The sequence below is a fragment of the Thamnophis sirtalis genome, unplaced genomic scaffold (assembly GCF_051295495.1).
Source record: "Thamnophis sirtalis isolate CommonGarterSnake01/CBP01778 unplaced genomic scaffold, rThaSir2_p1.2 scaffold_8, whole genome shotgun sequence".
In the NCBI taxonomy this organism is placed as follows: Eukaryota; Metazoa; Chordata; class Lepidosauria; order Squamata; family Natricidae; genus Thamnophis; species Thamnophis sirtalis.
In genome coordinates this window covers 11,569,486-11,637,516 of record NW_028261388.1, presented here as the reverse complement: position 1 = coordinate 11,637,516, position 68,031 = coordinate 11,569,486, and the positions used below count along the sequence as shown (strand labels likewise).

The 68,031-nt window shown below is 43.9% G+C and overlaps 1 protein-coding gene across 1 annotated transcript; it reads left to right on the top strand.

Annotated features, from left to right (window-relative positions):
- Positions 1-9,165: 9,165 nt before the first annotated feature.
- Positions 9,166-54,360, top strand: SLC36A4 (solute carrier family 36 member 4). The gene is made up of 11 exons (XM_087721087.1): positions 9,166-9,261; positions 24,304-24,421; positions 25,214-25,304; positions 25,821-25,909; positions 27,756-27,851; positions 29,427-29,511; positions 35,682-35,909; positions 39,301-39,399; positions 42,850-43,019; positions 45,038-45,207; positions 53,292-54,360. Exons 1-11 carry the CDS (start codon positions 9,234-9,236, stop codon positions 53,597-53,599), a joined length of 1,482 nt encoding a protein of 493 aa, XP_087577213.1. The 5' UTR covers positions 9,166-9,233; the 3' UTR covers positions 53,600-54,360.
- Positions 54,361-68,031: the final 13,671 nt, after the last annotated feature.

Genomic DNA, 68,031 nt, shown 5'->3' with positions numbered 1-68,031 from the left:
CTTCTTGGCAAGATTTTGGATGTGGTTTTTTCCATGGTTGAGAGAGAATAACTGGCCCAAGGCCACCCAGCTAGCTTTCACTAATAGGTAGGCAGGCAGGTAGGTAGACAGACAGATACACAGACAGAGATAGACAGACAGATAGATAGGATAGATAGATAGAGATAGATAAGAGATAGAGATAGCGATAGATGATAGGTAGGTAAGTAGATAGATAGATAGATAGATAGATAGATAGATAGATAGATAGATAGATAGATAGATAAAGAGATAGGATAGACAGACAGACAGATAGATAGGATAGATAGATGGATGGATGGATGGATGGATGGATAGATAGATAGATAGATAGATAGATAGATAGAGATGGAGATAGAGAGATAGGATAGATAGATGATAGATAGATAGAAGACAGACAGATAGATGATAGATAAGAGATGATAGAGATAGATAGATAGATAGATAGATAGATAGATAGATAGATAGATAGATAGATAGATAGATAGAGATGGAGATAGAGAAATAGGATAGATAGATGATAGATAGAAGACAGATAGATAGATAATAGATAGATGATAGATAGATAGATAGATAGATAGATAGATAGATAGATAGAGATAGATAATAGATATAGATAGATGATAGATAGAGAGAGATAGATAGATAATAGATAGATGATAGATAGATAGATAGATAGATAGATAGATAGATAGATAGATAGAGATAGATAATAGATATAGATAGATGATAGATAGAGAGAGATAGAGAGATAGGATAGACAGACAGATCGATAGAAGACAGATCGATAATAGATAGATAGATGATAGATGGATGGATGGACGGACGGACAGACAGACAGACAGATAGATAGAGATGGAGATAGAGATACAGAGATAGGATAAACAGATAGATAGATAGAAGACAGATAATAGATGGATAGATGATAGATGGATGGATAAATGGATGGATGGATGGATGGATAGGTAGGTAGGTAGGTAGGTAGGTAGGTAGGTAGGTAGGTAGATAGATAGATAGATAGATAGATAGATAGATAGATAGATAGATAGATAGATAGATAGATAGATGGAGATAGAGATACAGAGATAGGATAGACAGACAGATAGAAGACAGATAGATAGATAATAGATAGATAGATGATAGATAGATGATAGATAGATAGATAGATAGATAGATAGATAGATAGATAGAGATAGATAATAGATATAGATAGATGATAGATAGAGAGAGATAGAGAGATAGGATAGACAGACAGATCGATAGAAGACAGATCGATAATAGATAGATAGATGATAGATGGATGGATGGACGGACGGACAGACAGACAGATAGATAGAGATGGAGATAGAGATACAGAGATAGGATAAACAGATAGATAGATAGAAGACAGATAATAGATGGATAGATGATAGATGGATGGATAAATGGATGGATGGATGGATGGATAGGTAGGTAGGTAGGTAGGTAGGTAGGTAGGTAGGTAGGTAGGTAGGTAGATAGATAGATAGATAGATAGATAGATAGATAGATAGATGGAGATAGAGATACAGAGATAGGATAGACAGACAGATAGAAGACAGATAGATAGATAGATAATAGATAGATAGATGATAGATGGATGGATAAATGGATGGATGGATGGATGGATGGATGGATAGATAGATAGATAGATAGATAGATAGATAGATAATAGATAGAGAGGTGATAGATAGATAGATAGATAGATAGATAGATAGATAGATAGATAGATAGATAGATAGATAGATGGATGATAGATAGATAGATAGATGATTGATAGATATAGATAGATAGATAGATAGATAGATAGATAGATAGATAGATAGATAGATAGATGGATGGATGGATGGATGGATGGAGGGAGGGAGGGAGGGAGGGAGGGAGGTTTAGTGCTGGCTAATCTCAGAAGCTGAATCAGAGCTCTCCACTAGTACTTCAACATCCCACAGTTATAGACTAGCTTTATAATTAAAGAAAAGAAAAGCCCAAATGTCAGCAGTAGCAAATTCCTTCCATATTATTGTCACAATAAACAAGTTGAACCTCACGCAGGACTGTGCACAGGAACCTGCTTAACTTGTAGAGGTGTTTACCTTTCCTACATTTTCCAACCAACTTACTTGTTCTTTCTGAGTGATTCATTTGTTAGCCTGCAGCAAACTGTTGCTACCAAGAATAGTTTATACGCATGCCGTTATTAGACTGTGACCGCGACTTCCATTGCCAACGCAAATATTAGTGGCAAGGACATTTGCCTTATTACCAGCAGGGAAATAATATTAGGTTCACCTTATCCAAACAGCAGCACTCTCCTTTCTGTTGTCATCCAGCGCTTATAGCAGTAGAAAAAAGGAACTAAAGCAGAGGAAGAGAAGAACTTGGCAAGGAGTCTCGGCGAGTCATGAACCAATTAAGTGAACTAATTGTCTCCTGCAAACTCCACTCCCCTTTCGCTCCTCTTTTATTTCTTCTGGGAGGGGCCATTCACTGTCCACCTGTGGCCTCACTCCCAAGTCGACCCCTCTTCTTCAGCTGTTCCCTTCGTCTGGCAACTCTGCGCATGCGCACACTGGGAACAGGCTCCAGCTGTTCTTCTGCCCCACTGAGGTCAGACTCCGAAGGCAGCTGATAACTGGCATATGGTTCTGGCCCCCTCTCTGCCTCCGACACAGAGCCCTCATCAGAGCCTTCTCCAGACTCCAGGACTGGCCCATGTTCCTCCCCAACCCTCCTCACTGTCCGAATCCGTTGCCAGCTCCGTTGGCTGCTGGCGGGCCACAACATCATATAATCGTCTTTTGTGACCTTCCGCGACCTTCTGATCGGCAATGTCCATGGGGAAGCAACCATGTCACCGACGTTGACAACTGGAGTGATTCACTTAACAACGGTGGCAAGACACCATTGGGATACCACCAATGGGATGGGATAAGATACCACCAATACGCGGACGATACGCAGTTGTATCTGTCCGCCCCATGCCAACTCAATGAAGCGGTGGATGTGATGAACAGGGGTCTCGAAGCCGTTAGGGACTGGATGAGGGCTAACAAGCTTGTACTCAACCCGGAAAAGACCGAGTGGCTGTTGTGTTTTCCTCCCAATAATTTGGCCAGTGTTCCATCACTCAGGCTGGGGGGCCAAATATTATACCCCTCAGACAGGGTTCGCAACTTGGGAGTCCTTCTGGATCCACAGCTAACCTTTGATCACCATCTGTCGGCTGTGACCAGGGGGGCATTTGCCCAGGTTCGCCTGGTGCGCCAGTTGCGACCCTACCTGAACCGGGAGGCTCTCACAACAGTCACTCGTGCCCTTGTGACCTCTAGGCTGGAATACTGCAACGTGCTCTACATGGGGCTGCCCTTGAAGAGCATCCGGCGACTCCAGCTAGTCCAGAATGCGGCCGCGCGAGTGATTGTGGGTGCACCTCGGTTCGCCCACATAACACCTATCCTCCGCGAGCTGCGCTGGCTACCTGTTGATCTCCGGGTGCGCTTCAAGGTGCTACTTACCACCTATAAAGCCCTTCATGGTAGTGGATCTGGGTACTTGAGAGACCGCCTCCTGCCAATTACCTCCTCGCGACCTATCAGATCCCACCAATTGGGCCTCCTCCGAGTTCCATCTGCCAATCAGTGTCGACTGCCAACTACGCGGAGGAGAGCCTTTTCAGTAGTAGCTCCGACCCTTTGGAACGATCTCCCCGTGGAGATTCGTACCCTCACCACCCTCCAGACCTTCCACACAGCCCTCAAGATCTGGCTATCCCGCCAGGCCTGAGGTTAAAGATTATAATCCGTCCCGCCCGAATGATGAATGTTGCTTTATTCTTTTAATTATGTATTGTGCTATATGTCATTGTATGTATCCCCTCCTACATAAGTTGTAAGCCGCCCTGAGTCCCCTCAGGGAAAAGGGCGGCCTATAAATAAACTTATACAATACAAGACAAGACAAGACAGGTCGTGAAATGGGGCAAAACTCCCTTAACAGATGCCTCCCTTTGCAACAGAAATTTTGGGCTCAATGGTGGCCGTAAGTTAAGGACTACCCGTACTGGCCCCTCCCCATTATGAGCTGAAAGAGCAGCATGATTTTTTTCCCCTGGCGCCGATAACGTGATTCTTATCGCCGATTTCAAGAACGGTTAAGGAAACTTAAAAGCAAGCCGTAGCATTATTATTACCTGCTAGAGAGGTTGATGCGCACAGAATTGCAAATGCTGATATTTGAGAAGCCTGGTTTGTTTGCCTTGAGAACACAAGGACCTTTGTGTGCTTATAGACTATGTCAGGGTTTAATGGAGAGGAAGAACAAATAATGATATTTCCTCTGGCTTTGAAGATTAGCTCCTGCTTTGGGAAAAGTCACTTATTTAATGTTAAACTCACTTATCTTTCTTTAATTCCCTGTCTTCTTCTCACCTTGTCTTCATCCACTTTTGTTCGGTTTATTTTTAGATCTACCTGAACTAAATTGAAAAAGGGATACAGGAAACCCTTAATGTCTAAAGTTTTGCGGCCGGTCTATTTCTTTTGTTGTTGTTTTCTTTGTTTCCCTTATTCCAAACCCAGATAGCTCTATAGTCCTCAACTAAAAACAGTTCATTTAGGGACCATTCATTTTTTATTTTTTATTTTATCAATTTCATATATACATTCACAATTATATGATCTCATAACTGTTATTAATAATATGTATTTATAACAATTTTTCCCTACAGTTGACAATATACTTGAAGATTGCTTTCTTACCATCCCATAGATCCATCTTATCTTACAACGGTCCTTCTTCTTCTTCCCTCCCTCCCTCTTTCCTTCCCTCATTTCTTCTCTCCTACTCTCCTTCCTTCCCTCCTTCCTTCCCTCCCTCCTTCCCCCTTCTCTCCTTCCCTCCTTCCTTCCTTCCTTCCCTCCTTTCTTCTCTCCTTCTCTCCTTCCTTTCCCCCTTCCTTTCCTCCTTCCTTCCGCCCTTCCTTCTCTCCTACATTCCCTCCTTCCTTCTCTCCTTTCTTCTCTCCTTCTCTCCTTCCTTCCCTCCTTCCTTCCCTCCTTTCTTCTCTCCTTCTCTCCTTCCTTCCCTCCTTCCTTCCCTCCTTCCTTCCCTCCTTGCTTCCCTCCCTCCTTCCCTCCCTCCTTCCTACCCCCATTTCTTCTCTTTCTTCTCTCCTTCCTTCCTTCCTCCTCTCCTTTCCCTTCTCTCCTTCCCATTCCTCCCCTTTACCCTTCCCCTCTTCTTCCCATTCCTCCCCTCTTTCCTACTCTTACATTCCCTCCCATTCTTCCTCTGCCTTTCTCATTTAGGGACCATTCAAACCAGCGGTGGGATTCAAATTTTTTACTACCAGTTCTGTTGGTGTGGTGTGGCTTGGTGGGCGTGGCAGGGGAAGGATACTGCAAAATCCCCATTTCCTCCCGATCAGCTGGGACTCGGGAGGCAGAGAATAGATGGGGGGGCGAGGCCAGCCAGAGGTGGTATTTACCAGTTCTCTGAACTACTCAAAATTTCCGCTACCGGTTCTCCAGAACTGGTCAGAAACTGCTGAAGGCCGCCTCTGGTTCAAACTTACAACAGCACTGAAAAAAGTGACTTGTGACCATTTTTCACTCTTATGAACACTGTAGCGGCCTGATTGTCCTTTTGATTTACACACACTTGCCCATCACTCACGCGGCCCAGTTTCAAAGAGGTGGGTGCGCCCCTGTATTGGGGGGCGCAGCCCAGGATTGGAGATCCCTGACTTAACTTTATTTTCTTAACAAGGTTGTAAAATCAGGGCTCATTCAACAACCGCCTTGCTTAGCAACACAAATTCTGATCCCAATTGTGGGCGTAAGTTGAGGACTACCTGTAATGAGTTCTTCATTCAATTAATGATTTTTGGAGTGTGGCTTCAGGCAGACAGACATTTGCACACACACACACAGCAGTGTGACAGATGCACATATTCAGGGGGCTCATTTATGAATTCCGGTGGTGCAGTGGTTAGAATGCAGTATTGCAGGCTAATTCTGCTGACTGCCGGCTGCCAGCAGTTCGATCCTGACCAACTCAAAGTTGACTCAGCCTTCCATCCTTCCAAGGTCGGTAAAATGAGGACCCAGATTGTTGGGAGCAATAAGCTGACACTGTAAATCGCTTCGAGAGAGATGTAAAGCGGTATATAAGTCTAAAGTGCTATTGGTATTGTTTCAGCTGGGTTTGAAGCCAACATGGTTCAGGTGAGGAAATTGGGCATTGCACAGGAATTTTTCCAGCATTCAAAACATGAGATGAAGTGTGATTATCATTTTAATTGCACACTACCACGAACCTCTTGAAGATAATGGCATTTTTCCACCCACCTTTTACTCTCAAAACACTCTATGTGGGAGGGCAGCCATGGAAACAGCCCACAGCTATCCAGGTTGAAGTTCTTGGCTGACTATATTTAAGCACTGCATTGAGCCACTGGCTAACTAACCCAGCTATGCTTTACTCTAGCAGTCTGCACACACCTAGGCCACAAAGTTAAGTTGTAGTTCAATGTATCATGGAAATGTAGACAATACAGGCAGACCTCAACTTACAACCGTTCTTTTAGTGACCATTTGACGTTATGACGGCCCTGATAAAAGTGACTTATGATTGTTTTTCACACAACCATTGCAGCATCTCGCAGGATCAAGTGATCAAAATTCAGACACTTGGAAACTGTCTCATATTTATGACAATTGCGATCACCTGATGCACGATAGCAGTGTTCCAATATCTCAAGGGTGCCACGAAGGAGAGCGGGTCAATCTTTTCTCCAAAACACCTGAGGGCAGGAGAAGAAGCAATGGGTGGAAACTAATCAAGGAGAGAAGCAACCTAGAACTGAAGAGAAATTTCCTGACAGTGAGAACAATTAACCAGTGGAACTGCTTGCCTCCAGAAGTTGTGAATGCTCCAACACTAGAAGTTTTAAAAGGAGATGTTGGAGAACCATTTGTCTGAAGTGGTGTAGGGTTTCCTGCCTAAGCAGGGGGTCGGGCTAGAAGACCTCCAAGGTCCCTTCCATCTCTGTTATTCTATGTTCTGTGTTTTAACCTTTTGTGAACTTCTGACACAGTGGGGAATTCACAACCGTGTTCCTAACTTAACAATTGCAATGAGTCATTTAACCACCGTGGCAAGAAAGATTGCAAAATAGGGCAAAACTCACTTAACAACTTAGCAGTGGAAAATTTTGGCTCAGTTGTGGTCGTTAAGTCGAGGAGCTGGATAAACCACAATTCACCTCTGCCCACCATTAAGTAAGAGCCTTCTACAAATATAGGTCTGAGCAAAGTTTTGAAATTTAGCTTCTATTATTCTATCTGTACACTTAACTACTCTAATGGCTTTTGATAATATTCTTGTTTGACTGGTAACACAGCATTGTGTACACATTTAACAGTAATGATTTCATGAACTTAATCCTTTCTAGGAACATAGAACATAAAATAACAGGACTGTAAGGGGCCTTGGAAGTTTTCCAGTCCAGCTTCCTTTCCTTAGCAGGAGATTTAAACCTTACTGGACAAATGGCTGTTTCAGTGTTATTGGCCCCAGATTACAGGAGTGAATAATAAGTGTGCGGGACATTATGGGAGTTCAGATTAACAGAGTTGGAAGGGACCTTGGAGGTCATCTAGTCCAACAGCCCCCACCCAAGCAGAGACCCTACACCATTTCTGACAGACGGCAGTCCAGTCTCTTCTTGAAGCCTCCAGTGATGAAGCTCCCACAATTTCTGAAGGCAACTTCTGTTCCATTATCTGATTGTTCTCACTGTCAGAAAATTTCTCCTTATTTCCAGGTTGAATTTCTCCTTGCTCCATTTCCATCCTTTATTCATTGTCTGGCCTTCAGGTGCTTTGGAAAATAGTTTGACCCCCTCCTCTCTGTGGCAGCCCCTCAAATACTGGAAGACTGCTCTCATGTCTCCCCTGGTCCTTCTCTTCACTAGACTAGCCATGCCCTGTTCCTGTTACCATTCTTCGTACATTTTAGTCTCCAGTCCCCTAATCATCTTGGTTGCTCTTCTTTCAGCATCTCGCTCTTTCTTCTTCTTCACCCAACATCTTGAAGCATGTGATTGTCTTTTTTCCCTAGGACCTCAAACCATGTGGTCCTGTCCACCATTAAACCATCTCTCCAAGCAGCCTCCATGTTTCCAGTGTCTTTTCCCCCACTTGGAACTGAACCCAGAAGGACATTTCTTCCAATAGTAGTACGCTAAGGAATTTCAGGGTTAAATGCTAAATAAAGGAATATTCCAGTGATCAGACTTCTCCCTGACACTGGTTTTCTACACATGAATGTTAATAGTATGGGTTTTACCTTGGCACAATCAATGTTTTAATTATCTGTTGTTTGGACGGAGAGTGTATAAATAATGGCCAGTATTGTAAGTTATTCAACATAGTTTGTAAGTTGACAAGAATTGAGCTGGACCATGGGGTTTTTCTGCTTCTTGTATTGTGAAGAAAGGACAGTCGATAATGTGCTTCTCTGCTAACTTAGTTTGTAGGCGGGAAAGGGAAATCACATTTTGACATCTGAAAGGAATTTAAAGGAGACATTAGGATGTGAGTTAAAATTATATGGGAGAAGAGTTTTACATCTTTCCTCAAAGAGAAAACTCAAGACATTCTGTACATTTATGAACTGTAGTTTAATAATGAATGGAATTGCACAGAATAGAAAACATAAAAAACTAAGATGGCTAGGTTTGCATATCCTACTACACCCAAGCCAAATTGCAATATAATTAGCGTGAATCTCTCCCCTAAAAAATGTAATGTTTTGTCTGTATGAAGAACACAATTTATCTTTATGAATAAAAATTTCCCTATCTCTCTGCTGCCCTCAGGCGGTGGACTCGATTTAGCATCTTCCCCCCCAAAGAAGACACTCCCCAACTTGGGACTCCCAGATCTGCTGGAAGTCCCATGATCCTCCCCTTGTTGAAAGGCCCTAGATGGGATGACAGCCCTCTCCTCTGCCCTTCTAGCACTTAGCGTATCTATGATATCGAAGGCGAGTACTACAGTATCGTATACTGTACAGTAGTGTATAGCTAGCAGCAAGCGCCGGGCATCCTTGAGCCGCGCAGGCGCAGTTGTTCCTCTGGCGTTCGGGCTCCACATTGGCGGAAGGGAGAGAAAGGGGACCATAGAGACGGCGCGATGGGGACGCTGGTCAGAGAAGAATTAGGTACCGTACTTGGCAAACGGGTTATCGCGAGTGGGGAAGGGTGGAGGAGGCTGAGGCTGGACGTGGAGGTGGGGAGCGGGCGGTGGGTCCTAAAAGAAAAACGAGGAGGGCTTTATTATCATTTTTATTTCTTTTTTTACTCCCTTATCAGGGTTTTGGGGGCTTCCCAGGGAGCTTATTGCAGTCCGGGGGGATTAATTGGGTTTGCAAAGATGGTTTGCAAAAAGAACCATCTTTGCAAGGCGCGCTCGGTGCAAAACGGGCACCGCTTTTAGACGAGGCGCAGGTCACCGTGCAATGGAGAAGAGTAACCAGGATGATTAGGAGACTTGGAGGCTAAAACATAACGATGAACGATTGGGCATGGCTAGTCTAAAACCCATACTATTAACATTCTTATGTGTAGAAGTCTAGAGGGTCAGGATAAGTCTGATCACTTGAGTATTACTTTATTTAGCTTTAACCCTGAAATTCCTTAGCATACCAAAGTAAAAAAAAACCCACCAAGTTGTAGATTAGCAAAACACCAGTTATCTCCTCAGATATGAATACACCAGATTTCTCTAGCCAATGACCTCCAGATTCCAACTCTAGAATAAATGAGACTCTAGAAAAAGTGCCGTGAAGAGCAACCAAGACGATTAGGGGACTAGAGGCTAAAACATACGGTGACCGGTTGCAGGAACTTGGCATGGCTAGTCTAAAACGCATACTATAAACATACTTACGTGTCGAAGACTAGAATGTCAGCGAAAAGTTTGATCACTGGAGTATTACTTTATTTAGCATTTAGCATTTGTTGTAGATTAGCAAAACACCAGTTCTCAGATATGAATACACCAGACTTCTTTAGCCAATGACCTCCATATTCCAACTCTGGAATGAATGAGACTCTAGAAAAAGTGCAGAGAAGAGCAACCAGGATGATTAGGGGACTGGAGGCTAAAACATGAACGGTTAGAGTAACTAGGCATGGCTAGTCTAGTGAAGAGAAGGACCAAGGGAGACGGGATAGCAGTGTTCCGTGGCACGACATAACCGCGGTAGACTAAAGCGCGCCGACAACACCGCGGTGCTAAAACCGCGATGTCAAAAGCGCGCCCACAACAGGGCGCCCACAACAGCACGCCGTCAGAAGCGCGATTTAACTTAAGGTAAGGTTTAGGGTTAGGTTTTGGGTTAGGTTTAGGGTTAGGTTTAGGGTAGGTTTAGGGTAGGTTTAGCGTTAGGTTTAGGGTTAGGTTTAGGGTTATTTTTAGGGTTATGTTACAGCGCGCTGTTGTCGGCGCGCTGTTGTCGGCGCGCTGTTGTCGCGCGGTTTTGACGGTGCGGTTTTGTCACCGCGCTTTAGTCACACGTGCTTTAGTCTACCGCGGTTTTGTGGTGGAACCGCAGTGTTCCAATATCTCAGGGGCTGCCACAGAGAGGAAGGGGTCAAGCTATTTTCTAAGACACCTGAAGGCCAGCCAAGGAATAATGGATGGAAACCAAACAAGGAGAGATTCAACCTGGAAATAAGGAGAAATTTTCTGACTGTGAGAGCCATCAACCAATCGAACAGAAGTTACCTTCAGAACTTATGGGAGCTTCATCACTGGAAGCTTTCAAGAAGAGACTGGACTGCCATCTGTCAGAAATGGTGTAGGGTCTCCTGCTTGGGCTGGATGACCTTCCAACTCTGTTAATCTGTTAAACTCCATCAATTCTTCCTATCCTTTACAATCTCGGGGGAGATTGAAGGCAATGACTTAAACATTCCTCCCTTCCTTAGTTTCTTCTTCTTTTAGCGGATCCTAAATGAAGGATATTTACGTGGGCAAAACATAACTTTCCCCCAAAAGAGGAAGAATGTCCCAATAAAGGTTTTTGTGCGACGGGGCACAGGCAAAAGATTGTGTGAGCAGTGTTGTTAGAAACAGTTTGCGCTATTCTTCTGTTCTCTCCCTCAACGGTGTTTTTTGTCTCAGTTATTTATTTATTTATTTAAATGGTTCATGAAGGTGGAAAATCACAGGCATTAATGGAAATGCCCAGGGGTTTGGAAAATGTTGTAAAAGAGGCAGCTGAAAGTAAATCCTTTCCTTGGTGGCCCACCCACAAAGTCTAACTGTGTAGTGTTTTTTTTTTTTGATAGTGCTAAATCCCTTTGCTTTAGTAATGTCTGTGAGGGTATGTACTTTAAAAGGCGAAGGCTCAGTTGAGTTGACTACAGGAACTGGTAGGGGGGGTGGGGTTTGGCATCAAAACAGAAACTATTTGTGGTACTAGGTGGTACCTTGCTCAATAGTAGTAACTGTGAGAGGGATCTTGGAGCCCTAGTGGACAACCATCTATGTAAATAGGAGCCAGCTATGGGCAGCAGCTGCCAAAAAAGCCAATACAGTTCTAGGCTGTATAAACAGAGGGATAGAATCAAGATCACATGAAATGTTAATACCACTTTATAATGCCTTGGTAAGGCCACACTTGGAATACGGCATTCAGTTTTGGTCACCACAATGTAGAAAAGATGTGGTGACTCTAGAAAGAGTGCAGAGAAGATCAACAAAGAGGATTATGGGACTGGAGGCTAAAATATATGAAAAACGGTTGCAGGAACTGGCTATGTCTAATTTAATGAAAAGAAGGACTAGGGGAGACATGATAGCAGTGTTCCAATATCTCAGGGATTGCCACAAAGAAGAGGGAATCAAGCTATTCTCCAAAGCCCCTGAGTGTAGAAAGAGAAGCAATGGGTGGAAACTAATCAAGGAGAGAAGCAACTTAGAACTAAGAAGAAATTTCCTGACAGCAAGAACAATTAATCAGTGGAACAGCTTGCCTCCAGAAGTTGTGAATGCCCCAACACTGGAAGTCTTTAAGAAGATGTTGGATAGCCATTTGTCTGAAATGGTATAGGGTTTCCTGCCTAGGCAGAGGGTTGGACTAGAAGATCTCCAAGGTCCCTTCCAACTCTGCTATTGTATTGTATTGTATTGTATTGTATTGTATTGTTTGTCATTGCTTCCTACTATTCACCATGTATCTCTTTTCTTTTCCCTTTTCAAAGTACATGCAGGTGGTCCTTGACTTAATGACCACAGTTGAGCCCAAAATTTCTGTTGCTAAGTGGGAGATTTGTTAAATGAGTTTTGCTGCATTTTACGACTTTTCTTGCCACCGTTGTTAAGCGAATCATTGTCGTTGATTGATAAGCCTGGTTTGTTCAGTGAATCTGGCTTCCCCATTGACTTTGCTTGGCAAAAGGTCACAAAAAGGGATTGCATGACCCTGGGACACTGCAACCGTCATAAGTATGAATCAGTTGCCAAGCGTCGTGACTTTTGATCATGTGACCATGCTGCACCTGTCATAAATGTGAAAAACGGCCATACGTCATTTTTTTCAGTGCTTTGGTAACTTTCGGTCACTAAATGAACCGTTGTAAGTCGAGGACTACCTCTATTGTGTTTAGCTCTTTAAATGAGATGGAGAAGCTAGAATGATAGAATCCAGAAGCCAATTTTCTTAATTGTTCAATGTAGACATTTTTCATTTGCAAAAGAGAACGCCTTGCGGGCAAAAAAACGATTATCTCAAAAACTGGTAACTGAATTCTGGGAATTGAAGTCCACATGTCTTTTTTTAAAAAATATTTTTATTTTTTATTAACAAACATGTAAAATACACACACACAAAACCTAGACGTACACCACATTTACACAATACAATACAAAGAGGAGCTTCCTGTTCTTTCTAACAGCAATTATCAATCGATACCGCTCACCTTATATTATTTCCCCTTCTATTGTATTACATTTGGATTTCACCATTCTTAACCCTCTTATTTTACTCATAACTATTATTTTTTGAGCGTTGTTATATTCCTTCATTGATTCTTGTTTCTTTCCTCCATCCACCTATACCATTTATCCCATATCTGGTAGGATTCTGATTCTTCTTTTCCCTGGATTTCTTTAGTTAGTTTGTCCATTTCAGCACAATCCATAACCTTTGTTATTATTTCATCTTCGCTTGGAATTAATTTGTTTTTTCCATTTCTGGGCAAAGGCAATCCTTGCTGCCGTAATTATATGTAGTATTAAATACTAGATTTCTTTTTTGTATTTCGCAGACATTATTCCTAATAAGAAAACTTCAGGTTTCCATTCTATTTTAACCCCTGTGAAGTCCACATGTCTTAAAGTTGCCAAGGTCAAGAAATCTTACTCTAGATCATTTAGGTGAAATAGCTGAGGATGGAATCAGGATAAATCAACTCAGTGTTTCCCTCCAGATCAATGCATAACCATTTTATCAGCTCCTTCTGGCTGCAGTTCAGCAAGTTCAAATCCAGCAGGTTTTAGCATCCTCAAACCCATATTTATCTGTCTTCTCCACTGCGGTATCATAGAAGGCCTTGTTAAATACGTTAATGAGATCAAAGTACCCTTACAGCCACAGAATTCCCTTGGTCTACTAACTTAGGCATTCTGTCATGGAAAGATAAGAAGTTAGTCTCACACAATTTATTTTTGGCAGACTGGTTCTACTTCCTTCTTTTGGCTTGCTTCTGAACAATTACATGGCTGAATATTTAATTACTAACAAATTAAGCATTAGTTATTCACTTGAAAAGCACAGTAATAACAAACACCACTGTAATTTAAAGAAGAAAAAAATCCATAGCTGGAAAATTCCTGTTGCTTTTTCGACTAATATGAATATGCAGTTAGTAAAATCAATTTATTTATATGCCTCCAAGTCAGCATCAACCCTTAGAAACTACACAGGTAAATCTCCAGGTTGAAGTTAGTAAAGTAGCAAATGTTAATTCTTCCCAAAGAAGCCAAGGTCATAAGCTAGTTTTAAACTAAGGCTTATTAGCTTATAGATCCTGATTTATAGTCACAAATTCAGATGCTTTGTGAAACCTTCTGTTCTTAGTTTGCTACCTGCTGATTGATGTGGCCAGCAGAATAGGAATAAATTGGATATGCATGCCGATTGCTTCTTCGCAAACATTAACCAACAGCGTTTCACTTCATTTATAATTTATAATGCCTTGGTAAGGCCACACCTGGAATACTGCATTCAGTTTTGGTTGGCATGATGTAAAAAAGAGGTGGAGACTCTAGAAAGAGTACAGAGAAGAGCAACAAAGATAATTGGGGGACTGGAGGCTAAAACATATAAAGAACAGTTGCAGGGACTGGGTATGTCTAGTTTAATGAAAAGAAGGACTAGGGGAGACATGGTAGCAGTGTTCCAATATCTCAGGGGTTTCCACAAAGAAGAGGGAATCAAGCTATTCTCCAAGGCACCCGAGGGTAGAACAAGAAGCAATGGGTGGAAACTAATCAAGGAGAGAAGCAACTTAGAACCAAGGAATAATTTCCTGAGAACTAGGACAATTAATCAGAGGAACAATTTGCCTCCAGAAGTTGTGAATGCTCCAACACTGGAAGTTTTAAAGAAGATGTTGGATAACCATTTGTCTGAAGTGGTGTGGGGTTTCCTGCCTAAGCAGGGGGTTGGACTAGAAGACCTCCAAGGTCCCTTCCAACTCTGTGATTCTATTCTATTATTTTGTTCTCTCTCATCTAGTTCATCATATAGTTTAGGCAACATTCGACAATCCTGATTGCTTCTTTGGAGTTCAGTGCTTAAAAAAAAACCCCAGAAGAGCAGAAGATACTCAGCATAATGATAGTGAAGTACGGCTACTTTTGCCCCTTGGTGGTGCAGTGGTTAGAGTGAAGTACCGTAGCCTCCTTCTACTGCCTGTCGGCTGCCTGCAATTTGGCAGTTCGAATCTCACCAAGCTCAAGGTTGACTCAGCCTTCCATCTGTCCGAGGTGGGTAAAATGAGAACCCAGATTGTTGGGGGCAATAGGCTGACTCGGTAAACCGCTTAGAGAGGGCTGTAAAGCCCTGTAAAGCAGTATATAAGTTTAAATAGCAATAGCAATAGCAGTTAGACTTATATACCGCTTCATAGGGCTTTTAGCCCTCTCTAAGCGGTTTACAGAGTCAGCATATTGCCTCCACAGTCTGGGTCCTCATTTTACCCACCTCGGAAGGATGGAAAGCTGAGTCAACCCTGAGCCGGTGAGATTTGAACCGCCGAACTGCAGCTAGCAGTCAGCTGAAGTGGCTGCAGTACTGCACTCTAACCACTGCGCCACCTCGGCTCTTAAATGCTATTGCTGTTAAGTGAATCACAGGGTAGTTAAGCAAATCCAGCTTTCCCCCATTTGATGTTGCTTGTCAAGCTAGCTGGGAAGATTACAAAGAGTGTGGCACGACAAAACTGCGCTCGTCAAAATAGCGGTGATAAAACCATGTCGCTAAAACTGCAACATCACCGTGCGTCATCACCGCCGCGACAACAGCGCGGCGACAGAAGGGCGCTTTAAAACAGTGCGGCAGCAGAAAGCTGATTTAAATTAAGGTAAGGGTTAGGATTAGGTTTAGGGGTTTGCTTTAGGGTTAGGTTTAGGGTTAGTTTAGGGTTAGAGTTAGGTTTAGGGTTAGGGTTAGGGTTAGGTTTAGGGTGCTGAGTGCTTCGGAAGGCGCGGATTTGCCCTCCGCGATTATGTCATTGCGGTAGGGTCGCGTTTTTCCTTAGTGCTTCGAACGGCGCGGATTTGCCCTCCGCACTTATGTCGGCACGGATAAGGGCTTCGCGGTTTTGTGGTGGAACCTACAAGGAGTGATTGCATAACTCCAGGTCACTGCAACTATTGTTAAATACATGCCAGTTGCCAACCGTCCAACTTTTTATTTTATTTTATTTTATTTTATTTATTTATTTATTTATTTATTTATTTATTTATTTATTTATTATTTTATCATATGACTGAGGATTCTGCAACAGTCGTAAGTGCAAGGACCAGTTATAAATCTGGTTGTAAAGCTTTATAAACCAGTTACAAAGCTTTTTCAATGCATTTGTAATTTCGAACAGCCACCAAATGAATATTTATCCATACAGGTCAACAATCTTAAGTGTGCAGTACCACCAGGAGTAATAGCAGACTTCTGGTGGAGAGCAGAACTAGAAATCGTCTATTCGATCAAATAATTATCATTGACGATTTCTGCAATTATCATGCGTTCCTTTCAGAATCTGTCTTTAGAAGAGCTCGATTTCTGTTAAGTATGCAATGTTAAACGTGGAGGTTGTGATGACTTAGGATCAGTAACTTACCACTGGTTTAGGAACTGCATTTACTTGTTGAACCAGTTGGGGAATTTGTATAAATGACGCTTACGGTCAAATATGTGTAATCTTCCGTCTTTCCAAACTTTTCCACTGCTATCTCTGTGGTCGTCCTTCTCTACTGGAAATTTCATCTGTTTCAGCTTTTCGTGCCTTTGTGTGATTGCTGCCAATCTACATTCCTAATGATATTTCCTCAACAGTATTATTTCCTCATAATGCCGACATCAAGCTCAGTAGCAACTTTTGTTGATTCCTTTTCCCCTAAGCACAGCTTTTCCCCTTCTCATACGAGTGAACCAACATGAGTGATGCATACATCTCCTTTTATGAAAGAAACAAACAATGGCAGATCGGTCTTTTTAGAGGTGGTCCAAGGATTGAGGTTTTTCGGAACAAAATAATCCAGAATGGGAAGTTGTTGTGGAATTCTACTCAAGATGAGTAGAAGCATGTTTTTCATATTGGGAACAGCAAATTAATGAAGTGTGTTTGCTCACAACTTACCATGCTGATGATCTATTGCAGTGATGGTGAACATTTTTCTGCTCAGGTGTCAAAAGTGCACGCATGAGCGCATGCCCACACCCATAATGCAATGCCCTCCCCTTGCACATGCATGCACAACCCCCCCAAGCCACCCCCCACGCATGCGCGCAGGCCTCACTGAAGCCTCTAGATGTCTGGTAGGCCCGTCGGGCTGGGAGGCCGAGAAATCAGCTGGCCAATGTACGCATGTGCGCTGGCGCTTACATAAGGCAACGTCCCGTGTGCCCTCAGATATGGCTCTTTGTGCCACCTGTGGCACGCATGTCATAGGTTCGCTATCATGGACCTATTGTGTTAAAACCATAGTTTACTTTATAGCAGTGGTCCCCAACCTTTCCAGGTTGACGGACCGATGTGGGGGGAGAGGGGATGGTTCTGTGCTGGAGCTTTGTCTGTGAGCACCCACTGCTCGCTCAAGTGAAGCTGCAGGTACACATTCTGTCAGAGTACGAATGTTCATAGATTGGAATAGACATGGTAACAGGTCCAACCAATGGGGACTGTTTGGAAACAGAAACATAGAATTTGTTTGTAGAGGGCCATAAGGGATAGTTTGGAGTCTGGGCGTGGGTTAGATTTGCTGAACTGTATCTAAGAATTGGCTTGGCCTCTGTAACTTTGCAGCTTCTGTACAATATATGCCCTCTGTATCTTTACTCTGTAATGACTTGCTTTTATGAATATTGCTTCTATGCTCCTGATTTTTGTATGCTGACTTCTGCTGCATGGTATTGTATATAAAGAAGTTTCTTACGTAATTGAATCCTGCAGAAGATCATTTACTTGTGTGCGGAGGGCAAATACGCGCCTACCCTAAACCTAACCCTAAACCTAACCCTAAACCTAGGGGCTTGCAAACGGGGCGGTGACGCGCGACGGAGCAGGCCGCCCTCTTCCACTAGTAACACTTAGGAAACTACACCACAAATGTTGGATAGACTCACAGCATCCTCCGCCGCCGCCGGCACCTCCCCTGGAGGAAGAGGCAGGGCGGGCGGCGTCGGCAGAGCTCGCGCCCCGCCTGCTGCTGCCGGTCTCACTCGGGACCCCCGCAGGCTTCCTGCTGCCCCCTGCGGCTGAGCTGGACCCTTCCCGCGGGCTGCTGCTGCTGGGCGTAGAGAGGCAAAGAACGGCGCTTTAAAATCGGCTGTAAAGCGCCCTTCTGTCGCCGCGCTGTTGTCGTGGCGGTGATGACGCGCGGTGATGACGTTGCGGCTTTAGCGACGCGGTTTAATCACCGCTATTTTGACCACCGCGGTTTTGTCGTGCCACGGTGTGCTGGCCGAATGTGGTATACAAACGCTTGACACATTCTCACCCACCATTTTCACAGCCAGGTTCTGAATGGGTTGCAGCTGTGTAATGTGCTACAGCTGAAGTATTGGGACCCTGATTTATAGAGTCCTTTGTGCTTTGCACACAGTTTAAATAGGAGGCTGGGTTGGGACAGCATTAAATTGTAACCATGCATACAGTAATCAATGATTTCACGCTGTGCTAAGCAAACATTTTAAAAAGCATGAATCACCAGAGATGAACTGATTGGATGGATTTTATAGCAATTCTTGAAGCATGGTGACATTTGGCTATCGTGGCTGAATTATTCTCTTACTTCCAAACGCAAATAAAATCAAGACACTTCAAGCCAAACTTGAAAGGTGCGGTACAAATCTAGGAAGGAGTCATCATTTTACAACTCCTACCTGGAAAATAATGTGTTCACCTTTCACTTACAATAATAATGATAAGATGTATGTATACCACAGCTATTATGATTTATACCACAGCTAAAGTGTTCATCAGAAAGCAGGCAGCTCCTCATCTATTTTTATATGCTCTTTCATAAAGCAGTGAGGAAAACCGAAACAGTGAACCAGTTTAAATTAATTGGAATCCTTTTATTAGATATTGCTTTGATAATTTAAGATTGTTGTTAGTTGCGAAGTCCTGTCTGACCCATCGAGACCCCATGGACAGCCTTCCTGCCCTCTACCATCCTCTGGAGTACATTTAATCTCATGCCTGCTGCTTTGGTGACTCCATCCAGCCACCTCATTCTCTGTCGTCCCCTTCTTCTTTTGCCTTCAATCATTCCTAGCATTAGGCTCTTCTCCAGTGAGTCCTTCCTTCTCCTTAGTGGCCAAAGAATTTGAGTTTCCTCTTCAGGATCTGGTCATCTAAAGAGCAGTTGGTTGATCTCCTGTAAGACTGACCGATTTGATCTCTTTGCACTCCAAGGGACTCGCAGGAATTTTCTCCAGCACCATTGTTCAAAGTTCAAATTTAAGATAGGGATCACTTGGAAGGCAGGCACAGTCGTGGCACGACAAAACCGCGGTCCACTAAAGCGCGCCCGATTAAAGCGCGTCGCTGATGTCATCAGCAGCACGACAACAGCGACCGCAGAGAAAAAAGGGCGCTTTAAAAAGCGCTTTGAAAGCAAGCCGATTCACGTTAAGGTAAGGGTTAGGGTTAGGGTTAGGTTAAGGGTTAGGTTAAGGGTTAGGGTTAGGTTTAGGTTTAGGTTTAGGGTTAGGTTTAGGGTTAGGTTAAGGGTTAGGTTTAGGGTTAGGTTTCGGGGGGTTAGGTTTAGGTTTAGGGGTTAATTTTAGCTGTTTTCGTCGTGCTGTGATGACATCAGGTACGCGGTTTCGTCGAGCGCGCTTTAGTCGAACGCGGTTTTGTGGTGGAACCCCATGTGATCTCCATTTTAATGCAGTGCCTGAAACCAGCCTCTGCGGCTGCAAATAGTTAAAATGTGTTCAATTGGTGGGCCTGAATCAATTATCCACATACAATGTGTAGCAGAGGCTGGTTTCAGGCACTGCATTAAAATGGAGATCACATGGTTATGGCTGCTAACTTGAGGTGTGTGGGTTTTTTTTTACACCCTCGTGGTGATCTGTGGTCCAGCTACACAGCTGGAAGGATGAGAAGTTTTTTTCGTTTTGTTTTTAATGACTCAGCTTTGGAGATTGCCAGTTTTCAAGCTCTGCATTCCCTGTACGGTTTTATTTCTATTGCCCTGTCTTTAAAACTTACAATTAAATTATTACTCAGGAGTAATAAGTGGCTTTCTGTCCTGACACCCAGGCGATGAATTTTTCTTTTCATGTCCCTTCTTTAGGTTTTAAGTTGGAGGGCGCTGTCTTATTATGTTGCCACAAGAACAGGAAGAAATTGGTCAAATTTAAGTTTTCATAGACCACGCATGCGTACACACACACACACACACACACACACCTCCACAAGGCTTTCGTAATTTTTAAAAAGCAGTCCAGGTAACTTTCCAGAGAACATGAGTTAAGTGAAGGATGCTTTTGAGTTCCTGAATTTCAGCATTTTGTAATTGTATTGACCAGAGAAATCAATGTGCTCCCAAAGTGTTAAGCCATAGTTTGTTTAAATGTGATTTATTAAACCACAATTGGCTGCCTTTGTAGAATATACTGAGCCACAAATCATAGTTTATATTCTAGGTCCCACACAATTGTCAAAGCCAGTGTTTTGAGATGGGTAGACTTCAGTTGATAGTAGAATACCAGGGAATTCTAGGGGTTGAAGTCCATGTGTCTGAAAAATGCTGAGGTTGAGGAACACTGGTTTAAGCCCCATCCCAAAGGTGCTTTTCCCAAAAGGCAACGGGAGTTTCTTAGGGTTTTTCCCCCCCTTTGAATATGTTTCGCTTCTCATCCAGGAAGCTTCTTCAGAACTCAAGAACTGAAGAAGCTTTTTGGATGAGAAGTGAAACATTTTCAAAAGAAAAAAAAAGCCAAGAAATCCCAGTTGCATTTTGGAAAAAGCATCTTTGGAACGACCATGACCTTGATCAGGAGTCCCCAAACCCGGGATGTGGCCCTTTCAGAACCGGGCCGCAGAAGCGGTAGCGAGCGCATGCACAGCTCCACTTATACACACAGTAGGTGGGCAAGCATGCCTGCCACTTGTGCAAATGGAGTTGTGTGCACACTTGTGCTCCCCTGCCACTCACATGAAACCATCCGCTCTCTCCCCCACCGCCGGTCCGCAGAGCTGAAAAATTTGGAGACCATTGACCTGGATGATTGAGAATCTCCATAGACCCTGGTTTAAGCCAGACATACAGAAATGCTACAATATGGCTTTAGCTTGTTGAATGAATCCAGGGATGGGATGAGTCTCCCTTCTATATACTCCACCACTAGTGTTCTGTCCCAAGCCTCTAATATATACTGAAGCAGACTTGGCTGTCTGCCACAACTAAGGAGGGAGATAAACAACCCCTTGGCTAGGAGCCCAGAAAAATATCTCTATGAAAACAAGGCTTGAACTCATGAAATTCTCCCAATCTTTCTCTACGCCTGGATTAGTAAACTGTTGTTTCCTGCAAAATTCCCCTCCCATCGTCCCACCTATAAGCTTTCCGGGAGGGGCCAATCAGTAGCCACCTGTTCCTATTTCCTTCTGTGAGGCTTTTTCCAAAGCTGCTCCCTTCTCCTCTCAGCACTACGCATATGTGCGTCAGGGACAGCCTCCCTCTTATCTTCCTCACTGCTCCCTGACTCAAATGCCACCTGGTGGCCAACAGGCCTCTCTAGTCCCTGCTCTGACTCCGAACACCCCGCAGAGTCTTCCTCAGCCTCCAGGGCAGTCCCAAAGTGTTCATCATTGTCAGATTCCACCAACAGCTCAGCCGGCCGCTGTTGGGCCACAACAACTCGAGTATATCCGTTTTTTGTATTTTATAGGATTGGTCTTCTGGAGCAGAGCAGCTCAGTTGCCAGCCAATAAAACCTTTCAGGAGTAGAGAGGAAAGGAAAATGGTATCCAAAAAAAGAAACTAGCCAAAAATGAAGAGAGAAACAATGGGAGGTGGAAAAGGGAAACTTGGGGAAAGCCATTCAAATAATCTTATCGAAAAGTGATAGAAACGATTCAGAAGAAAAGATACAAGACCTATAAAAAGAAGAAAAAGAGAAAAGAAAATCTAGGAATTGGAGATTAGTAGAATGAAATGAAATTAATAGAATGAAATGAAATATTTTAAACCTAATATTATGTATCTAATTCGGATGTGTGTGAGTTATATTAATACTTTTAAGTGCGTAAAGTAATTATGTTCAATGCTTACTATATAAAAAAACCGGAATTTGAAGACACACGTTACTTGTAGAAAATAGATGGAAAGGGAATGATGAATTTGGTTTACCTTTAAAGGGAAGAAAAAATAATATCGTTTATGTACATGATAAAAATTAAAAGTTGGAAAATATGGGAAGAAAAGTAATACGGCAAAAATTGGAAATGGAAATATAACGTAAAATGTATTATATATATGTGAAAATGTTAAAGGGGAAATCCGGACAACACTTTGTTCGTAAAATAATTTTTTAATTCTGTAACAAATTAATAAAAAAAAACCTTTGTTTTTTTTTAAAAAAACCTCTCCTTTGAGGATTGTGTCCAGTAACCTGAAGATTCCACCAAGGTCCACCCCCTTGTCCGCCATGTTCCATCAAGCCCCGCCCCCTGTCTAGAGTAGGTGAGGACTTTTTGCATTCAGAGCTGGTAACCGTAGAAACACCACTCTGTGACCAGGTCCTATTGTATGTAGGTCTTTGGGTTCTCCTTATGGTCAGGAGCTGAACATCACTTAACATGTGATGTTTACAGGTGCTGATGAGAAATACTCAAACCGTTCCGGTACAGTGCTCCGGAGGGCCCATCCGCAGGATTGTTCATTGTGATTATTGATTTTTTCCCCCTCCCTATTACTGATTTTGTTAGTTTTAATTGCGGCTGCTTCAATTTATATGCTTTGCTCCGTGTTGCTCTTCTTATAAATGGCAGAGAATCAGTCTTGATTACAGTGGGTGTGTAAAATAAATAATACAGATAGTCCTTGACTTACAACCCTAACTTGGGCTACTTGTTATGGCCCTAAGTTGTGAAGCGGGTCACAAGTGAATGACTCAATTTTACTACCTTTGTTGCAGTGGTTGTTAAGAGTGGCATGGTGGCCTAGCGGTGAAGCTAATTGCCTCTCGTTTGGAAGATTGAGAGTTCAATCCTAGGTAGTGGCAGATGTTTCTCTCTTCCCGGGCGCAAAGAAAAAAAATATCTGCTGCGAACTCCACATGGTGTCAGGAAGGGCATTCGGCCAGTAAATTCTCAGCTTCATCCAGTCGCCCCGATTCTACCCCAGATTACTTAAGGGATAAAAGTCGTAAAAGGGGTGTTGCGGTGGTTGTTAAGCGAACACCACTGTTGTTCAATGAACCCGTTGTTCACTTCGGGAAGTTTTTTCTGAAAACCGGAAGTAAACGTTAGTTTGCAAGCTAAAATGTTGTAAATCGTGATCATGTGACCACAGCAAGTGGCAAACGTCTGTAAAGCTGGACTGATTGTCCAATCCCTGATATTTGGTCATGTGACCGGGGGCAGGGGGGGGGCTGGCCATGAGCACTTCAGAACCAGGTTGTAAATTAGCTCCGGGAAGGTCTGTCATAACTTTGAACAGTTGTTAAGCAACCAGTTGTAAGTCAAGGACTACCTGTACCAGCTGGATGCAGAATTTGGCAAGGAGTCTTGGAGAGTCACGAACCAATTATCGAACTAATTGTCTCCTGCAAACTCCACTCCCTTTTCGCTCCTCTTTTATTTCCTCTGGGAGGGGCCATTTATCGTCCCCCTGTGGCCTTACTCCCAAGTCGTCCCCTGTTCTTTAGCTATTCCCTTTGTCTGGCAAATCTGCGCATGGGCACACTGGGAACAGGCTCCAGCTGTTCGTCTGCCTCACTGATGTCTGATTCTGAAAGCAGCTGATAGTTGTCAGATGGCCCTGGCCCCCTCTGCCCCTGACACAGAGCCTTCGTCAAAGCCTTCCCCAGACTTCTTCTTCCCATGTTCTTCCCCAACCTCCTCACTGTCCGAACCTGCTGCTAGCTCCGTTGGTGGTCCAGACCAGTTACTATACCTTAAACTACCTTTTAACATTTAGGGTATCTCAAATCACTTGGATTTCAGTTGTAAATCCTGCAAATGATAGACGTTTCCCACTTCATCTGTTATTCTATGAACCAAAATCAGCTGCTTCGTTGACTTTAGGGGAACATTAAAAAAGGAAAATCCGCAGCAGTCCTACAAAAGGAATTAAACTTGATTGAGAAACAGCACTTCAAAGCAGAATTAACCGGGGAAGTGGTTTTTATAATGATAACTCGTATTAATGTTCTAATAGGAAAACTGATGGGGATCTGAAGATATTCTTAGGTACTATATTCAGTAATATAGAACGTTTTGTTTTAAAGTAGACCTGGAAGTAATGAAGCCTTTAATAGAAGACCAGAGTTCAGACGAAGAATATGACAATGAAACAGATTTACTGCCGGCAGAGAAGAAATATCAGCTTGATCAGGAAGGCATTACGTATGTACTCCATTCCTATGTATTTACAATAACCTCCTGGCCCTTTCAAGAATTCTGAGAGACTAGATCGGTGATAGCGAAGCTATGGTTGGCACAGGTAGCATAAGGAGCCTTCTCTGTGGGCATGCCAGCCATCGCCCCAGCTCAGCTCCACTGCTCATGCGCACATGCTGGCCAGCTGATTTTCGGGACCCTGCTGCGCATGCGTGGGGGAGGGCGCATGTGGAGACACGCACATGTGCACAGGGTGGGGGAGCGGCTTCAGGGAGGCCTGGTAGTCCCAAAATGGGCAATGTGGGGGGTGGCCTCTCCGTGGCCCGTTTTTGGTCCCAGGAGGCTTCAGGAAGGCCTGCTAGGCCCAAAACGGGCAATGGGTGTAAGTGGCACCACCGCGCCCCTGCCCCCCCCCCCGTGGCCCATTTTTGGTCCCAGGAGGCTTCAGGAAGGCCTGCTAGGCCCAAAACGGGCAATGGGTGTAAGTGGCACCACCGCCCCCCCCCCCCCGTGGCCCATGTTTGGTCCCAGGAGGCTTCAGGAAGGCCTGCTAGGCCCAAAACAAGCCGCAGGGGGGGGGTTGTGCACATTTGTGGGGGGAGGGGGGAGCATGGATGGTTGCACGCACATGCACAGGGGAGGGTGCAAAGTATGTGTCATGCACACATTGCATTATAGGTGCAGGCACACCAGTGGTGGGTTCCGGATCCCGTTCCAACTGGTATGGTTGGAACGTGCCCTCCGGCGTCCACATGGCATCCACCCCGTGATATTTTGGGTTTTTCTTTTCATTTTCAGATTTGTTCAAACGCTCACTCACATCCTTAAAGGAAACATTGGGACAGGACTTCTGAGCCTCCCTCTTGCAATGAAAAATGCAGGCATTCTGGTAAGTTTTAGTCACACCCCACCATTAGCTGTTGAGGCCTGCCACAAAATGGCCGGGTTCGCATAACACATAAGGCAATGGTGGGAGATTCAGCTTATTAAGAGCCGTGGTGGCGCAGTGGTTAGAATGCAGTACTGCAGGCTACTTCCACTGCCTGTCGGCTGCCTGCAATTTGCCAGTTCGATTCTCCCCTGCACAAGGTCGACTCAGCCTTCCATCCTTCTGATATGGGTAAAATGAGGACCCAGATAGTTGGGGGGCAATATACTGACTCTGTAACTCCGGAGTCTGGGGGAGGCCGTTTTTGCCCTCCCGGAGGCTTGAGGAAAGCCTCCGGAGCCTGGGGAGGATGAAAACGGCCACCCCTGCCATGAGGAGGCCGAATAGGCCACAGGCCCCATGGCCACATCCACCCATCAACCAGGCAGAGAGCCGGTTGCTAAAAAATTTCAATCCCATCCCTGCACATTGCTCTTTGTAAATTGGTTGCTAATCTTTGTTCCTTCTCCCATGCAGGTTGGACCAATCAGTCTTCTTTTCATTGGAATTATATCAGTTCACTGCATGCACATTTTGGTACGATGCAGCCAGTATCTATCTGTCAGGTTAGTATGTAGCTCTCTTATTTTGTCGATGTCACTTCTGCCCTGGAAATCCACCCGCCAAATATTATCAGCCTATATTTCTATGTAGGACATTAGTTTTTTAGGGATAGGCTCTTTCTTAGCAGCTGCTATAAAAAAAAGCTATTAGCAGGTTAGATTTGTGGGCTTGTTTTGTTTTATAGTGTATTGTTTTGCTCTGTACCATGTGGATTAATGGAATCAGGGTGCCCACCATATTTCTGTGCTGGTTATAGGAGAGGAAACATTTTTTCCCCTCTGGGATTTGCTCATATAGAAACCAAACAGGCTGGCAGAAGGAATTCAGAAGTCTGTCTCCTTCCTTCCAGTCTGTTCACTTGCATGGAATTCCATGTGTTTGATTACCTTGGTAAATTTGAAGTATTATTCCCTTTATGCTTTTCTGGACTTTTTTTCCCCTGTCAAACTATGTCTACTCTTGGGAGGATGCTTGCATTTTCTTGGCTTAATTTTATTCAGCTTTCATGACTCTCTTTTCTCTTAATGGATTGGAAGAGGTCATCTGTCAGCCTGGGGTGAGGTATCATCAATAGGCTAATGATATTTGTTTATACAACTCTATCTAGATAGAAAGAAACAGGCTTAGAGCAATTTCTACCAGGTAATTCTGGATTCAGAAGCTAGTTGAGCCCAGAGATAGAGATAGATAGATAGATAGATAGATAGATAGATAGATAGATAGATAGATAGATAGATGATAGACAGACAGACACAGAGAGATAGAGAGATACTTATATAAATACAGATAGATAGATAGATAGATAATATATAGATAGTTTTTTCTCTCTCTCTCTAAAAATCTACATGAATCTACCTACCTACTTACCTACCTACCCACCCACCCACCCACCCACCCACCCATCCATCCATCCATCCATCCATCCATCCATCCATCCATCTACCCAACCACCTATCCATCCATCCATCCATCTATCCATGTCCGTCCATCCATATCCATCCATCCATCCATCCATCCATCCATCCATCCATCCATCCATCCATCCATCCATCCATGTCCCTCCCTCCCTCCCTCCCTCCCTCCCTATCTATCTATCTATCTATCTATCTATCTATCTATCTATCTATCTATCTATCTATCTATCTATCTATCTATATAGAATAATAATCTATGCCACCCAGGATAATAATTGCTCCCACTTTGAGGGAGGTGAATAATTCAAAAGTGTATTTAGATGATAGAGATTATGTAAACTGTCTGTCTCTCGTCTGTCCTATTGTTGAATTGTCCATCTCCCTCAAAGAGGGAGCAATTATCCTTCTGGATGGCATAGTTCTTCTCCAGGCAGAGCTGACTTGCAACCTGGAGGTCCTTCTGCACTTAAGGCTCCTGCAAAACAATAGATGGAAAGCCATACCCAAGAGATCTTTTGTGTAATTTCATCTTGTGTGCCAATACCAGACAACCTTGGATCAAGAGACTTTGCTCATACCTTGCAACGTTACATCTGGAATACTGAAACTTGGTAAACAAGGGGCAGCCCTTGAAGACTATCTGCAACCTATTTCTGCACTGTCTGCTCTGCCTTGAATAAGGTCTAGGAGGGGTCTTGCTGGGGAATGCTCTGTTCAGAGACTTTCCCAGCGATGCCCCTAACTCCCCTTCTTGGTACCACTGACTCCTGAGTAGCCAGACTTCTCTCTCTCATTGCATTTTTGTTTTAATTTTTTAAGATCAATCCTGTGAGCAGCTCGGAGTCTCTGAAAAATTGCAGCAGGGAACAAACAGCTTGACCTTCTTCTTTTTTCAATTGGAAGAGAAATAATTAACTTTTCTTGTTCTTGATAGATTGAAAATACCTTTCTTAGGGTATAGCGACACCCTTAGCCATGCCATGGAAACGTGTCCCTTTCACTTATTGCAGAAACGATCATCTTGGGGAAGGTAAGAACCGTTTTTGCACGGACTCACTTATTTTTAATGTGGAGAATTATGCAGCCTTCAGGTTCCGCAATAACAGAGATTAGAATGGGTGGGGGTCTGCCCAGTAAGCCCCCCCCCAAGTCACTCTCTGAAAAGGAAAATCCCTGCTACGTTGCCATGATCAGAATGATCTATTATGCCTAGAGATGGTATTCAGCCGGTTCGGATTGGTTCAGGCGAACCAGTAGCAGAGATTGTGGGGGCCCGCCCTAGCTCTATGCCGCCCTATTTATCCACGTTTTTGAGGCCGGGCACCTGTGTGGAAGGCACACATGCAAGCAAAGTGCAGGCACGGAAGGCTGGGCGCATATGTGGAAGGTGCACACTTGTGGTGAAACCAGTGGTAAAAATAAGTGAAACCCACTGCTGATGATGCCCACTTAGGAGGGCTGCACTTCTTACACAACTGGACAATGTCATGTTGGGAAGTTAGACCATATATATTCTCCTTTCTCTACCCCTGTTCTGTAGCTTTTCTCTGTTACCAAACAACCTCTCTGCAACCCTTGAGGCTAGGGATAGAAACACAAAATGCCACCTGAAAACAATTGCTATGTTCTGGGTGTGTTGTGACCGAATAAACTTGATTTATCGAGCCAGGTATGGCCTTTGGCTGTATATAAACCCAATCAGTAAGTTATGAATTCAAACTGATTAAGAAACCAGCAGAAGTGATGTGACTTTTAGAAGCATTGCCAGTTAGATATACCATCTTTTTTGGAGTATAAGGCACTCCGAAGTATAAGATGCATCTAGCTTTTGGGGAGGAAAACAACTGATCTATTGGAGATATAAACCAGTAGATGCCATTAAAACAAATCAGTAAGCACTGTTTCAAAGGATTATCTTATCAATGTACCCCTTTCTTCTGATGCATTTGATGTATTTTCATGTTCGTTGCTTTACTGTATTGCTGTTCTGACCTAGGCTTCCCAAGAGCATGAAGCAAATTCCTGGTCCCAACAAAAACCCCTTTTATTAATTTACTGTGAATTCTGCTCGTTCACATCCAGCAAAGTCTTTCAAGGGAGGATTTACAGTCACAGACCTTATCTGGCTTGGAGAGCTGCCAGGCCGATATCTGCAAAACTTGGCAAGGAGTCTCGGAGAGTCACAAACCAATTAAACGAACTAATTGTCTCCTGAAAACTCCACTCCCCTTTTATTTCCTCTGGGTGGGGTCATTCATCGTCCACCTGTGGCCTTACTCCCAAGTCGACCCCTGTTCTTTAGCTGTTCCCTTTGGCAACTCTGTGCATGTGCGCATTGGGAACAGGCTCCAGCTGTTCATCTGCCTCACTGATGTCAGACTATGAAGACAGCTGATAACTGGCATACGGCCCTGGCCTCCTCTCTGCCTCCAACACAGAGCCCTCATCAGAGCCTTCTCCAGACTCCAGGACTGGCTCATGTTCCTCCCCAACCCTCCTCACTGTCTGAATCTGCTGCCACCTCCGCTAGCCATTGGCAGGCTACAACAATTGCCAAGGCCACAACTAACTTAAAAACTTTTTTCCCTCTCATTATGTTTCCTAGATGTGTTGTTGACTTCTTCCTTGTGGTTACCCAGTTGGGCTTTTGTAGCGTTTATTTTGTATTCTTAGCTGAAAATATGAAACAAGTAAGTACAACAAATATTGTTTGGAGGTGGGTTATGCCCTTGCCCCCTTTGCATCTCATCCGTGGTCTTTCTTCATACTGCTTCGTTCTCCTCTAAATGTCCTTGACTGCTCTTCAAAAGCTTCTAGCTTTCCTAGAAAGGAGTGGCCCAAATTTCTGAAAGATGCATCATGGTTCTAATTGGTTCCCTTAGTTACAATAGAATAGAATAGAATAGAATAGAATAGAATAGAATAGAATAGAATAGAATAGAATAGAATAGAATAGAATAACAGAGTTGGAAGGGACTTTGGAGGTCTTCTAGTCCAGTGTTTTTCAACCTTGGCAACTTGAAGATGTCTGGACTTCAACTCCCAGAATTCCCCAGCCAGCATTCGCTGGCTGGGGAATTCTGGGAGTTGAAGTCCAGACATCTTCAAGTTGCCAAGGTTGAAAAACACTGTTCTAGTCCAACCCCCTTCTTAGGCAGGATACCCTGTACCATTTCAGACAAATGGTTATCCAATCTTTTCTTAAAACTTCCAGTGTTGGAGCCATTCACAATTTCTGGAGGCAAGTTGTTCCACTGGTTAATTGTTCTAACCTACAAGGTCCCTTCCAATTCTGTTAATCTCTATCTATGTTCGATGCCTTGAGTTATTTCTAAACAATAATAAAGGTGAGATACGAATAAAGAAGCATAAACAAAAACAAAAAAAACACGAATATAAGCCAGCCAGTCATTGATACACATGTGGCCTCTAAATCGTATACATAAATACCCAAATGGAATTTTGCAAAAACAAAAATCGCCAAGTGTTAGTGTGATCCTTTGCTAAAAATTTAAATTGGTTTGGGGACCATACTCATTTTCAACAGTAGGGGGAGCCCAATGGATTCTATTCTTTCAGGTACTGGCTGTAATTCTATTTTCTTGTAAAAGCTGCATCTTCATCCTGAAAAAATAATAATCACATGTATGTAAGAAGGCTAGCCACTTGTCTGGAACAGAATAGGGTTTCCTGCCTAGGCTGGGGGTTGGACTAGAAGACCTCCAAGGTCCCTTCCAGCTCTGCTATTGTATTGTAAGGTTAGTCGGGATAACCAATTATTGGTCATGATCCATCTCTTTTATATTAACGTTCGTAGCTCTTACTCAGAACCAAGAAAGCTTGTGTCCTTTGCAGCGATCCTTTTGTGCTGTTTAATACTCCTTCGTGATTTTCTCATGTTGCCTTAACATATCTTGCTACAGCAGTTTCCAGATATATGTTTTCCCGGTGGGTGACAAGCTGAGAAAAGCAGGTTTATTTTTATTTTTCACACATAACACACAAATAAAACAGTAAGATCAGCATAGATCAGCATAGGCCATGTGGCCTGATTCGCACATTACACTATGCGAGTGCTGGTGAGCCTTTTCGGCACCAAGTGCTGAAACGGGAGCACATTTTTTTTGGCACAGAGAGTATGCATACGGCAGTGGTGGGTTGCAGGCGGTACGTCCTGGTATGGGCGTACCGGAGCCTGCCCGGAGCACTGGATACCATTCCGTTCCGGGGCTCCGGAGGGCCTACCCGCCTGCCTGAGCTCCTTACCAGTCTTTTAAGTCTGCGGTGCTTACACACATGGCGCATACAGCGCCTGCACGATGCTCCGCTGAACAGCTGGAGCATCATGGAGGCGTGCGGAGGCGCTAAGACGCATGCGCCGCTGCACGCGTCCATGTGGATGCCACTGGGTTGGAACGGGATCCGGAACCCACCACTGGCATACAGGGGAGCACTGGAAATTGGAAGAGCAGCTCCTTGGTGCGCATGTGTGGGAGTGCCGGAAACCAGAAGAGCAACTCCCCGGTGCGCATGCACGTGCCGAGAAGCTGAGCTTCCAGTTTCCAGCATGCGTGCTGGTCACCTGGTCTTCCGGTTTCTGGCTTGCACGCATGCGCAAAGACCAGCTGGTGAGCGCACATGTGCTTGCTGTAACCTGGAAGAGCAACAGACAATGGCTGTCGTGCCTGGAAAGATGGCTCTGTGTGACACTTCCGGCACATGTGCCATAGGTTCTCCATTCACAGCACTATGCTATATTCTTGTTTTAATTGTATTGGAAGATTCATTCAACCTTGTCTTGATTTTCTTTCATGGTGGCCTCTAGTCTCTATGGTCTCTATCTCTCACTGAGAGATGGTCAGTGTTGCTATTAATGCCTCCAGGATGATTCTTTCACTCTTCTTATCTTGAGTCCTACTTTATCGCGCTAATTAAAATAAAGTGACAAAGCAGCATAAAGCCCGGATATCGAACTCGATTTCATTGAGGACCGCATCAGGGTTGTGTTCGACCTCAGAGGTGGGCGTGGCCAGGGTGGGCGTGGCCAGTCCCTTGTGTCGGGGATGCCTGTGGTGGCCCGAGTGCTCTACCGGCAAAAACGGAGCTTGCAGGAGGCTGTCACAGCTGAAAACGGGGCCTGGGCGGGCCGTTCAGCCCACCTGAGCTCTGTTTTCACGGGCAGAGGTGCCACAGGTTGGTCCTTCACTGTTTCCAGGACGGCCCCACGGGCCAGATCTAAGCACCCCATGGGCTGGATGCGGCCTCTGGGCCTTTAGTTTGACACCACTGGTATAAAGCATCTGTCAGCACCTCTTCATTGAGTAATTAGGAAAGAAGACCACGAGACTCCATAGGTAGAAATCAAGTGTACTTTTACTAATTATAAATGATTAGAAGCGTAGCAAAGCGAAGACTGATTATTTAGGCGCGAAAGCGATTGATATATAGAATAACCCATTCCCCACCCCTTGGCATCCCAGTTACAGTCCAATCATAATTCTCCTAAGTGTCAGGTGTGAGATAACTTCGAAAGGCATCACCAAGATGGAATGTCGGTGCCATTAGCCTTGGCGGGAACCTCCTCCGCATGCGTAGTCCGACAGGCAGCAGAAACTCCAGAATCTTCCTCCAGCACAATTAGTAACCCCTCCCAAATACCATGCCCTCCCTCCCCGTTTCATGGCAGCCGAAGCAGCAGCAAAGCAGAGGCTGACAGCATCTGTGTTATGTAGGAAGACAAACGGCAATGGCACTGATCCTTGGTAGCGATAAGACCTCCTATCTCAGAGATCTATGCATGCTGCAGGATAAAGCAATTAAAACATTTAAAGATGACGATTTGCATCCCTTCAAGTAACGAATGCAATTTTGAAACGCTGCCCTCTGTTAATTAAAACGACGACACGGCAGTAAAGGATAAAATCTCCTTTGTGGATTTTGAAGAAGTGGGATAAAGAGAGAATCGATGCCTTTGAATTCTGATGTTGGAGAAAAATCCTGAGAGAACTGTAGATAAATCAGGGAAATGATCCAGTGGATCGTCAAACAAATTGACTCAGAAGTTTTCACTTGAGGCACAAGTGACTAGGCTCAAATTATCTTACGTCGGACGCATTAGACCTGCAAGGGTTCATTTAGTGACCGTTCAGAGTTACAACGGCCCTAAAAATGTGACTTATGACGGTGACATTCTTCACACGTGATCATTTCAGCATCCCGAGGGTCAGGTGATTTACATTCAGATGCGATCCCCTTTTGCGATCTTCTGGCAAGAAAAGTCAATGGGGAAACCAGATTCAGTTAACAATCTAATTTAACAACTGCAGTGATTCACTTAACAAATGGGGCAAGAAACGTGGGACAAAACTCGCTTAACAAATTTCTCACTTAGCAATGTAAATTCTGGGCTCAATTGTGGTCACAAGTCGAGGACTGTCTGTATGAGAAAGCCCTGGACAAGGCTGTGATCCTAGGGAAGGTAGAAGGTGTTCTGACCCAGGTTTCCTTAGAAAGCATGAAGCAGAGTCTGGGTCCCGGCAAAACCTCTTTTATTTACACGACTGTGAATTCCTTTCATTTGCAGTCAGCAAGGCTTGGCAAAGAGTCTTTCAGAGGAATATTGATCAACACGAACCTTATCTCGCTTGGCGGGCTGCCAGATAACTAGTTTCCAAATGCAGGGCAAGGCAACACTTGGCCCAGAGTCTCTTAAAGTCACAAACAGAACCTCCCACTCTTGAAACAAACAAAGGAACTTATTGTTTCCTGCAAAAACCCACTCCCTGTTCGCTCCTCTTTTGCTTCCTACGGGAGGGGCCAATCACCTCCAAGGTGTAGCTTTACTCCCAAGTTGACCCTGCGTTCTTAGTTGTTCTTGTCTTCTGGCAACTCTGCACATGCGCACACTGGGAACAGGTTCCAGCTGTTCCTCTGCCTCACTGCTGTCTATCTCCCTCTCTGCCTCCGACACAGAGCCCTCGTCTGAGCTTTCCTCAGCCCCCAGGACTGGCCCATGTTCCCTCCCAACCTGCTTACTGTCCGACTCCGCTGCCAGCTCTGCTGGCTGCCGGCGGGCCACAACAGCAATAATAGCAGTAGACTTATATACCGCTTCATAGGGCTTTCAGCCCTCTCTAAGCGGTTTACAGAGTCAGCATATTGCCCCCAACAATCTGGGTCCTCATTTTACCCACCTCGGAAGGATGGAAGGCTGAGTCAACCCTGAGCCGGTGAGATTTGAACCGCTGAACTGCTGATCTAGCAGTAGCCTGCAGTGCTGCATTTAACCACTGCGCCACCTCGACAGAAGAAAAGAGAAGAAAAATAGTAGCAAGGGGGTTTGTCAGTGGCGTGGATGGGTGCAACTTTGAAAGACCTGAAGGATTAGGTTGGAACGTGGTTACTAAGAGCTAACACCAGCTTGATTTTAATCTCCAAAGAGATTTTTAATCTCTTTGGAGTCAAACTTGACTCATGTTCCCTTCAAGAGGCTGTCCGTGTACTTTTCTTGGTAACAATACAGAGGAGCCTTTCAATTGCCTTTTTGAGGGATTTTTCTTCCCACTCAGTTTCCCACTTTGTTCTGACGTAGGCTTCCTCTGAGAAGCCTCCCAAGCTCCGTTTTTGCTGGCAGAGGGTTGCAGGAGGCCATTGCAGCCGAAAACGGAGCTCGGGAGCCCGTTTTTGCTGGCAGAGCACTCGTTCTGCCACAGGCGCCTTCAACGTGTTAGGTTGAGCTGGCCATGCCCCCCCCGGCCATTCCCCCCTCCTGCCCCCCCAGGACAAACACAACCCTGATGTGGCTCTCAATACCCTTGCTGTAGGTCCTTTATTTATTTATTTTTTTAAAATTGTCTCTTTGTTTTGGTCATTTAACTTTTACCATACAAATGGTGCTACTAACTGATCCAGTGCATTTATCTTTGTTAATACATGCTTCTGATAAAGGTGGCAATATAAATTTTCAAAACAATAAAATAGAATGGAAAAATAAAAATAATAAAATGGAATGGAATGGAAAAATAAAAAAATTAAAAAAAATAAAGTAAAATAATAAAATAAAATAATAAAATAAAATAATAAAATAAAGTAAAATAAAATAATAAAATAAAAAATAATAAAAATAAAATAAAATAAAATAATAAAAAACATAAAAAATAATAAAATAATAAAATAAAATAATAATAATAATATAAAATAATAAAATAAATAAAATACAATTATGAAATGAAAAAATAAATTTAAAAAATAAAATAAATTGAAATGAAATGAAATAAATAAAATAAATAAATAATAAAATAAAATAAATGAAATAAATGAAATAAATAAAATAAATAAAATAAATAAAATAAATAAAATAAATAAAATAAATAAAATAAATAAAATAAATAAAATAAATAAAATAAATAAATAAATAAATAAATAAATAAATGAAATAAATGAAATAAATAAATAAATAAATAAAATAATAAATTAAATAAATAAATAAAATAAAATAAATAAAATAAATAAAATAAATAAAATAAATAAAATAAATAAAATAAATAAAATAAATAAAATAAATAAATAAATAAATAAATAAATAAATAATAAATAAAATAAATAAAATAAATAAAATAATAAATAAATAAAATAAATAAATAAAATAAATAAAATAAATAAAATAAATAAAATAAATAAAATAAATAAAATAAATAAAATAAATAAAATAAATAAAATAAATAAAATAAATAAAATAAATAAAATAAATAAATAAAATAAATAAAATAAATAAATAAATAAATAAATAAATAAATAAATTAAATAAAATACAATTATAAAATCTCTCTCTCTCTCTCTCTCTTTGCTTCATTTACGGCAGGTTTTTGAAGGATACGCTCAAATGAAATCGTATGCTACGAATACCACGGGAACCGCTAGCCCCTCGGACAGAAGGACCATCGATCTGAGAATATACATGTTATTTTTTCTTCCGTTTATAATGCTCTTGGTTTTCATTCGGGATCTCAGGCAACTGTCTGTGTTCTCATTCCTGGCAAATGTAGCCATGGCTGTCAGCTTGATCATTATTTATCATTATGTTATAAAGGTGAGTAGCAATAGCAATAGCACAGACTTACCGTATTTTTCAGAGTATAAGACTCACTGGAGTATAAGACACAGCAAGGTTTTGAAGAGGAAATTTTTTTTAAAAAAGTTTCTGCACTCTGCAAACCTCCCAAAAAAGCCCCGTTTTTCATGAAAACGGGCCCATTTTTTTTTCAAAAAAGGGCATGCATAGCCCTTAGGAGGCTTGTAGAGTGCTCCTGAGGGCGGGGGCAACGAGTAAAAAATGGCCCCTGGGGGCAAAAAACGGGCTGTTTTTCGCTCATTTCTGCCCTCCCCAGCCCCCAGGAGCTCTCTGAAAGCCTTCTAAAAGCTATTCACGGCCATTTTGGCGAAGGGGGCAGAGTTTTGGGAAGCAAATAATGCTGTATTCAGTGTATAAGATGCACCTAGATTTTCAGCCTCTTTTTTTGAAGGGAAAAAGGTGCGTCTTATACTCTGAAAAATACGGTATGTACCGCTTGATAGTGTCAGGTCTGGAAGCCATCTTTTACATTGGGCTTTCAGGCCCGCCACATTTTCTACTGTGGGAAAATGGAGGGGGGATTATATGAAGTATCGGAGATATATAGTCTGAATAACATTCCTTTCTTAGAGAGTCAAGGACACTTTGCCCTGCACCTGGAGTGGTATGACTGGGAGGCATCTCCCGTTGGGACGGTGCCTGATTGGGCCATGTGATGGACATATGAGTGGTGGGCAGGGGCTTGGACTTTCATGGGTGGGGAAAACCTGGAAGCTTTCAGTTTCGGGTTTTCCCAGATGTGCCAATATGACTTCTTTAAAAGAATGGAACTTTGCGGGACCTCAAGCCTTGAAGTCTTCTTTAGTTTGGGGGGGGGGTGTTACTTGGAACCCTGACACTCAGTGCTTTACAACCCTCTAAGCAGTTTACAGGCTATTGCCCCCAACAATCTAGGTCCTCATTTTACCATCCTTGGACGGATGGAAGGCTGAGTCAACCTTGAGCCAGTCAGGATCGAACTCCAGACTGAGTAGGAAGTATTGACGATATGGAGACAAAAGATGTGGAGACTCTAGAAAGAGTGCAGAGAAGAGCAACAAAGATGATTAGGGGACTGGAGACTAAAACATGTGAAGAACGGTTGCAGGAACTGGGTATGTCTAGTTTAATAGAAAGAAGGACCAGGGGAGACATGATAGCAGTGTTCCAATATCTCAGGGGTTGCCACAAAGACGGGGGAGTCAAACTATTCTCCAAGGCACCTGAGGGTAGAACAAGAAGCAATGAGTGGAAACTAATCAAGGAGAGAAGCAACTTAGAACCAAGGAATAATTTCCTGGGAACTAGGACAATTAATCAGAGGAACAATTTGCCTCCAGAAGTTGTGAATGCCCCAACACTGGAAGTCTTTAAGGAGAAGTTGGACAGCCATTTGTCTGAAACGATATAGGGTTTCCTGCCTAGGCAGGGGGTTGGACTAGAAGACCTCCAAGGTCTCTTCCAACTCTGCTATTGTATTGTGTTGTATTGTATTTCTCCCCTGTTTCGAGTGAGTGTCACATTTGGTTGTGTCCTATCCCGTACACCCTGATCCTTTTTCATGTAAATTCGGACCTGTGTTTCTGTACTTTCATACAAGCGCCAAGGGTGGCTGAAATGATCTCATTGGAGAAGAAAACAAGGATAAACAACTTCCCTACAGGTAGTCCTCGACGTCTGCCACAATTGAGGCCAAAGTTTATGTTCCGAAGGGAAACGTCTGTTAAGTGAATTACGCTTGTTCAGCGAACCACTGCAGTTGTTAAACTAGTAACCCCGTTGTTAAGTGAATCTGGCTTTCCAATTGACTCTGGTTGTCAGAAGGTCGCAAAAGGGGGTCACATGACCCTGGGACACTGCAACGGTCACAGATGTGAGCCTGTGTTCTGACCTAGGCTTCCCCAGCATCACGAAGCCGAGTCCTCGTCCCGATAAACCCCTTTTATTTAATTTGCAGTGAATTCCTCTCCAGCAAAGTCTTGCCTCTCCCACAGTCTTTCAAGATAGTTCACAATTACCGACCTTTATCAGGCTTGTAGAGGGACCAGGCCAATATCTTTCAGACGCCCCAATACTTGGCAAGAATGCAGGAATGAACAAATTATCTCCTGCAAACTCCACTCCCCTTTCGCTCCTCTTTTATTTCCTCTGGGAGGGGCCATTCACTGTCCACTGGCCTTACTCCCGAGTTCCTTAGCTGTTCCCTTCATCTGGCAACTCTGCGCATGCGCACACAGGGAACAGGCTCCAGCTGTTTGTCTGCCTCACTGATGTCTGCCTCACAAGGCAGCTGATAGCTGTCATACAACCCTGGCCCCCTCTCTGCCTCTGACTCAGAGCCTTCGTCAGAGCCTTCCCCAGACTCCAGGACTGGCCCATCTTCCTCCTCAACCTCCTCACTGTCCGAATCTACTGTCAACTCCGCTGGCCGCTGGTGGGCCACAACAAGAATTTGAATTTTGATTGTATGACTATGGGGATGTTGCAATGGTCGTGTGAAAAGCAGTCCTAAATAAGTCATGATTTGATCAGTGCTGTTGTTCACTAAAGGAACTGTTGTAAGTCGAGGACTACCTGTATGGAAATTTTAAAGGAAACTGATTTGAGCCTTTCTGATTTAGTGGCCGCAACAGCAGAATCCCCCCACCCCTTTCAAAGCAAACAACTTGACTCTGATCTTGAAATCATGAGGAATTGAGCTAGGCTTGAGGCCTTAAGATCGCATCTCATCCTACCCACTGATGATTGCGTAGAATACCACTTTGCTTTTGACAATTGTAAAAAACGAGATATGCTACTAATATCAATCAGAATAGAGCCGAAAGGGACCTTGGAGGTCTTCCAGTCCAACCCTCTGCTCAAACAAGAGATTCTATATCACTTCCACCTCCACTGATGAAGCACCCACAACTTCGGGAGGCAAACCATTCCCCTGGTTAATTGCCCTCACTGTCAGGAAGTTTATAATCATCTCCTTTTAATGATCCCATAATCCCTTGCGGGGTGGAATCTAGTCAACTGAATGGAGCTGAGTATTTACTGGCCGGATGTCCTTCCTGTCACCAATACAGAGTTATATTCAGCAAATACATTCTCAACGTGGCCAGAGAGAGAAATATCTGCCACTACCTAGGATTGAACTCATAGCCTCCTGATTGTGAGGCGAGGGCTCCACCTCTAGGCCACCGCACCACTCATCAGGGAGTTTATAATGAATGAAGAATAGCCTTCATTGGATAAGATTTTGGCCATGTTGGTAGGTATTAGGTGGCCGACCTTTGCTTCTTTGGGGGGAAAAAATGGCTGCTCTTGAAACTGCTGTAAAATTTGGTTAAGCTACCAATCTCCACTCTTTGATTTCTCTCCCCAGGGTTTATCTGAACCTCGAAAACTGATCCTGGTGGCTGGTTGGAGCAGGTATCCCCTTTTCTTTGGCACAGCTATTTTTGCATTTGAAGGAATAGGAGTGGTGAGTATTTACGCTGGGGTTAACAACCTGCCAAAGTCCTCAGATTCAAACATGTTTTTCTTTTCCATTTATTGCTCTGCAATGCATTCTATAAACACCTGATTCCTACTGTTAGGGCTATCCTGATGAAAGTGAGTGGGAAGTCACCAAGTTCCGAAAAGGGAGTGTTTGCTCGTCTGGTCCACAACCCGGAAGAGGAGCTTCCCAGGGCCCATGCGCGTGCCCAAAAATGAACTTCCGGTTTCCAGCGTGTGCATGTGCACCAGCCAGCTAGTCTTCCAGTTACTGGCATGCATGCACCTGTGACGATCAACTGGCCGGCATGCATGCTCACGCAGGAAAATGGAAAACCAGTTTTTCCAATTTCCGGGGCTGCCACACGCACGAAGGCCAGCTGACCGTCCCAGACGCATGTGTGCCAGAAACCCGGAAGAAGAATGGATGACGCCAGTGGTGGGATTCAGCCAGTTCGCACCTATTCGGGAGAACCGGTTGGTAACTTTCTAAATTGTTCAGAGAACTGATTATTGGAAGAAATCTCCTTTTGTTTTTTCCCACTTTACAGGGCTAATCCTGTAAGGAAAGCAGGAAGGAAACATTCTGGTGTTGTTTCTAGCCTGATCTTTATTGACCTGCTTACAGAAACTGCCTCTCCGGTTAACCCTGATTACATTGTAGCAGCTAATGCGAAGTGCCCATCGACCTGAGTGACCTTGAGTTGGCCATGCCCACCCAGTCACATGACCACTGAGCCCCGCCTACCCAGATAGTCATTAGGGCAGAGAACCGGTTGTTAAATTATTTGAATCCCACCACTGGATGACGCCATGCATGCCAGGCAACATGGGTCCGCGGAACCACTTCGGGCATGTGTGCCATAAGTTTGCCATCCCGGCTCTATGTCATGCATGAAGGGTGGAAAAAAGTTGAATTGGGTGTGTTGTGCACAAAGGTTGTTGTGTGTGTGTGAGAGAGAAAGAGCAGAAGGGACATTAATATCACTCATTGCACTCTCAAGGACGTTCATGAGAAATGATGAAAAGAAAAGTTTGAGATGGTAGCCGCAGCAATAAGATTAAAGCTCTACTTCTTTTTGATATGTATTGTGAGAATGAGTGAGTAGAGCTTGTTGAAATCTCTGCAAATTATATGGCCAAAATAGCAATAGCAGTTAGACTTATATACCGCTTTACAGTGCTTTACAGCCCTCTCTAAGCGGTTTACAGAGTCAGCATATTGCCCCCAACAACAATCCGGGTCCTCATTTTACCCACCTCGGAAGGATGGAAGGCTGAGTCAACCCTGAGCTGGTGAGATTTGAACAGCCGAACTGCAGTCAGCTGAAGTAGCCTGCAGTGCTGCATTTAACCACTGCGCCACCTCGGCTCAAGAGTCAGTTTGCTTGTAGATTCCCTCTTCTAAAGACTAGCAGAATCATCATGAACTGTCTTAAGCTTAAGTAGATGATGAGCCAATCATTGCTAAAATTGCGGCTATTTATATGTAGAACTTTCATGGTTAGCTTGATTGCATTTTTTTTTTTTTAATTTCATTACTGTAAATTGCCAGAGTTGTTTGAGCTACGCAACCGTAAATATTTGCGGAAGCAAATTGATGAAATAAAGAGAAGTTGTGTTTTTGTGTATAAATCATAGACAACACGTTTTTTTCCTCTCTGTAGCTCAGGACATATAGCCCAGCTTCATGCAGGAGTGACTGCAAATTTTGCTTCAGTAACTTATGGAAGGGAAAGTCAGATGGGTAATCTTTGATTTGGTTTACCTGTGGAGATTCTTAGTCATCCAGGTCTTAGTTGTTCCAAAGGTGCTTTTTTTTTTCAAGAGGCAACTGGACTTTCTAGTTTTTCTTTGAAGACGTTTCGCTTCTCATCCAAGAAGTTTCTTCAACTCTGGCTGGATGGTGGGGGAAGGGAAGGATTTATACTCCTTGCAGACAGCTGGTCGTTTGCATTTTTTAGGGAGTTTTTGAGGCCACCTGGAGGTTTATCTGTGTCCTCAGGGTCACCTCCCTGCAATCCTCTGCCAGTGAAAATGGGCTTCCAAGCTCCATTTTTGGCTGCGATGGCTCCCTGCAAACCTCTGTAAGTGAAAACGGAACTCATGGAGATCCATTTTCGCTGCATAGGCACTGCGGGCCGCTCCTTTGCTATTTCCAGGGTGGCCCAACGGGCCAGATATAAGCATCCCATGGGCCAGATCTGGTCCTGGGCCTTGAGTTTGACACCCCTGCTGTAGTCAGTTGGCTCAGGATACTTTGGAAGTAAAGATAAAAGGCAAAGGTTTCTCTGTTCAGTCATGTCTGAAGTCCTTGGTATGGTGCTCATCTCTATTTCTTGGCTAAGGGAGCCAGCATTGTCTGAAGACGCTTCTTCCATGGTCATGTGGCCAGCATGGCTATATGACAAAGGCACATGGAACGCTGTTACCTTCCCACCAAAGTGGTACCTATTAATCTACTGGCATTTGCATGCGTTTGAACTTGTAGGTGGGCAGAAGCTGAGGCAAGGATCAGGAGGTCACCCCTTTGCACAGTGCTTGGGTCTCAAACCCAGGCTGTCAGCTTTCCAACTGACAAGTTCAGCGTCTTTAACCACTGAGCTATTATGCCCCTCTATTTTGGAAGTTGCTTACATACTGTATTTTTCGGAGTATAAAACGCACCACGATTTTGAAGAGGTAAGTTTTTGCACTCTGCAGACCTCCCAAACCCTGTGCACATCTCATTTTTTGTGAAAAACGGGGCATGTGGCCTGCAAAGTGCTACTGGGCTCCACAAAAAACAAGCAAATAATGGCTCTTTTCGCAAAAACGGACCCGTTTCCCCCCCCCCCAAAAGGACATGCATAGGAGCCTTGTAGAATGCTCCTGGGAGCTGGGGGGGGGGGCAAAAATGAGCAAAAAACTGCCTGTTTTCCACTTGTTTTTGTCCTTCCCAGCCCCCAGCAGCACTTTGCAGGCCTCCCAACCCCTCTGCACATCCATTTTTGTGAAGGAGGCGGTGTTTCGGGAGGCCAGAAATGCTGTATTCAGTGTATAAGACGCACACAGATTTTCACCCTCTCTTTTGGGGGGAAAAGGTGCGTCTTATACTCCAAAAAATACGATAATTCTCATACACTCAGGTTGTACTATGGTTGTAATTTTTACAAAGTGTGGAGCTGCTGAGTGGGGAAAAATGTTGATTTCAATCATCCAGGAAACTTTCAGGAAGAAACTATTCAGGCATGAATTCTTCTTCCAGTATTTTCAATAGCAAGGCAGGCGGCATATAAATTTAATCAATCCCTAAATTAAAATGTTTTAGGAATGGGAAGAATGAATGTTGAATTTGATTGTTATGTTTTGTTTTGTTAAAAGCTTAATAAAAATTACGTATTAAAAAAAAAATCTCTTATCCTCGCCTCACATATCTATGTCCTCTCTTTTTCAGGTGCTCCCCATCCAGAATAGGATGAAAGAAGTTGACCGCTTCCCAATGGTGCTCAACGTTGGCATGGGAATTGTGATGACCTTGTATGTTTCATTAGCCACCCTGGGATACGTACGCTTTGGGGACGAAATCAAAGCCAGCATTACTCTCAACCTGCCACAAGATCGATGGTCAGTCAAAACATGTTAAGATGCTTTAATTACAAAGTATTTTCCATAATCGGTATGAGTATTCCCAGTAGCAACTATCCCAGCCCACTAGAGCTGTGAGGCAGGATATGTTACCGGTCCTCTCCATGAAGGAAGCCCATGTGGTGGGACCAAAAAGAAAGACCTTCTCTCCCCATGGAACATACACTATATTGCCAAAAGTATTCGCTCACCTGCCTTTACTCGCGTATGAACTTATTGTAAGTGACATCCCATTCCTAATCCATAGGGTTCAATATGACGTCGGTTCACCCTTTGCAGCTATAACAGCTTCAACACTGCTGGGAAGGCTGTCCACAAGGTTCAGGAGTGTGTTGATGGGGATTTTTGACCATTCTTCCAGAAGCGCATTTGTGAGGTCACACACTGATGTTGGGCAAGTTTACGTGGCCTCCCACTTTGTGGCCGAGTTGCTGTCGTTCCCAAACACTTTCACATTCTTATAATACAGCTGACAGTTGACTGTGGAATATTTAGGAGCGAGAGAATTTCACGATTGGATTTGTTGCACAGGTGGCATCCTATCACAGTTCCACGCTGGGATTCACTGAGCTCCTGAGAGCGACCCATCCTTTCACAAATGTTTGTAAAAACAGTCTGCACGCCTAGGTACTTGATTTTATACACCTGTGGCCATGGAAGTGATTGGAACACCTGATTCTGATTATTTGGATGGGTAAGCAAATACTTTTGGCAATATAGTGTAATTCCTGTGGAGATAGGTATTCTGACCTAGGCTTCCCCAAAAAGCAGATTCCTGGTCCCGACAAAACCCCTTTTTATTAAACGAATGTGAATTCCTCTCATTCCCATTCAGCAAAGGCCCCGTAAACAGTCTTTCAAAGGTGAAGTTATGACCATAGACCTTATCTAGCTTGGAAAGCTGCTATGTAAATATTTTCCAAATGCAGTACTACTGTGGCAAGGAAAGACTTGGCACAGAGTCTCTGAGATTCATGGACAGATCTTCACACTCCTGAAATGAACGAACGAACAAATTGTTTCCTGCAAAAGCCCACTTCCCTTTTGCCCCTCTTTTATTTCCTATGGGAGGGGCCATTCACCATCGTCCTGTGGCTTTACTCCCAAGTTGACCCTGATTTCATAGCTGTTCTTTCCTTCTGGCAGCTCTGCGTATGCGCACACTGGGAACAGGCTCCAGCTGTTCCTCTGCCTCACTGCTGTCTAGCTCCGAAGGCAGCTGAGAACTGCCAGACTGCCTTGGCTCCACCTCTGTCTCTGATGCTGAGCCTTCCTCAGCCTCCATGTCCCTCCCCAACCTCCTCACTGTCCGAATCTGCTGCCAGATCCGCTTTGTGCTGACGAGCCACAACAGCTTGGCGAATGACTCACATTTATAACGGTCACAGTGTCTCAGGGGTCATGTGATTCCTTGTGCGACCTTCGGACCAGCAAAGTCAGTGGGGAAGCCAGATTCCCTTAATAAGGGTGTCACTAACTTAACCAGTGCAGGGATTCACATAACAACGGTGGCAAGAAAGGTCCCAAGATGGGGCAAAACCCACTTAACAAATTTCTCACTTTCCCAACATAAAGTTTGGTCTCAACTGTGGTCCTAAGTCGAGGACGACCTGTACATCCCTACGGTGAACCGAAGGAGCAAAAATTATTTGACAGTTCGCCAATTATTTGACAGTTCGCCAAGTAACAATTTGCAACGGTTCCTTTTCTTGGTAGCCGACTGTCTTTGTAATAAGAGCCAAGGTGGCGCAGTGGTTAAATGCAGCACTGCAGGCTACTGCTAGATCAGCAGGTCAGCGGTTCAAATCTCACCGGCTCAGGGTTGACTCAGCCTTCCATCCTTCCGAGGTGGGTAAAATGAGGACCCAGATTGTTGGGGGCAATATGCTGACTCTCTGTAAACCGCTTAGAGAGGCCTGAAAGGCCTATGAAGCGGTATATAAGTCTACTGCTATTGCTATTGCTATTGCTAATTCATAGGTTTTGTTCACGTACAGGCTGTACCAAATGGTCAAGATCCTTTATTCCTTTGGGATTTTTGTGACCTATTCGATTCAGTTCTACGTTCCAGCGGAGATCATCGTTCCTATTGTAGCAACCAGAGTGCAGCAGAAGCTGAAGCTAATCTCTGAGTTGGTTGTGCGAATGCTTCTGGTCTGCTCAACCTGTAAGTACAGTGGGTTAATATGAGGGGTCGTCGTCCCCCCCCGGGTTGTGTTGAGCAAAAAGGGGGAAAAAATCTATTGATTTTAGAGCTCAAGTCTTCTCCCTTTCTCCGTATGTGTGAATACACCTAACGAATCAGCCATGTGAACTTGGGCTTCTTGAGGAAGATTCAATAAAGTTGGTCCCAAAGCTGCTTTTTTTCAAACTTTCAGACTTTCTGGTTTTTTCTTTGAAGACGTTTCGCTTCTCATCCAAGAAGCTTCTTCTGCTCTGACTGGATGGTGGGGAACGGAAGGATTTATACTCCTTGCAGACGGCGGGTCATTTGCATTCTTTTAGGGGGTTGTTGAGGGCACCTGGAGGTTTATCTGTGTCCCCAGGGTCACAGTTCTGTTCTATTTTTATTCTATTCTGTTCTTGTTCTTGTTCCTGTTCCTGTTCCTGTTCTATTTTCTGTTCTATTTCCTATTCTCTATTCTATTCTATTCTCTCTTTTTTCTCTTTTCTATTCTCTATTCTATTCTGTATTCTGTATTCTGTATTCTGTATTCTGTATTCTGTATTCTGTATTCTGTATTCTGTATTCTGTATTCTGTATTCTATTCTATTCTATTCTATTCTATTCTTGTTTCTGTTTCTGTTCCTGTTCTATTTCCTGTTCTATTTCCTATTCTCTTTTCTATTCTATTCTCTCTTTTTTCTCTTTTCTATTCTTTATTCTATTCTGTATTCTGTATTCTATTTTCTATTCTGTTCTGTTCTTGTTTCTGTTTCTGTTCCTGTTCTATTTCCTATTCTACTTCCTATTCTCTTTTCTATTCTATTCTCTCTTTTTTTCTCTTTTCTATTCTTTCCTATTCTATTCTATTCTTGTTCTTCTTCTTGTTCCTGTTCCTGTTCTATTTCCTATTCTGTTTTCTATTTTCTATTCTCTTTTCTATTCTATTCTCTCTTTTTTATCTTTTCTATTCTATTCTACTCTACTCTACCCCACCCCACCCCACCCTACCCCACCCTATTCCTACTCCATTAAGTGTGTTTATAACTTCTGAAACTACCCAATTTTTTCCAGATTTGGACAGTGTAGGAATTCTATCAATAAGCAACATCAATATGCAAGTCTATGCACATGTATCTTTCCCTTGCTTTCATTTTCACATTCTGAAGCATACGCAGTTATTTTGTTAAAAAAACAGGACAACCATGTAAATGGGTGGTTAAAGGGATGCTTGTTTAAAAATTGATGTTTTGCAGATCAAAATTGGGGGTGGAGGAAAGCAAAGGTTTCACAACTAGCTCTCATTCTAAAACCAAAACCTGAATATGTCATGTTAAAAGAAGTTTGCGAGATTTCTTTTTAAAGGTGAAACCAGACTAAACAAATTTTATTGCATAAGAATCATCTAAGGAAAGAGGAAACTGCTGTAAAATAGTTGCATCTTCTCGTAACTGTGTGACTTGTGCAGAATTACCAAGGTTGTGAAAGTCATTCAATATTGCTTTTCTCTTGGCAGAATTTTTAATGCTAAATTTATTTTTGGCATTCTTTCATTTCCAATTAGAAAATTGCCAGTCGATGCTGCTAAGGGAAAATGATATTCAAATCCTATTTAATAGGATTATGCAATATCTACAGTATGTATGTATGTATGTATGTATGTATGTATGTATGTATGTATGTATGTATGTATGGCACATACTAAAAGGACAAAGGAGCCTTTTCCAGAGAACGGATATCAATTCGATTTTCTAAAAAATTGGAATAGAAGAAGAGATTGAAAAAAGTCATTTCTGGAATTCTTGGAAAACCACCATAGGTGTAAGTCACTCAACTGCTCTCCAAGTGGTAGTTCTGTAATAAAGGCCATTCTTGGTTTGGAACATTCCAAAGCCATGAAATTAAATACTTTCTTTAGCACCTTTCTAAAAATTGAACTTTGTGCGTAGTGAAAATCCTAAGGAGAATCCTATAGAGAAGTTCGCACTCAAATGAAGCCATCCAACTTTGATTTGCATGTATTTTTATTTATTTATTTATTTATTCGTTTGTTTGATTATTTATTTATTTTGTCAGGCATGAATAAGATAACAGATATAAGTATAAACAGGATTATGTATAGAGGAAATGGATACGAATAAGTGGGGACAGTAGGACAGGGATGATAGGCACGTCGGTGCGTTTATGCACGCCCCTAACAGACCTCTTAGGAATGGGGTGTGGTCAACAGTAGACAGTTTAAGGTTAAGGTTTTTGGGGTTTGGGGAAGAAACCACAGCGTCAGGGAGTGCATCCCAGGCATTAACCATTCTGTTGCTGAAGTCGTATTTTCTGCAATCGAATTTGGAGTGGTATACCATGGGTTTCTATCGATTGTGCGCTCGTGTATTGTTGCGGTTGAAGCTGAAGCAGTCATTGACAGGTAGGATATTGTAGCAGATAACTTTGTGTACTATGCTCAAGTCAGATCGAAGGCGATGTAGTTCTAAGTTGTCTAAGCCCAAAATTTTAAGCCCGGTGGTATAAGGTAGTTTGTTGTAAGCAGAGGAATGGAGGATTCTTCTCATGAAATACCTCTAGACTCGCTCGATTGTATTAATGTCTGATATGCAGTGCGGGTTCCAGACAGATGAGCTGTATTCGAGAATAGGTCTGGCAAAGGTTTTGTGTGCCCTAGTTTGCAGTACAATATTACCGGAAAAGAAGCTTCGAAGATTAGGTCAACAACTCTTAATGCCTTTTTGGCAATGCTGTTACAGTGAGCTCTGGCACTGTAATGAGTACTGCCAGGTCCTTGACAAGAGTGAGGGTCATCCAAGAGGTGGATTGTAATCCAAATGTGGTGATGTAAATAAAGAGTGTGCATTTGGAATGTGCAGTGAGAATTTCATATAGTTCTCACGCTGGCAAGGATGCCTGCTTTTGCACAAAAGAACATTCTTTGTGAGATCATAGTCAACTCACACGGCAGATAATCTTGAATGACCTGGATTTTTGACCTGTCCAGATTACAATTACATTTGGAAGGTTTAGGAACTAAATCACATTCGTTACTCATACCTCTTTTGTGCTCTCAAAGCCTTTCCCCTATTCTAATGGCTTATTTTGCTGCATAGTTCTATTTCGTAGTTCTGTTCCGGGTTACTTAAAGATAGAAGTCAGAAATTCTGGATGAGTTATTCATTCTGACGCAGATGAAAAGAGGTAACTCCGAATGTAGATTGTTTTTATAGTTGATCAAGGTGAAATAATATATAAGAAATATACTAGTTTTGCATTCAACCTATAAACATGTACATTAAATCCACAAATCATTATTGCCCTGTAATAATGTGACTTTCCAGTTTATAATACCCCCTTTTTTTTTAGATTTGACATAAACTGTACTAACTTTTTCATCCCTTGGTAAAAGGTTTCTGACTTATAAATAGATTGGCTAGAATTTACCCCACGTTCTATTATAAGTTTCTGAAATGGATCCTAACTAACTTATGTCCCTATAGGAGGTAAAGCAAAGGTGCCAAACTCAAGGCCCAGGGAAGGATCTGGTCTGCAGGTTGCTTAGATCTGGAAACAGTCAAGGGCTGCCCCGTGGTGCCTCTCTTTCTCATTTTAGTCATTCTGTTGGGGGAAAGACGCAGAAAATTATGATATAATTGCATACTTTATTTTCTGCTATGTAAATTTGCTTGGCAATTTCAAATTCCAGACTTCCTCTTGTTTTCTTTGCTATTATTGTTCCTATTATTTCTTTGGTGGGCATTGTAAAAAGTTTCTCTTTCCCCTTTTGGGTTTGTCACTTGTAATCTGTGTAAATATTTGCAGCATTTTAACCGTTTAGGAAGCATCGTATTGCTGCCTCTGCAACGCCTTCTCAGATAATTCTTCCTTCCTTCTTTCTTTTAATTATCTATTGCTGCCGGAGGAAATTAAACCTTGTCTTGATTTTTGTGGCTTTGATGCTTGCATAGAAAAACCTTAGCTGAACCATGGGAAATGTTTACGTGAGAAAGTTGGCTGAACTTCCCATGCACTGAATTTTAGGCAACATGAATCGATCCCCTTCTTGGTTCATCTCAGAGATGATATTCTGCCAGTTTGCCCCAGTTTGGGTGAACCGGTAGTGGCGATGGTGGGAGGCTTTGCCCACCCGCCCAGGCATCATGACACATGCTCTGCGCAGGTGCAGAAGTGCTACGAGCGAAGCGTGGCACAGGGAACCATATCGATGGGCATGCGAGCTCAGCTCCCACACACATGCGCATTCTGGCCCACCAGAAGTCAGGAAACAGGCTGTTTTCAACTTCTGGTGGGGCCTCCGGGTGGTGTGGGGGGGAGGCCATTTTTGCCCTCCCCAGGCTCCTAGAAAGGCTCTGGAGCCTGGAAAGAGTGAAAAACAGGGGAGGGCGCATGGAATTATGGGTGTGGGCATGTGCGTGCACGCCCCCTCCTGTGCTCCCCCCGCTTTTGGCACACGATGGCAAAAAGGTTAGCCATCGCTGAACTATAGGCATGAAACTTGTTTCAGATATATCAGCTTTTACTTGAAACGAATGTTGAACTCTTCACTATCTATTGCAGGGGTGTGCAACCTTTAAGACTTGCGGACTTCAACTCCCAGAATTCTCCAGCTAGCCAGGCTGACTAGGGGATTCTGGGAGGTGAAGTCCACAAGTCTTAAAGTTGCCAAAGTTGGAAACCCATGATCTATTGCATGAAGCCTGTAACCTTTCCATAACAGTCACACAACAGTGTCCATCCCTTGCTACAAAACCTTAATATGGCTTGCTTGGCTTTGCCTGAGTAGGTTAGGTTAATTCAATTATTGTGGCTTGCAGATTATGGTTTAGCACGGTATGAAACCCTGCTTTGGGCTTATTCAACAAAACCATAGTTAAACCACATAGCAATAGCAATTAGACTTATATACCGCTTCCTAGGGCTTTCAGCCCTCTCTAAGCGGTTTACAGAGTCAGCATATCGCCCCCACAGTCTGGGTCCTCATTTCACCCACCTCGGAAGGATGGAAGGCTGAGTCAACCTTGAGCCGGTGTGATTAGAACCACTGAACTGCAGATAACAGTCAGCTGAAGTGGCCTGCAGTACTGCACCCTAACCACTGCGCCACCTCGGCTCAAGATGTACCACATCTTGGTACAATATATGAGTCAGTCAGTAAGCCAAGTCAGTAAGTCAGTGATTTTAAATGAGATCTCTATTAATACCCCAAGGTAGTCCCTGCCTACCTACTGGGGTGGTATTCACTTACTTTCTCTACCGGTTCGCAAATATGAGTGTGCACACACACATGCTCGCTTCACTCGCACGCGCCTCATCCATGCATGCACTCGGCCTTCTACACATTGAATCACATTTTGGATTTCACCCCTGAATCACACTTTGGATTTCACCCCTGAATCACACTTTGATTTAGAGGTGAAATCCAGCAGGTTCTGACAGGTTCTGGGAAACCGGTAGTGGAAATTTTGAGCAGTCTGGACAACTGGCAAATGCTACCTCTGGCTGGTCCCAGAGTAGGGTGGGAATGGAGATTTTGCAGTATCCTTCCCCTGTCACACCCACAAAGCCACACCATGCCCACAAAGCCACGCCCACAGAACCGGCAGTAAAAAAAAATTGAATTTCACCACTGCTTTGATTGCATACGCGGCTTGCACACATGCACACAGCTTGAAAACATGCCTAAATAGGACAGCATAGAGCCTGGGAAGGTGAGTGAGCCCACGTACGATTTCCACTACCGATTTGGGCAAACCGGTCCGAACCGGCTGAATACCCCTCTGCTAATGGTGCTCTTCAAAATTGACTGCGTTACAGGTGCTGGAATCTACATTGACTAAATTAGATTGTGATTAGCTGGAAACCCCTATTGTCAGTGATAAGGAAAGATGCCAGAGAAATCACCAGGTTGTGCCCTATCTGTAGAAATAGGTTTTGTTAGATCCCAAGCTTGATAATATCCGGAATGGTTGACCACATAGGTGGAATGAAAGGATGATTGTTGCACATATCCAAATGCAAAGACTCCTGCTGGCCAGCTGGTCTTCAGGTCGCTGCCACGCATGTGGGGAGGGGCATGCGTGGAACGCACACACCATGCATGGGGGGTGGGATGCATGCATGGGGAGCACTCGTATTGCATTTTGGGGGCTTGTGCAGCGCCCCAGTGCCCCGTTTTGGTTTCCAGGTTGGTGCAATGGGATTAAGATATCTCAGAATTAGGAGATGGCTATTGAAGAGATGCTTATGAGATTTATTCAACTTTGTTATTAAATGGAAGATCATTTGACTGTATCCTGCCCCCCCCTCCACCCTCCGTACAGCTATGCTTTGCTTGGAAGCCTATCAAGACATGGATTATTGCCTCATCCTCAAACTGTTCTTATAAAAAAGTTCCTTGTTGCCCCTTTAGCTTTAATTTATAACCTTCCCAGCCATTTATATTTATCACTTGATTGTCCAAAAGGGCTGATTGATGGCAAGGTCCATTATCAGCAATACCAACTGTTATTTGTGTCAAATGCTTTCACAACTGAAGAGGTACTTTAGTGACATTAACCTGGTGTAAGAAAATAACAGCTGAAGAACAGAGCAACCAGTTCAATTCTCTGGAAAAAAATAGATATATCGGGGTGGGAAGATAAATCTTTTCTCCTTGTCAGCTTGGGACTTCAGCAAAACTGAGCTGGTATGTAGTTATATAGTTTATAAAGAGGAGACATTACAGCAAGTCCTTTCAACTGAAAAAAATAAACAATATGAGTCATGAAGAATAAAGCGACAAGTATGGGTGTATTGGAGTGTTATATTTAACTCTCCAAATCTCTCTCTCTCTCTCTCTCCCTCCCTCCCTCCCTCCCTCCTTCCCTTCCAAGAATGTTTGATGCAGAACACCACAGCTATATGTAAATAATTTGGTTGAAAATAATCAAGTTCATTTTGTGCTGTTTATATAGAAGGAGTTTCTTTGTCAAGGAAAGATTTTTTTTCCCGTACCATGAATAACTTTTTCATATGGTGTCAAAGGACAATTGGATTGGATTGGATTGGATTTATTTCATTTATATGCTGCCCTTTTCCCCGAAGGGGACTCAGGGCGGCTCACAATTCAATCAGGGAGAGGGGTACAGACAGGGGATAAAAAGACAAACATAACAGTACACAATTTAAAAACACACAACAACCATACCATTTGAGGAGGGGGGCAGAAGCTCTTTAGCCCCAGGCCTGTCGGAACAGCCAGGTTTTAAGGGCTTTGCGGAAGGCCTGGAGGGTGGTGAGGGTTCGAATCTCCACGGGGAGTTCGTTCCAGAGGGTCGGAGCAGCCACAGAGAAGGCTCTCCTCCGGGTAGTCGCCAGTCGACATTGGCCGGCGGATGGAATTCGGAGGAGGCCTAATCTGTGGGATCTAATCGGTCTGGTGGAGGTAATTGGCAGCAGGCGGTCTCTCAAGTACCCCGGTCCAATATCATGAAGGGCCAGTAAATTGGCCAGTAAATGATCAGCTCCATCCAGTCCAGAGGTGGTATTCAGCAGCTTCTGACCAATTCTGGAGAACTGGTAGCAGAAATTTTGAGTAGTTTGGAGAACTGGTAAATACCACCTTTGACTGGCCCCGCTCCCATCTATTCTCTGCCCGCTCCCCGGAGTCCCAACTGATTGGGAGGAAATGGGGATTTTGCAGTAACCTTCCCCTGGAGTGGGGAGGGGATGGAGATTTTACAGTTTCCTTCCCCTGCCACGCCCACCAAGCCATGCCACATCCACAGAACTGGTAGTAAAAAAAAAAATTTGAAACCCACCAGTCGCCCCAAATTTACTCTGAATTACGGGATTACAAAGTTGTAAAAGAAGGAGCATAACTTATTCATACCTGCCTTCCATTGATTGGAGAACCAGTTACGGTACAAATATATTAAACTAAGGTTGCCTTTCTCCCTTTCTCCACCACTGGAATCACAACATCCTTCCATTTTTGTACATGGATTCTTCTGTCGCAAGACACCAGGTTCCTTAAGCAAAAATGAACTTTCCCTTTTGGGTTCTCTCTCTCTCTCTTCCCCCAGGTGCTATAGCGATATCCATCCCCCGTCTGGACATCGTGATCTCCCTGGTTGGCGCCGTAAGCAGCAGCACGTTGGCCTTGATCATGCCTCCGTTGATTGAAATCCTCACCTTTTACAAGGAGAAGCTAAGCAGATGGGTGATCTTCAAAGACGTTTCCATCGCCCTCCTTGGCGTGATCGGTTTCATAGCTGGCACCTACGTGAGTGTGAAAGAGATTATCTGCCCCACAACTTTGCTTTTTGAGAATGCCACGGTTAGTTCAGCAACTTGCTTCAACACTTCCCACTTGGCCAAGGGGCCCAATTAACGCCAGAAGATTGTGGGCCTCTTGAATTTCATAACAGATGCGTGTTTGCAAAACCAAAGAGATTCCAGATGGGCAGGTTTTGAAAAAGAGAAGGATTGGAGGGAGGATATTTTTCCCCCCTCCCTCCACCAAAATCTGCTCCTGTGGAGGATACAACTTACTCAAGATTTTTCTTCCCTTCCGTTCAAGCATCATGGACTGCTACGTATTTCTTTGCAAACGGGACCAGAAAGAACACTTCTTGATATCATGTTTGGACATCTCACATTGAGAGAATAATCCCTGCCAACTTCCTTATTTAAAGTTGTCAGTCTTTTGAGAGCCTCTTTGCGTAACTTCAGAGATTAACAAGGTTTTATGCAAAAATGGGGATATCGTCCGTTTCTCTCTGCGTGTAATGTGTAAATCCTCTTTTATGTTTTGAATTTTATGTGTCTACTGGAAAGACAAGGAGAAATGCTTTCTGGTGGATTCTGCTCCCCAAGCGGCCAAGGACTTAAAACCCATCCCATCACTGCAGTTTTTCCGTCTTGAGATTAGACCTTGTGTCCCTGAATTAACACTCTCTCCGTGGTTTATCTTGGGAGAGCAAGATAAACTCATCACATTAGTGTCTGCGGAGATTCTCAGTCACCCAAGTCATGGTTGCCCCAAAGATGCTTTTTCCAAGAGACAATTGGACTTTCTTGTTTTCCCTTGAAGATATTTTGCTTCTCATCCAAGAAATTTCTTCAGCTCTGACTGGATGGTGGAGAATGGAAGGATTTATACTCTTTGCAGACAGCTGATTATTTGCATTCTTTTAGAGAATCATTGAGGACACCTGCAGGTTTATCTGTGTCCTCAGAGTCACTTCAGTAATGCAAATGTGTGGTGCCTTCTTGGAACTGTTGAAAGGACGGTGTTGTAGACTGACGATAAGCAGTTCTTTCTGTCCTACAACACAGTCCTTTCAACAGTTCCAAGAAGGCTCCACACCCATTTGCAGTACTCAGGTGACCCTGAGGACACAGATAAACCTGCAAGTGGCCTCAATGACTCTCTAAAAGGATGCAAATGACCAGCTGTCTACAAGCAGTATAGAAGCCTTCCATTCCCCACCATCCAGTCAGAGCTGTAGAAGCTTCTTGGATGAGAAGCGAAAGGCCTTCAAAGAAAAACAAGAACGTCCAGTGGCCTCTTGAAAAAGCACCTTTGGTTCAATGTATTAGTAATTTCTCTTAAAGTCTGCTAAGTCTTCAGACTTAGGTCTCGATCGTGCAAATTCTTTATATGATGTAAAGCGGAAGTGTCAAACTTGTGTCCTCATGTTGTCATCATGTGATGTACCGCAACTCCCCCCCCCTCCTGTTCGCTAAACTGGAGGTGGGTCTGGCCAACGCATGATGCATTCAGCCTGCAGTCCACGAGTTTGACACCTCTGATGTAAAGGAAGAAGGATGATGAAATTTTGGAGATGCAGTACCTTGCTTGGGTCTTGGTAACAGAGTCAAGCCACAATAGTGGATTATCACAGACATCTCCCCCCCCCTAGGAGTAATATTACAGTTTCACAGAAAGCTGTATTTTTCTATTTATTTCTAACTACATAGAGCACTTCTATATTTGTATGTTAGCACTGTTTGGTTGCAAAAGAGATTTCTCTGCAGAATTTCACTTTCTGCGGAAATCATGCGTACGTATCCTTTATGCTTTAATCTGCTCTTTTTCCCCCCAAAGGCAAAGAGTTTCATCATATGGGGATGCTGTAAACCTTGAGACTTAATCCCAATAAGAGTAAACAAGTTGGAAACAATTAGACTTAATAATAGCCACGATTTGAACTTAAGACATTTTCAGGTATATTCTAAACATGATGAAGTCTGCTCTCGTGCCACTGCATGCCAAAAGTGGGGGGAGCACGGGGGGGGGTCGCATAATTCTATGCACTCTCCCTCTGCACATGCGCGTGTGACCCCCTCCGCGCTCCCCCCGCTTTTGGCATGCGATGGCACGGTGGACCCATTTTTCGCCCTCCCAAGGCTCCAGACCCTTTCTAGGAGCCTGGGGAGGGCAAAAACGGCCCTCCCCACCTCTCCGGAAGCCCTCCGGAGGCCGGAAATGGCTTGTCTCCCGACTTCTCGTAAGTCAAGGGCTACCTGTCTTCATAAGTCATGCAACAACATGCAAGATATGTCACATGACTTCACCTTTTCCCGCTCGGGATTTATATTCCTGTGCTAAAGTCTTTTGATTCCTTCTTCTTGAACCTCTTTCTCGGTGCATCCCACCTTTGAGAAACCTAGATGGAGGCAAAGAGAAGGGGAGGGGAAAAAAGGAAATGCAAAGCAGCATAATTCTTTCTCCTAATTGTTGCTTTGTCATCCCTGAATTTATGCACTCAAAGCCTCTAGTTTTTCTGGAATGCAAAAAACAATGGGAGGTATGTTCACTCTGCAGTTTTAACAGACTCTGCAATCCTTAAAGTAAAAAGCCTAACTTTCAACATACATTTTCTTGATCTGTCATCAGAGGTGGTATTCAGCCAGTACAGACTGGTTCTAATGAACCAGTAGTGGAAATTTTTTGAGTAGTTCAGAGATCTGGCAAATATCACCTCTGGCTGGCCCCGCCCTCCCACCCACCCCGCCTTCCCTGTCCTATATTCCCTTGGTTTTTTTTAGCTCAGCTGATTTGCGAGCCAGAGAAGATTGCTGCGCCAAAGCTGAGCTAAACAACAGCTCAGCTCACCAGTGCTGTGTGCGCGCGAGGTGGCGCAGTGGTTAGGGTGCAGTACTGCAGGCCACTTCAGCTGACTGCTATCTCCAGTTCAGCGGTTCAAATCTCACCGGCTCAAGGTTGACTCAGCCTTCCATCCTTCCGAGGTGGGTGAAATGAGGACCCAGACTGTGGGGGCGATATGCTGACTCTGTAAACCACTTAGAGAGGGCTGAAAGCCCTATGAAGCGGTATATAAGTCTAACTGCTATTGCTATTGCTAACTGCATATTAGGCGTGAGGGCTTGCGAAGCGCACTCTCATGGAACCGGTAGGAAACTATTTGGAATCCCACTGCTGTCTGTCATCCATATTCTTCTTCCTGATTGGCCTGTGAACTTGAGGTTACTTTTTACTGGGCAACATGATTTCGGAGTAGACAAATTTCCCTGCACAAAATGAGTTAAAAATGTTATAACAGTGTTGCTTATCGCTGAGCGCGTGGCCAATGGACAGTATTTTCAAGCCTGCCTGCTCTAGTCATGTCAAAATAATGGGGGAGGATGAGCTCCAGTTTTCAAGCAAGACCTGCTCGGTATCCCTTGACACCGTCTGAATCGGGACTTTTCAACTTCGACAGCTTGAAGAAGTGTGGACTGCAGTTCCTAGAACTGAAGGGAATTCTGGGAGTTGAAGTCCACTCATCTTCAAGCTTCCAAAGTTGAGAAACAGTTCTCTGACTGGACATTTCAGGTTTGCTGCAAGTAAATAGTTTGTGGGGGTAGAGCTGTATTCTTAACCCCAAAATCGGACCGTGCAGGTGTATCTTCAAATGTAAGGTACTGCAACAATTAGCATCTGCATCGCCCCCCAGTGTAAACAGTTGCCAAAGAATAATTTAACCTATTCGTCTTCATCGCAGAGAATGCCAATTCTGGTTTGTCTTCCCCTTTTGGTTTTGCCGGTGCCCTGGGTTCATTTACAAGGTTCAAAATTGCCAAATGCATCCAGAAGGTCCATGCTTTGTCCCTTGAACTGTGCTTGGAATCTTGGCCAAAATGAAGAAAGATGAGACTCGGTGACACTAATCCAAGGGTATCAAACTCAAGACCCGGGGCCCAGATCCAGCCTGTGGGGTACTTAGATTTGGCCCAGAGCCGAGGTGGCGCAGTGGTTAAATGCAGCACTGCAGGCTACTTCAGCTGACTGCAGTTCTGCAGTTCGGCTGTTCAAATCTCCCCGGCTCAGGGTTGACTCAGCCTTCCATCCTTCCGAGGTGGGTAAAATGAGGACCCGGATTGTTGGGGGCAATATGCTGATGGTGTAAACCGCTTAGAGAGAGCTGAAAGCCCTATGAAGCGGTATATAAGTCTAATTGCTATTGGCCGGCAGGTCCACCCCGGGTACAGGAAGGACTGACCCGCAGTGCCTCTGCTAGCAAAAATGGAGCTCGCGAGGATTGTGTGTGGCTCTCTTGAGCTCTGTTTTCACTGGCAGAAGGTTGCAGGAGGCAGTCCCAGCTGAAAACGGAGCTCGGGAACCCATTTTCACTGGCAGAGCACTCAGGCCACCACAGGTGGCCCCTAACAGGAGTGATACAGTATCATGCTGGCCATGCGCACCCGAGCCACGCCCATCCTGGCCCCATAGGGTCAAACACAACCCTGATGTGGCCCTCAATGAAATCGAATTTGATACCTGTGCACTAATCTGTAGCCCACGCAAATGACAAGGTTAACCCAATTCTACGTACATTTGTAAAGTCTATTTATTATGTGCCTTTTGTGAGAGAAATGGAAGGATTGTTTTTCCCAAAGCGGATACAGATTTTACATGTCAGTGCCATTGAATTCCTTTCCTCTGAAGAGCATGTAGTTTCATTCAACCTTACTATCGCGTTCAGCTACTCTTGTCTGGCCTGCCTAGCGACCATCCATATTTGTTGCTGTGCGTCCCCTGGGTACAAAGGTGTATCTCCTTTTCCTTCCCCAATTGCTGTCGTTGATGGGACTCGAAGCATTATAAAGCCAGGTGTTCCCCATGTAGATTTCCCCCACACACCCCAGTCTTTTCCTACCATGTAGGAGCTTGTGACTTCAAGGGGGCTGATCCAGCACATCGTACCAATAGAAGGCCTTCACCTCCGTAGCGCTTAACTTGAGTTGGAATAGAGTGGTGACACTATGTTTTTTTATGTCTATTATGTAAAAAAATAAAACCCATTAAGGAAGCAAATTCCTGAGGCACAAAGGCATACGTCTCAGGATATCTGAATCGTAGGAAATCAAGTTCCAAAAAGTGCTTGCCAAAGATCTTAAAAAGGATTTTTAAAGCACGATAATAATAACGACGGTTTTGAAGACAGAGAGCAATAAGATAGGAAGCTGCCATTAAGAACAGCTGGAGAAAACAAAAGACTGCAGAGTTTAAAACAATTTAAAATGGCAATTGGCAGCAAAACAAAAGAAAGGAATTCCTGTGGATGTTTTAAGCGTATGGAGCAAAAGTATTATGTTTGTATGCATTACATAAATTTATATCAAAGTGTGTTTTTTTTAATGGTGGGCGGCTTTAATGCAGTGCATACATGGGGCTGCATTAAAAAGTGTGCCACCTACTCATTACTAACTTTCCATAGGCACAGGCTCTGTGTAAACAAAAAGCCCAATTCGTTCCCATGCGTTCGGTTGCCTATGGAGTTTTTAACTTAATAAAAAACGTTGCAATATAATTACCCCGCGTTTTTCTTCCAACATTCTTCAAGGCATCATTTTAGTGGCTTTTCAGACCTGGGGGGTGAAGTGGGCAGGTGCGACGGGGGAGATATTGGCAGCTAGATTTATAAGCCGGTCTAAACGTCACTGCTTTATGCATGTCCCTTTTGATCCTCTTCTCATCGGCCACTTGGGAAATAACTCCTGCTGCCAAAAATTAATCACAGCAGCAGGTTTTCTGCAGTGAAAGTAGTGTGTGGCTGCAGAGAAAAATAAATACCAAGCTTTCTGCTGTTCTCCAAGTGTTTTTTTTTCCCCTCCTAAAACTATACAGAACCAAGTGCTGGATGGGCTAAGCCAGGAGTGTCAAACTGAAGATCTGGGGACCAGATCCGGCCAGTGGAGTGCTTTGATCTGGCCCACAGGGCCGCCCTAGAAACAGCAAAGGACTGGCCCATGGTGCCTCGGCCAGCAAAAACAGAACTTGGGAGGGCTGCTATCTCAGCCAAAAAATGGAGGTTGGGAGCCCTTTCTCTAGTGCAGCACATGAGCCACCACAGGTGCCCCCAACTTGAGTGATATTGAGTTGGCCATGCCCACCCTGGCCACGCCCACTCCCCCCCCCCTTACCGAGATAAAACACACTGATGCGGCCCTCAATGAAATCAAGTTTGACACTTAGCTTTGGCTAAGCTAAAACGCTGTTTATGCAGATGGGATGAATTGCACTCCTGCTTCAAACGAAGATTCTTATTTTATAGGGCTGGAACCACCTAAAATAATAAATGAACTGGGGTGATTCCCACAATGACTAAAACGGTCAGACTCCACATAGTCCTTGACTTATAACCACAATTGAGCCCAGCGTTTCTGTGGCTAAAGTGAGACATTTGTTAAATGAGTTTTGCCCCATTTTACGACCATTCTTGACAGCGTTGTTAAGTGAAGCACTACAGTTGTAACACGGTTGTTGTGAATCTGTTAGATGGGTGCAAAAGAAGCATCACAGGACCCCAGGCCACTGCAAACCGTCATAAATTCATGCCAGTTGTCAAACATTGCCAAGATTATTACATATAGAACATGTAGTAGAATCATGTTGGAAGGGATTGTGGAGGTCTTCTAGTCTAACCCACTGCTCAAGGCAGGAGACTTTATACACTCCAGTCAAATGGTTGTCTTGTCTATTTTTGAAAGGTTCCGGTGATGGAGCATTCACAACTCTAGGAGACAAGTTATTCCATTGATTGCTTGTTGTCAATGTCAGAAAATTTGTCTTCCTAGGTTGGTTCTCCCGTCAACAAGCTTCCACCCATTATTTCTTGTCCTGTCCTCTAGTGTTTTGGAGAATAAGTTGATCCCTTCTTCTCTGTGACAGCCCTAAAATCGAGTTTGTAGTAGGAAGACAGCTATAATCAGTGGTGGGTTTCACATTTTGTTACCACCTCTTCGCCTCACGTGTGCACACTCGCTTCGCAGGTGCACACGCTATCTTTGCTGGTGCATATGCCACCCCTGCGCATGTGCCCAGCCTTCCACACATGTGCTTTGCTCACATGCGCGCCTTCCATGCGCCTGGCCTCAAAAATGTGCTTAAATAGAATGGCATACAGCTGGGGTGGGTATTTCCGCTACCAGTTCAAGCGAACCGGTCTGAACCGGCTGAATCCCACCTCTGGCTATCATGTCCCCACTAATTCTTCTTTTCAATAGGCTAGACCCATGATGGTAAACCTATGGCACATGTGCCACAGGTGGCACCTGAAGCCATTTGTTAGGGTACGCGAGGCATTGCCTTGTCAGCTCCACCGGGCATGCATGTGTTGGCCAGCTGACTTTGGCCTTCATTTTTGGCCGTTTTTTGCCCTCCAGAGGCTTTTCTGAAGCCTCCTGGAGGGCAAAAAATGGCCCTACGGACAAACCGGTAGTTCGGGAATGGACTTCCGGTTTGCCTGTTAGGCTGTTTTTTGCCCTCCAGAGGCTTCAAGGAATCATCCTGAAACTTCCGGAGGGCGGCCTCCGGGTGGTGTGGGGGTGTTTTTGCCCTCCCCAGGCTCCTACAAAGCCTCTGGAGCTTGGGGAGGGAGAAAAATGGGTCCATTGCGCGCAAAAAGCAGAGGAGGGTGGGGATCGTGCACGCATTTGCGGGTTCGCGCACATAGAATTATGGGTGTGGGCATGCCTGCGCACGTCCCCGTGTGCTCCACCCGCTTTTGGCACGCAATGGAGTAGACATATCTAGCTCCCTCAACCCTTCATCGTACCATTTTGCCTCCAAGTCCTTTAACATCTTACCAATGAATGCAATCCTGATGAAGTAAGAATTGTTGTTCTATAAAGAGCCAACTTAGATAAGTTTCTCTGATTCATCCAGCTGAATCATGAAGTGATAATCTTGTTTACGGCAAAGTGAAGAATTGCAGTGGAAATGGAAATGTTGCTACGTTCAATGAGTTCAAATATATACAAGTTCAATAGTTGTCCTTTACTAAACATATACTTTGAGTTGGTCTTGCACAACACAATTTTCTGCCTCCCCCATAAGATGTAGGTGCAGTTGGTCTCCTTCCTTAATGGAAAATTGAAATAAATCTGTTCTGTATCATAACTTATTTATTTTGGAAGCATCCAACGTAACTAATGTTTTGAGGGTGGTACAGCAATTAAGGACTTACAAGGTGGTAGCTAATATGCTGTGCCACTGTAATTTGCACATCATTGGTTTCACAGTTTAAAAACAAAATGCTTAATGTTCATTTTCGCTTACTTGAATGCAGAAGTGCAGAGGGGTGTTATCCGTCTTAAAAACGATTTGGTAGAGTTTCTGGTTTGTTTAAAATGGATTTTTTTTTCCTGCGGAAAATTGGCAAATCCATTGGGGAAAGGATTTGGATGGAAAGGTTGGGTGGAAGTTTGGAATCAGAGAAATCTCTCCATACTTTTTTGAGCAGTTGGGACTGCAGCCTAACCCCACACTGGGGGAGATGCTACAGTTCCATATCTGTGTCAGTTACCTGAGAACTTTCAATGCAACGCTACTTCAGAGCTATTGTGGGAAATTAAAATGGTGCTTTGATCTCATTCCATACTCTTGGCCAGAAGAACATTGTTGTGGGATAAGTCAAGAAGAGACCACTGATGAAGGTAGATCCCCCCCCCACTGGGCCCTTTACTTGGCTGGCTTAATATGAGCTATGGTGGCACAGTGGTTCGAATGCAGCACTGCAGGCTAATTCTACCGATTGCCAGCAGTTCGATCCTGACGGGCTCAAGGTTGACTCAACCTTCCATCCTTTTGAGATTGGTAAAATGAGGACCCAGGTTTTTTATAGCCTGAAGATGGCGAGTGAGACCTCGTTGAAACATTGCCAAGACAATCTCCATCTTACACGGGAAAATATTTTTATTGAATAAACATTGAAAACATTGGACAATGAGTGCACCTCATTTGGGAATGTGATTTATGACACAGACTGAGGGGAGGGAAGGAACAGGGGTAATGTTCAGATATAACTCAAACAAAGCTTAGTTCTGACTGTGAAAAGATCTTGCCTATGGTGCTCCTAATAAATGGCTAGTTTTTGTATTGAAACTTGGCTCGGTGCTCTTGAATCGATTAGGGCATTTTTTAGGAAAACTGACACCTTCCTCCAGGCAGGCCTGGGGCTGTTGACCTCACTGTTGAGGTCCAGCCCCAATTAGAATGAATGTATGAGGTGTTGTTATTTTAAACCGTTTTCTTTTGTTATGTGTTAGTTATGTGTCTTTTTTTTCCCCTCTTTATTTTTGTAAGCCGCCCTGAGTCCTTCGGGATTGGGCGGCATATAAATGTGGTTAATTAAATTAAATTAAATTCCTTCCAAGCAACTTCCATGAATCCAGTGTCTTTTCCCCCACTTGGAACTGGACCCAGATGGATATTTCTTCCAACAACCCTAAGAAATGCCAAGCTTTCATAAGGGGCCCACTACTACCTTCTGCATGCAATTAGTCCTCAATTTATGACAATTTCACTTGTCTTCCGTTTTCTGCTCTCCACCCTGCCGCTTTCTTATTCCCTTGTCCCTTCTCAGATTTCTTGACTGCCACTGGCTATCGACTTGTCATCATTTTAATCCATATGGATATTTTTGTCAAGTTCTCCCACCCACCCACCCTCCAGAATATTTATTTTTATGGCACGTTGTCAGGAATAGAAAATAGTACAAAAGAAATGCATCTGCCTTTTTCTCTTCAGGTAGATCCATCTGTCTGGGCAAACTCCTGGTGGTACGAAAATTTGTCTTCATTTGAAATGCTTTCTGTCAACTGCCAAGAGCAACAATAAATCACAGACTTTGAGAAGGGGTGGGGTGGGGAGGATGTGCCAATATATTGTTTTACAGAAATGACTCTATAAGCTTAACTATTTTGTTTGGAATCTCTGTTCTGTAAAATTGTGGAGTGGAATCATGAATAACAGAATAAAATAGTTGGAGGGGGCCATGGAGGTCTTCTAGTCCAACCCTCTGCTCAGGCAGAAAACCCTATACCTGTGATGGTGAACCTATGGCATGCGTGCCACAGGTGACATGCAGAGCCAGTTGTTAGGGCACACGAGGTGTTGCCCTGTCAGCTCCAGCGCGCATGTGCCCGCGGGCCAGCTGACTCCGGTCTTCTTTTGAGGCCGTTTTTCGCCCTCCGGAGGCTTCCTTGAAGCCCCCAGAGTGCGAAAAACCGGCCCTACGGGCAAACCGGAAATTCAGAAACAGACTTCCGGTTTGCTCGAAGGGCCATTTTTCGCCCTCCAAATACAAATATTATTTTTTATTGATAGCACTCAATCATCTCGACCAAATAATCATTTAGTGGTAACTTGTAGAAAATTTTTGGGGCTTTATTGATGCTACCAACTGCATGATGCAATACAATAACAATACAATAGCAGAGTTGGAAGGGACCTTGGAGGTCTTCTAGTCCACCCCCCCTGCCTAGGCAGGAAACCCTATACCGTTTCAGACAAATGGCTATCCAACATCTTCTTAAAAACTTGTTGGGGCATTCACAACTTCTGGAGACAAGTTGTTCCACTGATTAATTGTTCTAAGTGTCAGGAAATTTCTCCTCAGTTCTAAGTTGCTTCTCTCCTTGATTAGTTTCCACCCATTGCTTCTTGTCCTGCCCTCAGGTGCCTTGGAGAATAGTTTGACTCCCTCTTCTTTGTGGCAACCCCTGAGATATTGGAAGACTACTATCATGTCTTCCCTAGTCCTTCTTTTCATTAAACTAGACATACCCAGTTCCTGCAATTGTTCTTCATATATTTTAGTCTCCAGTCCCCTAATCCTCTTTGTTGCTCTTCTCTCACTCTTTCTAGAGTCTCTCCACATGTTTTCTACATCGTGGCGACCTTCCATATATTCTAAGGCCATCTTTGATGTTTCATATTGATAATATTGAAATATAGCAGGGGTATAAATACAGATTAACAGAGTTGGAAGGTACCTTGTAGGTCATCTAGTCCAACCCCCAGCCCAAGCAGGAGACCCTACACCATTTCTGACAGACGGCAGTCCAGTCTCTTCTTGAAAGCTTCCAGTGATGAAACTCCCACAACTTTTCTTACTAATAATTGGTAAGAACTTCAATGAAGTCAAATAAAATGGCATCTGGTCAGTGAAGGCCAATGAAGGCTTCTGTCGGCGCGCTGTTTTCGGCGCGCTGCAGTGCTCATTCATCGGTGCGGTTTTGTCGGCGCGGTTTTGTCACCGCGGTTTAGTCAGGCGCGCTTTTGTCGTTCGCGCATTTGTGGTGGAACCTAGGACCACAACAGAAAGACAAGCTGTAGGCCTGGGCCTAGTTTGTCTTCATTTCCTTTTCAAAATTGTACCCGCTAAGGGTTTGATTTGGATTAATTTATCTCATCACTGCAAAATAGCACATTTCCCCCCACTGGGAAACCCTCCAGATGGTGTGAGGGGGTGGGTGAAAAAGGAGCATTTTCTGTGGGAAGGTTGGGTGGAAATTTGACATCAGCCAGACGGCGCATCTGTGTGAGACAGAGCTAAAGCAGATTGAATTAGCGCGATTCCTAAAGAATCAAATCAAATCAAATTAAGAAGCAGTTTCTCGTATAATTAAGAACCTTAGACACTCTGTGTGCAGCATGGAGTCTAATCTGTCTCTATTATACTTCAATAAGCCAAGCTGCAACCGAATGATTAACAGAAACAAAGTGGCTGTATTTCTTGCATCTTAACGGGCAATGGCTGGGTAACTGGGTAAGATGGAAGACAATCAAAAATAATGTGGATAGGATCCAGGGGGTGAAATGCTACGAGTTTGGGTCGGTTCGCCTGAACCGGTAGTAAAAAATGCTACTGGTTTGCAGAACCGGTAGCAAAAAATACTAAAAAAAAGTTTTTTTAAAAAGTTGTGATGATTGCACGGTGCACAGCCCAAAACAGGGGGTGGGGGGTGCTGAGAAAGAAAGAAGGAAAGAAGGAGAGAGAGAGAGAGAGAGAGAGAGGGAGAGAGAGAGAGAGAGAAGGGAAAAAGAAAGAGAAAGAAAGAAAGAAAAAGAAAGTGAGGGAGGGAGGGTGAGAAAAAGGAGAGGAAGGAAGGACTACAAACCTGGCACTAGACACAGCTTCAGAGGATAATCCAGGGCTGGAAAGGGACCTGGAGGTCATCTAGTCCAACCCTGCTCCAGCAGGACATTGTTAAAGTGAGTTTCTGTCATTTGATCCCCCAGTTACATGACTACACAGTCACATGACCCCACCAAGCCACGCCCACCAACCCATGCTCATAGGTCATAAAAAATTTTTTAGATTTCACCACCGATAGGATCCCAATTGTGATTGATTGATTGATTGATTGATTGATTGATTTAGTTTGTATGCCGCCCTATTCCCGAGAGACTCAGGATGGCTAACAATCAAAGAGGGAAGGATGATACAAAATAGAAAATAAAAAGTCAAACACATAGTAAAAACAACAACAGTCATACCCTTAAGTGGGGCGAAGAGATTCAGAAGCCCCAGGCCTGCCGGAACAGCCAGGTCTTAATGGCTTTGCGGAAAGCCGGAAGGGTGGTAAGGGTCCGGATCTCAACGGGAAGATCGTTCCAGAGGGCCGGAGCAGCCACAGAGAGGGCCCTCCCCCGGGGAGTTGCCAGCCGACACTGGCCAGCAGATGGAATTCGGAGGAGGCCTAATCTGTGGGAGCCAAGGTGGCGCAGTGGTTAAATGCAGCACTGCAGGCTACTGCTAGATCAGCAGGTCAGCGGTTCAAATCTCACCGGCTCAGGGTTGACTCAGCCTTCCATCCTTCCGAGGTGGGTAAAATGAGGACCCAGATTGTTGGGGGCAATATGCTGACTCTCTGTAAACCGCTTAGAGAGGCCTGAAAGGCCTATGAAGCGGTATATAAGTCTACTGCTATTGCTATTGCTATCTAATAGGTCTATGGGAGGTAATTGGCAGGAGGCGGTCTCTCAAGTACCCAGGTCCGATACCAATTGTGGAGGATCAAATACACCACCACCTGCCTGCCTCTTTCATGGCAGGCTCATCTTCTGGATTCTGTATCTCAGTTTTGCTGGAGTGTGGGAGAACTTTAGGAACCGGGAGGGTAAACATTGTAAAAAGGTGAAGATTTCTGTCATGCCCCTGTCGGAACCTGAATTTGCGGAAGAGGACGAGCCGGAGCCCATGCAGATTGGGAGAAGGGCTTTGTTGGCTTTGCTAGTTGTTCTTTTCTTCTGGCAGTTCTGCGCATGCGCACACTGGGAACAGGCTCCAGCTGTTCCTCTGCCTCACTGCTGTCTAGCTCCAAAGACAGCTAAGAACTGTCAGGCGGCCTTGGCTCCATCTCTGCCTCCAATGCAGCGCCCTCGTCCGAGCCTTCTCTAGACTCCAGGACTGGTCCATGTTCCTCCCCAACCTCCTCACTGTCCGACTCTGTGGCCAGCTCCGCTGGCTGCTGGCGGGCCACAACAATTATAGGATCTATTGCCATAGGCATAGAGTTGGAGTAGAAGTCCTCCAAGGCCCCTTCTAACCCTATTATTCCATGTTCCGTGTTCTAGCATCCAGCCTAAGACACTTTCTCAAAATAACATTTTTGCCTGGAGCCAGTTTTTATTTATCTGACTGTTGCCTTGGTTGCTACTCTTCCTCTGTTCATTAAGGTTATTCCCACTGCCCGTTACACAATATCAGGCAGACACAAAACTGGAAATATCTATTTCTTGAAGGCCTTCTCTGCCACATTTTATCATAATAAGGGAGCAGAATACCTTGTCGGAATGTGACAGCCCTACGTAGCCCAGCCTCGTGTTCTGTAAGCTGCCTTTCAAAATCTGGAGATAAAAACCTAACTGGCATTTGCTTCCAGGAGAAAGTATTGTTCCGGGGCATATTTGCTCTTTGAAAAGTTGATCCTATCTAGCCATCACTGATGAAGAGCTATGGTTCGGCTTGATGCCCTTTTTAAAAAGTATTCATTTAGAAGAGAAGAGAGTTGGAAGGGACCTTGGTGGTCTTCTAGTCCAACCCCTTGTTTAGGCAGGAAACCCTACACCATTTCAGACAAGTGGTTATCCAACATCTTAAAAACTTCCAGTGTTGGAGCATTTACAACTTCTGGAAGCAAGTTGTTCCACTGATTAATTGCTCCCACTCTCAGGAAATTTCTCCTTAGTTCTAAGTTGATTCTCTCCTTGGTTAGTTTCCACCCATTGTTTCTTCTCCTACCCTCAGGTGCTTTGGAGAATAGCTTGACTCCCTCTTCTTTGTGGCAGCCCCCGAGATATTGGAAGACTGCTATCATGTCTCCCCTAGTCCTTCTTTTCATTAAACTAGACATACCCAATTCCTGCAACCGTTCTTCATGTATTTTAGCATCCAGTCTCCTAATCATCTTTGTTGCTCTTCTCTGCACTCTTTCTAGAGTTTGCACATCTTTTTTTACATCGTGGTGACCAAAACTGGATACAGTATTCTAAGTGTGGCCTTACCAAGGCTTTATAAAGTGGTA

What these genes read in the sequence shown, in the direction of transcription:
- SLC36A4 (XM_087721087.1), top strand. Translation starts at nt 9,234, where the DNA reads ATGGGGACGCTGGTCAGAGAAGAATTAG. An exon ending in GCTGGTCAGAGAAGAATTAG is followed by an intron (nt 9,262 to 24,303) that starts GTACCGTACTTG and finishes TTTGTTTTAAAG; the next exon opens with TAGACCTGGAAGTAATGAAG. An exon ending in AAACGATCATCTTGGGGAAG is followed by an intron (nt 27,852 to 29,426) that starts GTAAGAACCGTT and finishes TATGTTTCCTAG; the next exon opens with ATGTGTTGTTGACTTCTTCC.